The 71,428-nt window shown below is 47.1% G+C and overlaps 2 protein-coding genes and 1 long non-coding RNA gene across 3 annotated transcripts; 1 reads left to right on the top strand and 2 right to left on the bottom strand.

Moving 5' to 3' along the window:
* Positions 1-14,758: 14,758 nt before the first annotated feature.
* On the bottom strand, positions 14,759-28,326 carry LOC123455598. The gene is made up of 4 exons (XR_006634004.1): positions 27,972-28,326; positions 26,119-26,220; positions 25,754-25,881; positions 14,759-15,714 (listed from the first exon to the last, which is right to left on the bottom strand). It is a non-coding gene; the product is annotated as an uncharacterized LOC123455598 (long non-coding RNA).
* A 17,736-nt stretch (positions 28,327-46,062) lies between these two features.
* Positions 46,063-47,828, bottom strand: LOC123455541 (extensin-like). Its single transcript, XM_045136377.1, has 2 exons — positions 47,489-47,828; positions 46,063-47,405 (listed from the first exon to the last, which is right to left on the bottom strand). Exons 1-2 carry the CDS (start codon positions 47,826-47,828, stop codon positions 46,063-46,065), a joined length of 1,683 nt encoding a protein of 560 aa, XP_044992312.1.
* Positions 47,829-52,392: 4,564 nt separating this feature from the next.
* Positions 52,393-53,510, top strand: Fam50b (family with sequence similarity 50 member B). Its single transcript, XM_004666162.2, has one exon. It carries the CDS (start codon positions 52,393-52,395, stop codon positions 53,401-53,403), a length of 1,011 nt encoding a protein of 336 aa, XP_004666219.1. The 3' UTR covers positions 53,404-53,510.
* The last annotated feature ends 17,918 nt before the right edge of the window (positions 53,511-71,428 follow it).

Below are 71,428 nucleotides of genomic sequence, written 5' to 3'. Positions count from 1 at the left end.
CACCCTCTGCTCATGCCGTCATTTTCCCCTGCCATCATGGAGCTTCCCCCTCGAGTCTGTGAGCAGAAATGAACCTTTCATTCCCCAAAGCTGCTCTTGGTCAGGTGATTTCTGCCAGCACTGAGAACCTGATTGCAACAGTATGGCGCTGGGTCCGAGTCTCCTAGAATACCGTCTCCAGAAAGACACGTGGGCTCCAGGCAGCCACATCCTCACCACAGCAAGTGGAGGCTCAACTGGGGCAGGCAGCATTCTCCTGGGGCAGGGTGGCAAATGCCAACAGCATGCCTGCAGCTTGCTCTCTCTGCTGGGCGTCACAGACTGTGCTGGGAGCTGGCCCCACTCACGGCAGGCCGTGGCAGGACCGGGATTCCATCTGGTGGCCTAATGCAGCACCCCAACCCCCGTTCCCCACTGTGGGGGTTACTGCATCTCCTGAAAGGCAGGAAGCGCCGGATCAGATCATGTCCTGACTCCACTTCCTCCCCCATAATGCTTCTCAGCTGTGTGAGTAGGGCAGGTCCCAGTGTGGCCACTGTGGGCTCAGGAGGTGGTCCCCACATCTGCTTGGAGTCTAGCGTGTGACCGACTTGAGACCTGCGCTCTCGCATACTCCAAAAGTATCAGTGTGTTACAAATATTTCTAGTTCGGTTGTTGTTGACTTGTTTCGACCACAGGTGAGAGTCTATTGACGTTTTCTCTGGGTTTCTTTCCTGAAAAAGTGGGAGTGTGGAAATGGCTCGTTACAGAAGGACATTTTCTTGTTCTCAGGGGATTGACACTAATTTACCCCTGCCCTTAGTGAATGATGGTGTGGAACAAGTGTATTCCCTTGAAAATGCTCCCAACTCCATCTCCAGATTTTTCCAAGATGAGATATTTGATCAAATCAATACTTAGACAAAGGAAACTTTTTATTTTTATGTTTTGAGTTTCTGCATCTCGGCTGTGAGCACTTGAGCGAGGGGCTGGGGCCCAGTGGTTGCTCTGTCCCATTCTTTCGTGGCCGGGTCAAGGGCGTCCGTGGGTCACTAGGACACTGTCACGTGGCCATGCAGGCCAGCTTGGTGGCTGTGGTAAAGAACCCGGGGCATTAGACGCCCCCACGGTCCTAGCAGCAGGATGTTTCCCATCCCCCTCCTGGTACCTCACACTGCGACATAATACACAGGACTCTTTTCCTGAATGAAACCAGTAACTCTCTTAGACCAATTTACCAGGTGAAGGTCTGCAAGCGGCTAGGCCGGGCTACAGCATAACTGCAAGCAATACAAGGAGAGACTTCAGCAAGCGGGTTTGCCCATGGGTGGCCGTGGGAACACTCTCTTTACTGCTCAGATTGGCATAGACTAGAAAGGGTTTGTCACATTATCTCTGTGTGCTGATATCTGGGAGTCTGCCCGAACTAACCTCGGAGCTGTTGAGAAGGTTTTCTGAGGCAGAGAATGATGGCACAAGGCTGTCATCTCAACACCGGGAGCAGAGACAGGAGGATCACAAGTTCAAGGGTAGCACAGGCTCCATATGAACCTCAAAATATAAATAAACAACGATGGGAAAGGTGGTGGGCTCCTTCTACAGGGCTATTTTACAGCAGCCTTCAATCAAGTTAGAGACTGACTTGGCCACTTTCCAATTTCTCATCTCAATCTCATTTTCTTGCTTCTCTAAGACACTCGACATTCGATGACAATCTAGAGCCTTCCACCAGTGTGCATGCCATAGAATGACCTGGGGACTGGCGATATGGTCTCCCAAGCTGTGAGGCCCATTTGTACAGCATCCTATCTTTCACCCATCCGAGAGCCCCCTCCTCCATGTGCCCCCATTTCACCATGATAGACAAGAGATCGAAGGGCCTGGCTTGTGTACTGGTGCAGCTGGACAGGCGTCTCCCTGAGGACCGTTGTAACAGACGAGAGTGTAACAAGGTAGACAGCTGAGCAGTCCACGTCCCTGCGCTCAAGGGAAAATCAACAAGTCAGTGTCTACCTGTGGCCTACAACATAGGTGAGAGAGCGTGGAGTCCCTGAAGCCATAGACACGACAAGCTATTACTGTTCAACATTTGTGGAACGTATCTTAGGAGATACCAAAAACCTACAAGGTCAAATCTGAGGTGCTCAGAAGGTGAGTTGGCCCAGGTCGCAGGGGGAGACCTTTGCACTGGTCACTGAGACAAAGTCAGATTTCTTCGGATGGCAGCTTTTAGAATTCTAGGCAAGTTGACCAGGCAGAAATGACCTCTAAGGATTGAACTGGCAAAAAGGAAAATTCATTTAGTCAAGGTTTTCCCAAACTGTGTTTCCCAGTCTTTTGGGAGGTGTTCATGAGTACAGTGCAAGATAAAGCAGGTGAATTCTGGGCTCGGATGGGATCAGGACTGGCACACCTGTGAGGTGCCTCCCCAGGTTAGCATGTTCTCAGACATGGAAAACAAAATCGGCGTGTTTAATTTTGCTTAATTTCATTTTAGAGTCCCTGGTTGAGAAGTATTCTACAAGGCATCAGTTTGGGAAATTCTGAATGGTCAACTATGTTACAGCAAATGCCCTCAGTGAGCATTGGGGCAAGTAGACCGAGGCTGGGGATGCAGCTCAATGGTGGGCACTGCCTGTCATGTGTAAGACCCTGGGTTCAGTCCCCAGCACTGCAGAAACAAGAGCAAAGAAACAAACATGGTGACAACACTATTGTAAGTATGTTGGAGCACAAACGCTTCTCGTCATAGGAAACAACAACAACCAAAGCCCATGGTCTGTGGTCTGTGGTCTGTGGGTCACAAACCAATGCACAGATCCCTGTGGTCATTGTAGCATTGGAGGCTCTGTGAGTAAACTAAACGTGCTGATCCACCTAGTAGACCATGGCCACATTCTTAACCACTTGCCAAGATAGTCCTCAATCACACCTAAGATTTCATGTTTTCTATGTTTTATTTTAGTTATTTATTGATTTTTAAATTGAAAAGTCGCACTCTTAGACTCCCTTACCCCATGTCTAATTCTGCTGAGGGTGTTCTTGGTATTCATTGTATGATCCTTTAAGATGGAGGAAGGAGAACTTCTTTCCTCTGCTGCTGTTAAAGCGCCTGTGTGTTTTCTCTCCATTCCCAAGTGGAGCTTCCAGAACGGGTCTCGGGCCCTGCCTCCTGTGGGTGGGGGCCTGGCTTGTGCTGCCAGGCTCCACATGGGCTCTCAGCTCTGCCTGCCACGTGTGTGTGTGTGTGTGATGATTCCAGCCTTCCCTTAGGTACCAATTTTCCCCAAATAAACCTTGTAATTTAACCTTTTCAGAACTGGTTGCCTCAAATCTTTGTTGGAATGGACAAGAATCTAAGAGTTGGGATTCCCAGGCCAGGGGAAAACACACCCAGTATCACAAAATCCCATGAGACTATCTCAAGAAGCTAAGGTGGCATGTGATAGAGGAAGGCATTCAAAATTGACCTCTGGCTGCTACACATATGCACACACATGGGCAACCACATACATGTATATCCACACACATACAAACATTCATACATGTACAAACCACACAGGGATGCATGTGCAAAAAAAAGGAAATGTCATTAACTTGCATTAAACTGTTAACTATAGCCATGCATTTTGCTGCAAAAGAAAAAGACACACACATAAAATAAATAAATAAAATGACCAAAATCCTCACTTCCAGGGCAGGGCTGCCAGGCCAACCGGAAGCAGCTGCCTTGGGCTTGGTGCATGGTGGCCCCCGAGGGTGGGCTCTCAACTACCATCCCAGCTGACCCTAAGAGAGCCATGGCAGCTGTGTGCAGCAGGGTCTGCAGGACTTTGAAACGAAGCTAGCAACTAGCCCAGGCTGCCGCTGGGTTCAGAGAGAAGTCTCGTCTCAGGCGTCTTCATCTCCTATACTTAGAAAGAACCAAAGTAGGGTTATGGCGCCCAGACAGGGTAGACATGGCTTAAGTCCATCACAGAAAGCTGAGCTTGTCATTGTGGCTGTGGCTCCCAGTGGAGCCAGGAGAGTCCCTTCTCTGCTGCGGCCAGGACTCGTGTCGTGTGAGCATCTGACTTCCTTTATCCAGCATTTGTGTGTACATATATGCTGATGTGACTACATGGGGGACGTTTCTGCCAAAACCCCACAGGGAAGTGGTGTCCACTTTTGTACGCACGGTGCCTGCTCTGTAGCAGCTTCGCTGTGAGCTGGGCTGTTTACCAGCCTTCTATCCGCTTACCACCCAGTCAGCCATCTGCCAGCAACATGCAACATCCCCACAGCTTGGGCACCTAAGTATGGACTAAGCGGTCTTGTCCCTGCGTGCGTAGAATCTCAGGGTCTGCAGGGACGGCCTAGCCTCTAGGATGCCAGATGGAAAGGCCACACATGGCCACCACATGCTAGTCAGGGACACTTCCGTAGATCACCAGCAACAGAGTTGAAGGCGATCTAAATTGTAGCTCTCATTCGAACACCTCAGAATCCACTTTCAAGAAAGCCAATGAATAAAGATTGGCTTCCTGCTACCCACTCACTGGTGGCCACTCAGTCTCGGTCTGCGTCTGCCCAGCGGAGCACTTGGCCTCAGGTCCCCTGGTGCCACAGAGCAGCCTCGGCCTCAGACTCAGGTGAAATTCTTCAGCTTTGCCATTGAGTGTCAGATATCAATACCCAAGGGCCCTGGCAGTGCTCTTTCATCTCTTAAGGCCCAGAGCCTCAATGGATGCATTTGCTATGAGACAATAAAAGGGTGCAGACTCCTGTTCAATTCCTATGGGGACTGAGCATTGCAAACAAGGGCCGCTGGCTCCCTGAACGGTTCTTACATTAGGCCATGGCAGGTTCAGACCTTTCGGAACGTGGAGAAGAGGGAATGGTGCAGAAGGAAAAGGTCCAGCCAGACACGGTTCATGGAAATGCCCACCCGGATCCTCATGATGACTCTATAAGATGAGGGAACAGCCCCCAGACCAGGAGACTAAAGCTCAGAGAAATACTAACCAAAATTCCACTCCTGGTCCACCTGCCTTCCAGTCCATAGCCTTCTGGCTGTGATGGATGGGGCGCCGTGTTTGGAAGCTTGAATAAGAGGCCGACCTCTGATGAGCTCGATGGCAGAACAGCTGCACCCCGTCTCCTAACTTTTCTAAAAGCTGTGACCCAGTTATCTGTCTCGGCCCCTGGGGAGTAGAATTAGAAATCTCACATGGCAATGTCCTTTACTAGCTGTGGCCAACTGTTAGACCTCAGTTTGCTCTGTCTACCAAAAACAGGAAATATAACAATACTAAAATGTAAACAATAACAATAATGAGCCCTATAGTTGGGAGGATTACATTTTAGAGTGAGGCATATTTGTATTTGAATCCAGTGTCTACCATCACCAAATAATATGACCTTATTCTAGTGCGGTGATGCCTTGTATAATCCTAGCACTCAGGAGCCTGAGGCAGGTGGATTGCAAATTCCGGGGAGTCTGTGTTTCGTAGTAAGACCCTGTTTCAAACAAGACAAAAAGGGAACAGCCACAGCAAGCATGAAAAAGTGATGTAGCTTTAGGGAAGTTACTTGAATTCTTTAGGCTTTAATTTCCTCATCTGACAGATGGGGAACACAGTAGTAGTCACTCACTCGGATGTAAAAATGCCGTGTGATGGGAAGGTCGTAAAACAGTAAAATTTAGCTACTGTTATTACCCCGGCTGACTAACTCACACGACTGTTGTCACTCTTGAAATATAAAGCGATGGCATGCATACTTATGTGTTTGGCAAAGTTTATTGTATTGTGTTACTTATTATTAGTGGTGGTAATAGTTGTGGTTGTAATGAGTAGTTGCTATTAATAATCTGCTTTGTAATCGTATGTATGCTCTAAGAAGGGCCGAGTGACGCAGTTCCTTCTTACCTTGACTACATAGATGTGCCCCTGTATTGCAGGGGCAAAACTCACCATCCGAGATAAAGGCAAGTTCACCATGAATGCCATTATGCATGAAACAAACACGGACCTTCCATGCATGCCAAGTCTCTCCCATACCCACCACTGGTGCCAATGAGCACTTACGCTTACGTCGCTGATTCTGCCAATGATTTTAGCTAGAAAACTGTGGCTGAGGGCCAGCCGGAGCACCAGGAAGAGACCAGTCCATGGTGGCATATGGAGAAGACATCACAGATGATTTAGGTCCTTAGTGATTCCCCACTGGGTGCAGGCTGGTATACCCGCCTCTCCCAACACAGATTGAAATGCTCTGGGAAGGAATGAGGAATTCATAAGGCAGCCAGTCCCTGTCCAGAGGGGATGCATGCTTACAGCTCCTTCTCCCGTGCTCGTGGTGAACAGTGACTGACGGTCTTTCTCTCTCCTGCTGAGGTCAGCCAGAGCCTCCCATCCTTCCCCACATGGCATGTGCTTGAAACAGACACAGGCATTTTACACAGAATGAGCTCCAAAGGGAATCCCACTTCACCCAACAGAAACGCAAGGCTGGTGGCCCTGTCAGAACCTGCTGGTTTTCTACTTTCCAGCTCTTCCCTCCTCTTTCCCTTTCTTAGTCTCCATTGCACCATTGAAGCTGAAAATGTCAGAAGTTCTATTTCCCAGGTTCCTTTGACTGGGTGGGGATTTTTGTTTGTTCTGTTTTGTTTTTGCTTATAGCAGAAATCGTTCCTACTTATCAAAATCCTTTTCCTGTAGCTGAGGCGTCTCCTACACTGAGTGCTAGAACATGCCCAAGAGCCAACCGCAGGGAAAGCCCAGCTTCCTGTGCAGCTAAGACAGGCTCAGGCAGACACATGCACCCATGCCCAACGTGGCACGGCACCAGTGTATGTGGGCATGGACACAGAGTCCATGCTAGTGAAGGGGGCAGCACTGGCCGCAGCTATGTGCGGCAGCAGGCAGTGTCCTCAGTCAGTGGAGTGGCTGGAGTTAGCAATGTCCAGTGGGACATTATTGGGAGCAGGTGGCAAAATAGGGATCTTAATTGCACAGTCTAAGCCAAGACTTTTAAAGACTCCAAAAATCCTTTTAACCCACTCTCACTTCATTAAGCTAGCAAAATTGGTTTCTGTTTGTTTGTGCTACTATAACAAAACACCCAAGACTGGGTGACTTATAAAGCACAGAAATTTATTCCCCCACAGGTCTCTTCAAAGTACAAGATTACTGACACCTTCAGTTGCATGATGAATTCTCCAGAGGGGAGGATGCTGCATCCTCATATAAGGGAACAGAAGTGCCAGCTAACTGAGTGTGTCATAATGCCTCTTCCGGAAGGCTCTTCATCCTGCCGTCCCGTGATCTCATGGCCCAGTCACTTCTTGAGGTCCCCACCTCAACACCACCACCTTGGCCACACCTGGGTTGTGAAGAGGACTCAGCCTGACTGACACAGTAGTCCACGTCCGATGGCAACCACGGTGGGGCCGCTGAGCGAAGCCGAGCTCGCAGCCGCTCACTCTCCACCTCCTCTGAGCCCCGGGCAGAGACAGTGCTTAAGTCCTACTGGGTAAAGTTATCAAAACCTTTCCCTTTAATGCGTGTGGATTTCTGTGGTGAGGGAGATGTGAAATTCAAGTAGAATGTCACTGTGCTTTCTCCTTCTTGGAAGGAAAGGGGATCTTAGCTCATCTGTCCTTTGTGGTGGCTCAGAATGTCCACAGTGGCCCAGTTGCCATAGCTAAGAGCTTCCTTTTCAAGACCCAATGGCGATGCAGCCAATTTGGAATGTGTTCCCGCCGTCCTGGCATTCCTTCCTGTTTCCATAGATGCGAAGCTCATTGTAAGCTCCGAGTACCCTTCCCCTCCCCGTTGATCCCAGCTTGGACTGTGGCGGCGCTGGGCCCAGCTGGCGAGGCCTGTGTAGTAACTGCTCTTCCTCTTGCACTTGGTGGTCGAGGCCGCGAGGGGAGAGCGCGGCCACAGGCAGACCCGGCGTGAGAGGCAGCAGAGCCGAGCCCCCGATCCAGGCCCTGGCGCCGTCTGGGCCTCGGCAAGACCCGACGCTTGCAGTGGACCCTGTAGCCTTACGTGGTCTCTAGACTAAAACTGCTGCCTGACATCTTTTCTTTTTTGCCTTTTTTAATGGGAACTTTAATGTATGAACATTCATTAGTTTGGTCATGTTCCAATCATAGTATCTTTTGTCCTCTCTTCCTTGGCCCCTACCCTGAGGATCCTCCTCTTTCAAGGTAGTCCTTCCTTTGTCTTGTCTCATTCCTTTTGTCCTCCTCTGTCCTTCAGGGCAAAATCGTGATGGGCCCAGAACTGTGCTGGTCTTGAGGGGGCATCAATAACCACTGCACAGTCATGAATGCACCAGTCAGCTCATGTCCGGAGGGCAGTGCCTGTGTGCCCATGGCTCTTACTCTCCTCCCGCCTCTCTTCCTCGCCGTCCCTCGGGCAGTGGAGGACACAGCAGACCTCTCCTACAGTGTCTCAGCAGCCTGTGAATCTCTGCTTTGATGAGTTTTGAGTCTCCTCGGTGTCTGCTTCCACCTCCGCAGAGAGTGTTCTCTGGTGAGCCGTGAGAGCAGCCTGTGCCTTCTGCCCCTCCTCCACAATGTTCCCGAGCCCCGGCGGGTGCGACAGCGGTGGCACGTGCAGCACTCAGCACGGGGCTTTCTCTCCTGCTGGTCACTTCGGTGTGTCTCGGGTCTCCCTGGAATTCCCCTACATTGAGGACCCAGACCTGTGCTGAGCCACCTGGTGCTGCTGGCTCCCTGAAGACCTACCCCTTAATCTCCTGCTACCCCATCATCCCAGCCCCGTTCTTGCCCAGCTAATCTACAATAATGATGATATCCACCTTTGGTGAACACATACCAGTGTCCCAGCAAGCTACATGCTTCTTAGATGTCATTTAGTTTAATCCTTCTGTCTCCTTTGTAGGGTGTTACCAGTCCTGTCTGCATCAGGTTTTTTATTATTATTATTATTATTTTGGAAACAGAACTCTTTTTTTTCTTTTCGCAATTTTTATTAACATTTTCCATGATTATAAAAAATATCCCATGGTAATACCCTCCTTCCCCCCGGTTTTTTTTTTTTTTTTTTTGTGGCTATAAACTGAGTAGCATGAGATAATTTACAACCATAGAGGGGTATCTGGCGCATGGATCTGGAGGCTGGAAGCCAACTGTGTAGCGCCAGCATCTGCCTCGGGCAAAGGTCCTTCACGGACCCAGACTTGGTGGACGGTGCTGCAGAGCAAGAGGAGCAGACGTGCCACAGAGATCCCAACAGATCACAGAGCTGCTAGAGCTGACCCAACTAACTAATCCTTTTTAAAAGGTATTTTTATTTTATTTATTTGAGAGAGAGTGTGTGACAGAAAGAGGGAGAGAAAGGAGAGAATGGGCATGCCAGGGCCTCTTTAACTGCTACAAAGGAGCTCCAGACTTACGCACCACCTTGGGCAACTGGCTTACATGGGTACCGGAGAATCAAATCCGGGTCCTTTGGCTTTGCAGGCAAACATCTTCAACTGCTAAGTCACCTCTCCAGCCCCAGACTAATCCTTTATAAGGGAAATGACCTTAAGAGTGCCACCTGTTGACAGCTCACTTGGAGGTGGGGCTATGTAAATCATAGCAACCTATTTTATAAATGAGGAAGCAGATGCAGAGCTGGTACATGTCTCATGGGCATGGGGTGAAAAAAATTGACATTCCAAGGAAATCAGTCAGTGGTTTGCCACAAAACTTTGAACATCAGCTTCCTAGGAGCCAAAGCTCTGATTCACATCACTGCCCATTTCCTTAGTATAAACATCTCTCCATCTCTGACTTTAAGCCACCAATGCTAAGCCTCTGGGGACAGATGTATACGCTTGCCTGCTATAGGCTGGGAACAGCCAGCGCCCTCACCACATGGATTGCAGATGGGTATCTTCGGGCTCTGGCTCCAAACCTAATCTGCCTATTTGGTATCTTGGTGATTCTCTGACAAAAGCAATGCCAGGCTGGGATTTGCCTCAGCACTAAAACATTTGCCTACCACGTCCAAAGTCCGGGGCTTGATCCCAGCACTGCAAGAAGCTAATGAGAAAACTCACATCTTACAAGACTTTGCTGATGTGACCGGCTTCCTAGATCATGTAGATTCTGCTCTGACTCAGAGACTCATCTTTGGCCGGTTACCTATGTGTTACATAGATCCTATTCTGAAGCAGAGGTTCGACTTGGTTGGGTCTGTACCCAGCAGTGTCTGACATCTGAGCTTCATGCCCGTTCTCAAGGGCAACACCCTGTCTGCACCAAGTTATGTTTAGACAGAGAGAAGCTGTGCAGCCCATGGCAACCCTTCTGTGTGAAAACAAACAGTTAAAGCCAAATCTTTGTGCTGTGACTTAGAGTAATAAGGTGAGGACTTTCTTCCAAGAATGAGTAACCCTGCAGGTATGCAAAATATGTCTGACCAAACAGAGAGTTTAATAATATGATTTTCTTCCTGCCAACATCAGGCCTTTTAATCATTCTCCTATACTGAGATGCTCTTGTTGAAACACAAAACAAAACACTTCTTGTTTCAGCCACATTTGCACTTAGCACACTTTACCAATAGGAAGGTTTTGTAAAATGCCTGACTTACCAAATGTTGGATCCTCTGTTTCTGAAACTATGCATAAGATAGTAAGTTAATACAACATTGTGTCATTAGAAGGGACACATATTTCTAACTTCTAGTAAAACCAAAAAAAAATTCCAAGCCTTTTGTCTCCTATTCATGAGATTGGAAGTAATGCTTGGCAACTTTGTTACGAAATGATGTCACAGGTATGCACTCGTGGGCCAGGGGCCTCATTCATTCTTGCAACAAACTTACTGACTGGCTCTTAGGTGCTAGACACTCTGATAGGCCTGGGGATATAAAGAAGATTAAGACGTGGGGCCAGGGACTGGGGATGAAGTGGTCGAGCCGGCTTACGTAGACCCCAGTCTGGCCCCAGCCTGCGGTTATGAAGCATGGCCACGCCTGCTCATTTCCCCTTGTCTGCTGGCATTGGAACTTGGGTTGATAAGAGTAGTTTGGATAGAGATGACTGTTCTGGAGCAGATATTTGTTTAAGGAGTAGGAGGTGCGAGCTCTAAAGCAATGACAAAAACATACTCCAGTAAATACATAAGCTACCAAGAGTCATTTATTATCACCCTCAAGTGCCAAATACTGAAAATAATTGCATAGACTGGAATTTTATAGAACCAGTGGAGCAACTCATGTGTCCATAACAGCATCACCAATGACATGAGTGACGGGTTGCACTCCCGTGTCAGGCTACAGGGTCACCAGGACACAAGAATTTCCAGGTCTACTTTAATCTTATGGGAACACATCGTGTATGGGGTCTGTCATTGACTCAAATGCTTTTCCTGAGTGTGGGATGGAAGCCATTCTCTGGCCCTGGAGAGAAGTTAGCCATCCTCCGATCTAGGGAGAGATGGGCTAGGTCCAGACTTGGGTACAAATGGGAGAAAAGATGAGGGGACAGTTGGATGGAATTTGAGAAGTGGAGTAGGACAGGAATGGGGGTTGAGAAAGGGAACAGGACAGAAGATAACACCCATCTGGTTAGAGCCCAGGGCAAGGCCCCCTATGATTCCAGACCACCTCCTTTGCTTTGAGTCTTGAGCACATGGCATACCCAGCATGTCCTGGGTCCAACAAGGAAACAGCTAATATAATTTTCAAAATCACCCCTATGTTCATGTGCATTTTCCCGGAGAGTCTGGAGCAGTGTGTCCCTACCCCCCTTTTCTGAGTTCATAGTTACCTGGAATATGTCAGCTGCTTTAGTTAATGCTGCCACGGGAACTAAAGGAAGGCATCCACTCCAAGAGAATAGAGCAACATTGAACTTGGGAAGTTAAAAACCTGGCAAATGTTTTTTAATAATCGTTATTATGACTACACTAAGCCAAATAAACCACCATCAGATTCTTTAATCTTCAATAAATAAAAGTTTAGTAAAGCAACAGCTAGATTTGAGAGGAGATCTTTACTGCCTCTTAATTAGAGGACTCACAAGAGGTCAGAGGCACCCACCTGTGAAGCTGGAGGCTGGAGCTGGACCCAGACCCAGGGACTCTTCACAAGGACAGAGTCCGAGCTCATCAAGAACCCTTGAGAAGGATGGCAGCCTCGACCCCTGCTCCTGGCATCCTGGCTCTTCTCATGGTCAGGCTTGGAGACAACACACGACACATACTTCACATTCTTTGAGGTGAGTTGTTGGCCTCAAAGAATCACCTGAGCAATCAACGGGGGGCGAAGAATCCTAGCACTCAGGAGGCAGAGGTAGCAGGAGCGCTGTGAGTTAAAGCCAATTTAGGATTACGGAGTGCGTTCCAGGTCAGCCTGGGCTACAGAAAGACCCTACCTGGAAAATGAAAAGTTGTGAGGGGTTATGTGACCAAGGAAACATGAGGCAGAGTGGATTCTTGGTTTGTCTATCTGGGGCGGGAAGGCAGCAAAGAATCTCTGTTGGCAGGTAGGGAAGGGGCACCAGGTGGCAGGAAATACTGGCAAAAATGGTGCTGAGCGCACAGCTCCAGAATCCCCCTGGGCTGATACATTTGTATGGGTGGGGCTGAAGGGAAGAAGAAAACAGAACACAATGCACGGGGCAAGGAGTGTTTGTGACAGAAGAAAGAGCCCGGAGTATTTGCGATGGGTCTGGAGGAGCCTCAAGTGTTCATAACAGGCTCTGATTGCAGGCCAAGTCTTCCCGAGGCCCAGGGTGCGGCCTGGCCCCAGGTGCTCTCCAGCAAGTGGCAGTCTGCAGGGCCGCTTTAGCAAGCTGGATTTTGTCTTTCATTACCTCCCTCCCTCTTCTTGACCTCTTTGTAATTAGGACATGCTTAACTATACCTGATTGCCAGTGTGATGACAAGAGATTTGGGAGAAATGAGCTGGTTAGCATGCCCTGCCCAAAATATATGTGGTATTTTGGCTGGGGTTTCATTTGCCTGGGACTGCTGCAAAAGACGTTTAGAATACATGTTCTGGGTCTGACTCTGGGAATATGGAAGCTAAACTAGACAAATGTAGGTGTGTGTGCATGAGCGCGTGTGCACACGTGTGCTGTCTGTCCATAAGTGAACCCAGCTGGTTTCTAAAAGAGGGAAGGACCATTCCCAGCAGGAATTGACTCTGATTTTTTTCCAAGATCTTCTATAAAAAGTAATGTGCATTTTTAAATTATTACCTGCATATATTCACTGGACATAGGAATGGGTTTCAGAAGACACATTCTTTCAAGCATCACGCACATTGGCCATATTCACCCCAACATGCTCCTCTTTCTCCCCTCTCCCTACTATTAGTCCTCCACCTTTTGCAGTCTCGCTTCTGCTTGCCATTTATCTATACCTATCACTATAATTTTGTGTGCAAATATAAATTCTAGAATCCACAAGTGAGGAAAAGCGTGCAGTATCTGTCTTCCTGAGTCTGTGTTATTTTATTTACTATGATCGGCATAAGGTGTAGTCATTTTCTAGCAAACAAAATAATTTCATTCTTTATGACTGAATAAAACTTCTTTGTTTTACAGAATATCTTTAGTTTCTTTACCCATTCATTTGTCAACGGACACCTAGGTAGATCCTGTAACTTGGCTGTTGTGAAGAGGGAACAGTAAACATGGAAGCTCGGGCACTTTCGTTTGTGGAAGTTCTCTGCTCTAGGGGTCTTCTCAGGCCCAAGACGATGAGAAATTCCATGGGAGACCTTTTGGGGGGTTGATGGGATTCTGCAAATACCCCAAGGTATGGTGCAATCTTTCTCCTCAACAGCCCATAACCTGCTGTTACTGCTCTCCTGAAGTACCAAGTCTGGATTCCTTCCTGTGCCCTCTGGCATTACATAAATCTCACCTATCTGGCATGCTTTGAGTTTTGTGTGGTCCCTGTGAGCATGCATGTAAATAATTTGCATTTCTCTTGTTAGTAAATCAGTATATTTCAACAGACTTGATTACCAAATGCTTAGAAAGCGGAAATGATGTTTTGATCATTATAAAGTTTATATCTTGGAGTAGTTACACACTGTATGTATGCATCAAAACTCATAGGAAAATACCCTTTAAATGGGCTGGGGTTGGGCTGGAGAAATGGCTTAGCGGTTAAGCACTCGCCTATGAAGCCTATGGACCCCGGTTCGAGGCTCGGTTCCCCAGGTCCCACGTTAGCCAGATGCACAAGGGGGCGCACGCATCTGGAGTTTGTTTGCAGTGGCTGGAAGCCCTGGCGCGCCCATTCTCTCTCTCTCCCTCTATCTGTCTTTCTCTCTGTGTCTGTTGCTCTCAAATAAATAAATAAAAAATGAACAAAAAATATTAAAAAAAAAACTATTAAAAAAAATGGGCTCGGGTTATTTTGCTTTAAAAAAAATCTATTTTATTTATTTATTTGGAGAGAGAGAATGGGCATTCCAGGGCCTCCAGCCACTACAAATGAACTCCAGATGCACGTGCCACTTTGTGAATCTGGGTTTACATGTGTTCTGGGGAATTGAACCTGGGTCATTAAGCTTTGCAGCTAAGCACCTTAACTGCTGAGCCATCTCTTCAGCTCTGAGCTGAGTTGTTGATATGCCTCAATAAACCTGTTTTTGTCATAAAATGCATATTCATTGTAAGACATGAAAAGGAAATGAAGTAAAAATAGAAAAAGAATGACTAAAGAGGAAAGAACATTGGGCTCACCATAGCTTTGACATATCTCCTTTAATTATTGGTATAAAGAACTGAGATTACATTGTCCATGTGTTGTGATTTGAATATAAAATTCTTCCATTGGCTCATGTGTTTGAACAATTGGACCCAAGCTGGTGGCGCTCTTTGGGAAGGTTATGGAAAATTCAAAAGATACAGCCTGATTGGAGGAAGTGGGTCCCAAGGGGTGGATCTTGAGATTTTATAGCTTGACCCTACTTCCTGTTGGCCCTCTGCTTCCCTGACTGGATGTAATGTGACCAGCCAGCTTCTTGCTCCTGCCTCCACACATGCCTCCATGATGGACTGCACCCCCTGGAACTATAAGACAAAATGGACCCTTCATTGGACCTGGTCATTGCAGTGAGAAAGCAACTGATAGGGGTTTTTGTTGTTGTTTTTCTAGGTAGGGTCTCACGATAGCCCAGGCAACCTGGAACTCTGTAGTCCCAGGCTGGATTTGGACTCATGGTGATCCTCCTACCTCTGCCTCCTGAGTATTGAGATTAAAGGCATGCACCACCATGCCCAGCTATGCCATGTTTTATAATCATTCGCTAAAACAAACTTTAATGCCTTTGAGATATCATATTTATGTAGCAAAAGTTACTTAACCAGTCCCCACTGAGGGGGACTTCATAGTTTCTTCTCTTCAAACTCATAAACAAGCCTTTGCGTCAGTACCTATGATAATACACTATTGTGCGCAGACCTATGTGATTTCTTAACTATGTGAGATGAAAAACGTGTGAACAGTTTCAGGACTCCTGACACATAGCGAGTGACATATGTTTTTTGGTTATCATTGCAGGTGATGGATGGTCATGCTTGAGAGGTCGCTGTGAGCAATTCCCATCCTAAGTGCCCAGCCCGGGGAGACAGTCGTTCGCCATGAGAGGGAGTTGAAGAGCAGAGCTCATGCAGAGAGAGAAATGCCCCACGTGTCCGCGACAGAAACAATGCAAAACTGATCTTCTCTCCAGCCTTATGACTCCTTAGCAAGGGATGGACTCCTGGAATAAAAGACAAACAGGAATAAAACAAAGTGGCTTTCTAGCACGTCCACTTTTTGTGTACACAGAAGATACCCCCAAAACGAGTAAGTCGCAGCTTAGAAGTCAGACTTACAGCCATCCTCTGAGGAACAAAGCTAGAAGGGTGTCGGGGGTGCAGTTTTGGGGCAGTGACCTGGAAAATTTTTTTCACATGGTTTATTATACAGTTTAAAATCAATGAACAATGTCTTCTCATTTATAAGACCATGTTTATCTATCCTTTTCTTATCTGGTACAGAGAGGGAGACACTTGTATACATGGAAATTTCCTTTGTAGATATAAATTTCCATTACAAAAATATATTCTTTGGGACTGGGGAAATGGCTCGGTGGTTAAATGCACTGGCTTGTGGAGTCCTGGCCCCTAGATTCAATTCCCTAGTACCCATATAAAGCCAGACACACAAAATTGCACATGAATTTGGAATTTGTTTGTAGTGGCAAGATGACTTGGCATGCCCACATTCTCTCTCAGATAAATAAATAAAGTTAGTAATTTAATTAATTTTTTATTTTTTTATTGTTTGGTTTTCTGAGGCAAGGTCTCACTGTAGCTCAGTCTGACCTGGAATTCTCTCTGTAGTCTCAGGGTGGCCTCGAAATCATGGTGATCCTCCTACTTCTGCCTCCTGAGTACTGGAATTAAAGGCATGTGCCACCACACCTGGCTAACTTTTTTTATTATTATTATTTTAAAAAGATATCCTTTGCATTGTTTTCAGGGCTGCTTGTCTGTCTGAGGTTTCTCAAAATATTCCTCATGCCAAAGAGACATATCTTATGTGCAGTGAGGAGGGGTGCCATCATATTTGTGGGTGGGAGGTTAGGTTTCCTGTAGCTCCTTGCTAACCTGGCTGTACACGGCATGTATATTTGTACAGGAATGTTTCTCTCTCCATGCTTGGGTTACTTCCCTATACCACTAGTACAATATACCCCTGCTGAGGTGGGACAGGCGATTCAGAGTTTTCTGGACCCTTGACACTGTTGGGACAATGCAGTACCAGGACACAGACTCCTCCTCCTGGCTGTGAACCTTGGGCCGTGCCACTTGGGGCCCTGGCCAGCAGAGTGAGTAACTTGGGAGAGTCAGCGCCTGAGTCCCGCCCGCCCCTCAGGGAGGGGCTGCTTCAGAGCAGAGCTGGTATCTCCTGGGGTTCCCCTAACAAATCCCTACAAACTTGGAACCCTTAAAATGACAAAACTCTGTTCTCCTGTAGGTCTTGAGGCTGCAAGTCTGAAACCAGGTGTAAGGGATTTTCTACATTAAGCTAATTGAGGCGGGAGGATCCATCCTACTGGTGGCCCTAGTCCCATGGGCTGGGGTTCTGAACTGAGTAGAAAAGAAAGTAAAGAGAGTAGCATTCATCTCTCTCTGCTTCCTGACTACAAGTGCAGTGTGAGCAGCTGCTTGGTGCCTTACCCCCCATCGTGAAACTGTAAAGCTTTTTAAAGGGACACATCACATGATGTTGGGGGAAGCCTGGTAGTAGAATCAGGAAGTAGGCTGGTCACATGGCTTCTACAGTCAGGAAACAGAAAAGAAACAGGAAGTGGGGCCAGGTTATAAAACTTCAAAGCTTACCCCCAGTGACCCACTTCCTCCACTTAGGCTCTACCTTCTAAAGGTTCCACAACATTCCCAAATAGTACCACTGTCTGGGAACCCACTTTTCAGACACATGAGTATATGGGGAATGTTTTACATTAAAGCCACAAGAGCACCCCAAGGGGATGTCTTTGGCTTTGTCTTGGTTTTTTTTTAAGTATTTTTCATTTTGCTTTTCAGTTTTATAATTTATATTTATTTATTTGACAGGACAGAGAGAGAGAAAGATAAAGGGCATGCCAGGGCCTCCAGCCACTGCAAATGAACTCCAGATGCATGTGCCCCTTGTGCATCTGGCTAACATGGGTCCTGAGGAATTGAACCTGGGTCCTTTGGCTTTGCAGGCGAATTCCTTAACCACTAAGCCATCCCTCCAGCCCTGGCTTGGGGTTTTCAAAGCAGGGATGGAATAAACCCTAGGCAACAGTCCTGCCCTGTTTGATTCAGGCATCTTCCATAAACTTAGATGTTCTGAATACCAGGTCACCAGCTGATCATGATTTGGGAATTGAATCATCCTGGAGACAGTGTATTGTTACGGGTGGGCTTATGGGTGTTATAGCCACCTTCCTCTTGCTGGTGTTTGGCAACTGTCCTGTTGCTGTTGTCCATCTGATGTTGGCCAGGAGGTGATGTCCACTTTCTGTTCATGCCATCTTTTTACCCTGCCATCTTGGAGCTTCCCCTCAAGTCTGTAAGCCAAAATAACAATTTTTCCCCAGAAGCTGCTCTTGGGTGTTTTCTGCCAGCAGCGTGAACCTGACTGCAACATGCCTCTCACTGCCCTTCCAGATGAGCCATCATACTCCATGGTCACCTTCAGCAAACACCAGCTCTCCTTTCCTGTACAGAGCCTCTTGTTCTAAGATCTTCACAGAAACTGGCCTCCCTTGGGAGTTCACAGACAGCCCTGCCAGGAATAATACCTCAACCTTGGTTTCTTTGCCTTTCAACCTCCTCTGAGATGCTGCATTGAGACAAGAGTCCCTGTCCCCAGCTTTCCTAGCAAATCCACCCCACTCAGCAGGGATCCAAGGACAGGAGGACCAAAGCATATTATAGTTTTCCTACAAGTAATAACAATAAGTGTAATTCTATCTCTGTACCTAATCGCTAATGTACATACTTTATGTACATAGAGCCACATGCTATGGTTTGGATGTAGTTTGCCCTCAAGAACTCATAGGTTGGAGGTTTGATTTGCAATGTAGTGATTCTGGAAGGTGGTAGAACACTGGAGAGGTTATGAAGAAGAGCTTATGGGCTGGAGAGTTGGCTTAGCCAGTAAGGCCCTGGCCTGCAAAGCCTAAGAACCTATGTCCAAATCTCCAGGTCCCATGTAGCCAGATGCAGTGTGATGCAAGCATGCAATGTCACATACGTGCCACAAGGGGGCACACACACCAGGTTCATTTGCTGCAGCAACTGAAGGCCCTGGTGCACCCATTCTCTCTTCCTCTCTACCTCTTTCTCTCTCTCAAAATAAATAATAATAATATCTGTTAAAAAAAAAAAGGAACAGCTTGTCACTGCAGTCATTGCCCTCAGAGTGATTAATGTACTTCTCACGGGACCCTAGTCAGTTTCCTTGTTTAAGAGAGCCAGCCTGTCTTCTCCTTGGTCTCTTTCTGTTTCACTCTGTGATCTCTCCTTCTTGGACTTGACCTGTTACAATGTGCCACAACCACGGAAGCCTTGCTACAGCTTGCAAACACCCATGCCATGCTTTTGATCTTCTAAGACCTCCAGCTTGGTACTTTACTTTATGCATTATCTTGCCTCAGGTATTTTGATACAGCAATTTTCAGTAGCATAATATCCTGAACTATCCTCCAAAAAACCTATAAGATACTTATGTTTACCCCATCATTTTACAAATGAAGAAACAGACACCAACATCAACTAAAGCAATAATTGACACAGACAGCAATTAACTAATAAAAAGATCACAGTAGAGCCGGGAGTGGTGGCTCATGCCTTTAATCCCAGCACTCGGGAAGCAGAGGTAGGAGGACTGCTGTGAGTTCAAGGCCACCCTAAGACTACATAGTGAATTCTGGGTCAGCCTGAGCTAGAGTGAGACACTACCTCAAAAAAAAAAGATCACAGTAAAATGATAGATTAAATTTTGTGGGTTTGTTTGACAAATTAAACCTCAATTAATACCATTCCTACAGAAACATGCTCTGTTAATTCCTAACAACTTGTTCTTAAGTGTGAAGGAAAGGGGACCCCAGGTTCTCTACCCTCACACTCAGTAGTAGTCGTTGGGACTCCATCAACTTTGGGGAGGAAGAGCCTTCCTTCTGTGCTCCGTGGCCCCACCCAGCCAGCATCTCTGCCCTCACATCTGTCCCGTGTTTTCTCCACCTCCACAATGGGGCACAATTCCATACGAAAGTTCTCAAATTTCTTTAATGGTAGCCACAGCTTTCGGAAAGTTTATCTTTCCTCATGGAAGAAACAACCATGAAGAATATCCTTGAAGTGTGCCAAAATGATGCAGTAAGAATTACTCAGTTTTTTTTTTCAATAATAAAGTCTGGAATTAGCAGCTCTCTCTAGGGAGCTGTTCATAATAAGAAGTGAATGTTCCAAGAGTAAAGTGGCAGGTTTCCAGGAGGGTGGGGGTGGACACAAACTGATTGAAAACGCCTTCGCAAGTGGGACCGTGGAGTCCTGAGCAGGAATGCCGCAGACAGTGAGGTCATCTTACATGAATGAGCAAGGCTCACATCATGCTGCAGGTCAGGTTACAACAAAATCATCTTCCTGTATTAGAAAGTGTGAGACTTATAGCTTGGTGAGGTGAATGCAGCACTCAGGAGGTCGGTGCAGGAAGACTGAAAGTTCAAGGCCAGCTGCACATACATAGCAAGACTCTGTCTTAAAGCAAAGTGTGATCCATTATCTTCAAAGGAATGGCTAGAATATCCATCACTCTATGCACCTGAGAGCTCTGTTTTTAATTATTTATTCTGAGAGAGCAAGAGGCAGACAGAGAGAGAGAGAATGGGTGTGCCAGGCCTCCAGCTGCCGTGAACGAACTCTGCATGTGTATGCTCCCTGGTGCATATGTGCAACATTGCACACTTGCATCACTGTGTGTCTGGCTATGTGGGACTTGGAGATTCAAACATGAGTTCTTAGGTTTCACAGGCAAGTGCCTTAAACACTAAGCCATCTCTCCAGCCCTGTTTTTTTATTCTTTTTTTTTAACGATCAGGAGGATATTAAGCCAGAAGAGTTTGCCAGTGATCTCAGGAAGTACTGGGCCACAACGAACACATTTTGATAGTGTTTACAGAATGCACTGTTTTCATACTGTAGCTTCAATGTGAAAGCATGGCTCCACGATGAAAGTCTTCGGTTGTGATGCATGCCATTGCCAGTTTTGTGCAACTCCCCCTCCTAGTCCTGCCCTGCCCAGTCCTCCAGACTCTGCCACCCTACATATGCTCCTCCATTTGCCTGTCAAGTACCCCTTTCCTGTCCCCCCTGTTTTTCCTCTACCTCCCCAAGCCTCTTTCTAGCTTTCTTACCAATATCGCTTATGCTTACTACAACTCAGAGACAAATCAAGCCATTCCACACGAGGATCCTCCATGGGAGGGAGAACATGTAGCCTTTGTCTCTCTGAGCCTGGGTGAGCTTCATGTGGTTTACTCCATGACCATCCATTCTCCTGCAGATTTTGTTATTTTGTTTTTCTGTAATGCTGAGTAGAATTCCATTGTATAAACATGCCACATCTTCATTATCCATTCATCAGCAAATGGGCATCGGGACTGATACCAGTTCCTAGAGCTTGTGAATGGAGCACTGACAATCCAGGGAGGCCAAGGTCCCATCAGAAGGCCAAGAAAAGAAAGCCAACTGCCCAGTACATGGTGAGCCACCTCTACTGCACCTGCCAGGGCTCAGAAAACGGGACAGAGGAGGCGGTGGACTCAACGTGCGTGCTGCTGCCGCTGCTAGCCGGAGAACGTCCTCCAGGGAGAGGGATGGTGGTAGACACTGAAGAGACTCAGAGCTCATCAAAGCAGAGCATCAGAGGCTGCTGGAAGCTCAGCATGAAAGGAGACTTATCGCATGCTCTGCAAGGGTCAGGGACATTGAAGAAGAGGAGGTGGAATGAATGTTCAAGTCCCGTGGTGGGAAGCTATACTCTGAGGCATTATCTCCCTCCCCCCACATGACTGGTGCATCCATGACCCCAGTATGAACACCGATAACCCCCTGAGGAGGGTCCTCGGTGGAATGGGGGTGGGGAAGAGGGCACATAAGAATATAACCTGACAGGAATGTGACCAATATGCAATATGTTCATACTATAAAGTTCTCAGTTAAAAAAGAAAAAAAGAAAAAGAAAAAGAAAGCTCCAGAGGAAGAGTGTTTTAGTAGAATGGTGAAAAGGCAGCTGAGTCTGCTGTAAGACTGGGGAGCGTTGAGGGACCCCGTCAGCTGTGGCGGGAAGAGCAGCTGCAGAGGTGGGGAGTGCAAGTCTGGTCCACATGGTGTGGGCCAGGCCGGCCAGTGTTCACTTGGGAATGTGTTTGGGTGCATGTGGGTGCACAGAGGTGCTTGCCCATGGTGATGCTCTGTGGTGCTTGTTTGGGGCACATCCCTGGATCCTGAGGGTGTATGTGCAGCCAGCTGGGTCTGCACGCGATTTCTCCAAGTCTGAGCTCCTGGACACTCCAGAGGTGCCCAGAGGATATGGCAAGGAAGAATGTGTGTTGCTGAATGTGCCTCTCCAGGTAGCTGCACAGAGGAACAGAGTCGGCCCTCTGTCTGCGGACAAGCTCCACATCTGTGAATTTAGCCAGATGGAAATGTAGGGGAGCCTGTGTCCTGAGCAGCTTGTCATGATTCCTCCCAACAAGGCAGCCTCAACTTATCCACATGGCCTTCACATTGTACCTACATTGCAAGTGACCTAGAGATGATTTAACACCCATGAGGGGATTACATTGCCATTATCCCATTTTGGGTAAAGGAAACAAACTTCTGCAGATTGGGTATCTGTTGGGGGAACCCAGGACCACATGTTTTCAAGGATGCCATGAGATGATTGAATAGATCTTCTATCAATCAAGGAAAAGTACAGAATGATGCATGTGATATGGCACTTTTGTTTAAGACAGGAGGGAAATAGCCAGGCGTGGTGGCGCACGCCTTTAATCCCAGCACTGGGGAGGTAGAGGTAGGAGGATCACTGTGAGTTCGAGGCCACCCTGAGACTCCGTAGTGAATTCCAGGCCATCCTAGACTAGAGTGAAACCCAACCTTGAAAAACCAAAAAAGAAAGAAAAAGAAAAGAAAAAGAAAAAAGACAGGAGGAAAAGGGGCTGGGAGACAGCTCAGCAAAGAAACAGCTTGTCCTGCGAGTATGAAGAGCTGAGTTTGGGTTCCCAGGCCCCACGGAGGAGCCGGAAGTGGAGGCACACTCCTGCACATGAGAAGTTCCTGAAGTGTGCAGGCGGCTGCTCTGAGGCACCTCGCGTGTGAACAAGAGATCCTGCACCGGCTGAGAGCGAGGGAAAGGACCCAGAGCTGTTCTCTGACCGCCACATGTGCTGTGGACAGTGGCAACACACACCTCTGCATTCACACACATGAATACACACATCCAAAAAAAAAGAATAATAAAAGAAAGGAAGCAAATAAAAAACATGTATTTGAGCTGGGCGTGGTGACACATGCCTTTAATCCCAGCACTTGGAGGCAGAGGTAGGAGGATCACCATGAGTTCAAGGCCACCTTAAGACTACATAGTGAATTCCAGGTCAGCCTGGACTAGAGTGAGACCCTGCCTTGAAAAACAAAAAAAACAACACAAACAAAAACAACAAAACAACATGTATTTGTAGTAGGATGGAAAGAGATGTAAAAGGCTAATAAAAATTATGATCATGTGGCTGCATTATGATTTTAAAAATGAAATTCTAACATGAATAAGGTTTACTCCACCCAATGTCCACAGTGCGTGGCGCAGAGATCTGATGACAGCTGACACATTTGACAGGTGGTGAAGCTGGGCCACGGCGTCCTAGGACTGAACTGAATCACACTGTGGGTGCAGGATTTGAACCCTGAGCCGCTTCTTGTCACGCCTCTGCCTGGGGAAGAGACGCTATTCACTGCAGGGCCTGACAGGCTAGAGTAATGGTAAATGAGTCCCTTGATCCTTTGGTATTGTTTGACAATGGCCAGAAAGTAGGCGTGTCAGCACAGGGAAAAATACAGCCCTTTCTGTTGCATAGATCCTGTCACAGGGTTTTGTGGTGGCTTCCACCATGGCCTGGCGCCTGGCCTCTGTGGAGGGGTCACCTGTCCTGGCTGTCAGCCACAGGCAGCCCTGTCAGCCCACAGGATGCAGAACTTCCTCTCCTGGCTCAAGAATTCCAGTGACTCAGCACAAGCCGCGTGGGAGAGAGACACCAGGCATGGTGGAGGGGGGGGGACCCCTTGTCCCCACCCCCAAAAAGCACTTGGGAAAGCTGACTCTCTACTTCAAATCAGTGGGTTCTGCAGCCCTTGGGGTTTCAAAATAACAGGAAACTCTTGCCATTTAGTGTCCCAGCAGTCATCTTGAATCTTTTCAAGTGTGACTTCAAACCCTGAGACTTGTCACAACAGAGTCAGGAGGCCCAGCAGGTTCTGTAACCCCAGGGCAAGGCCATCCTGCTGGTCTTCTCCAGCTTACGGTGATGGCAAGGAAGCGCCAAGGCAGCCTTTCTCTCAGCTGGGATGAAACTCTCCTCCCGAGGCAGCCTTGAACCTGAGAAATCCTGTACTGCTTTAGGAAAAAACATTGCTACCCACTGGTGCCAAGAATCTGTTTTCCTCCCAGGGTTCACCGGCTGGTCATCTAAGGCCTTGCTCGACACCGTCTTTCAGCGGCTAATTGCTACCCCACAGGAGCCGCTGCCCTTAAAACCAGAAAATTATTTTGTTCTTAATGAAAGGAAAGCATCATTTTCAAATTCTGAAAGAATGACAGATCTCTAAATGATACGGATTAGCAAGGTAGCTTTTTAAAAAAATATATTTTATTTATTTATTTAAGAAAGAGATAGAGAGAGAAAGAGAGAATGGGCATACCAGGGCCTCCAGCCACTGCAAACAAACTTCAGATGCATGTGCCACTTTGTGCATCTGTCTTTATATGGATCCTGAGGAATCAAACCTGGGTCGTTTGGCTTTGCTGGCAAGTGTCTTAAACACTGAGCCATTTCTCTGGTCCCAGCAAGGCAGCTATTATCTGGTGGGTGGTGAGCTAGGGAATGGCCTCTGGAAACATGGGTGCCACCTTGCCTGCTCTGATAGGACTAGAACTCACGTCTCATTCAGTCCCATCCAATATGACTGCAAGCAGTTACAAAAATGTCAAAAATACACTTTGAAGAAAGAACAGCATCTTCAGCAAGTTGTGCTGAGAGAACGGGATTTCTACATGCAGAAGAATGAGACTAGGTCCTTGTCACCGACCCTGCACAAAACCAACTCCAGATGGGTCAAGGATGCCGAACCATAAGGGTTAGGAGCCCCAGGAGGGAGAACATATTGATATCTAGACCTAGGATGGACTTTCTGACCTGTACTCTGGTTGTTCAGGAAATGAGACCAACAGTCAACCCATGAGACCTCATGATACTGCGAGGTGCCTGTAGAGTAAAGGAAACAAGCACGTGAAGGGACAGCCTGCAGACTGGAAGAAAAAGATTAACATCTAGATTCTATAAATAACTTGGAAAACTAGATATCAAGAAAGCAATCAAGGGCTGGAGAGATGGCTTAGCGGTTAAGCGCTTGCCTGTGAAGCCTAAGGACCCCGGTTCAAGGCTCGGCTCCCCAGGTCCCACGTTAGCCAGATGCACAAGGGGGCGCACGCGTCTGGAGTTCATTTGCAGAGGCTGGAAGCCCTGGCGCGCCCATTCTCTCTCTCTCCCTCTATCTGTCTTTCTCTCTGTGTCTGTCGCTCTCAAATAAATAAATAAAATTTTTAAAAAATATATTTAAAGAAAGCAATCAAAATTAGGCTATGGAACTAAGTAGAGAGTTCTTAAAAGAAATTCAAATGATTGACAAACATTTTTTTAAATGTATTCAACAATCCTTATACATAAAGAAAATATAAATTAAAACTAACTCCATCTCCCTGCAGTCAGAGTGGCCATCACCAGGAGGACAAGTGACAGTGGGTGAGGATTGGGGAAATGAAAGCCATTGTGTACCATGAGTAGGAATGTAACTGGTACAGCCGCTGTGGACATCAGTGCGGGAACTCCTCAAAACACTAAAAAGAGAACTACCACATCACCAACCATACAACTCCTGGGCATGTGCCCGAAGCCCTGCCAGTCCTCCTGTGGAAGCACTTACACTCTCATGCCCATTGTTCACCAAGAGCGGGAGAGTAGCTGCGGAAGAGCCCCTGTGAGCATCGGTGGGAGGTCCTCAGCAGGCTGAGAGCAGGGCTCGGAAGATGGTTTAGTGGTTCAGGCGCTTGCCTACAAAACCAAAGGACCCAAGGTCAGTTCCCCAGGACCCACGGAAGCCAGATGCACACGGTGGCACATGCGTCTGGAATTTGTTTGCAGTGGTTGAACGCCCTGGCATGCTTTCTGTCTCTCTCTCTCTCTTTTTCAAATAAAGAAATAAAAACAACATATTTTTTAAAAAATTTTTAAATACTAAAGATGGAACTACCATATACCCCAATACACAACTCCTGGGCACACACCCACCTGTAACTCCTACTGTGAGGTACTTGCGTGTTCATGTCCTTGATGCTCTGTTCACAGTGGGATCAGCCTAGCTGTCCTCCAACTGACGGCTGGACAGCGAAACTGTGGAACACAAGCACAATGGAATTTGATCCAGCTGCAATTAAAAATGAACGTGGGAACTTTTCAGAAAAATAAGTGTAACTGGAACAAATACTAAGTAACCCAGGCCCAAAAAGACAGACTCCACGTGTTTTCTCTCATATGCAGATCCTAGCTACAAATGTTCAGATGTGTGTTTAACTTGGCGTGTCTGTAGAGATCAGAAAGCTAGAAAGGGTCAGAGAAGAGGAAGAAGAAGCCTGGGGTAGGAGGAGGGGAAATCATAGAAAAGAAGTAACATGAACCTGTGGGGGAGGGGACTGGGGCGGGGGAGGGCCAAGCAGGATAAGAATTGGTTATCCAAAACGTAAGAGATTTGAAAGCAATACGGAAAGTTAGTACTTTTTGAAATATAATTTTATTTATTTATTTATTTATTTACTTACTTGAGAGAGGAGAAAGACAGAGTGAATATGGGTGCACCAGGGCCTTCTGCCACTGCAAATGAACTCCTGATGCATGTGCCACTTTGTGTATCTGGCTTTACATGGGTACTGGGGAATCAAACCTGGGCTATCAGCCTTCACAACAAGCACCTTTAATCACTGAACCATCTTCCCAGCCTGGAAACTTACTACTGCTTAAGCTAATTTTAAAAATATGATTAGAAGCCAGGCGTGGTGGCACACATCTTTAATCCCAGCACTTGGGAGGCTTAGAAGTAGGAGGATCATCATGAGTTCAAGTTCACCCTGACACTACATAATGAACTCTAGGTCAGCCTGAGCTAGATTGAGACCCTACCTCAAAACATGAACAAATGCTCAAGCGCGTGCACACACACACACATACACGATTAGAAATAAGAGAATGAACAAAAGTGCCCTGCCTGGACGATTGCTGCTGCTCCCAGAGGTCTCCAAAATAACAGAAGATGCTGCCATTGCTCTTGGTAATGTTAAGACCCCATTGCTCAAGACACCACACACTGTGGCTGTGGGACATAAACGACACTCACTGTTACTGAGCTGGGGCTTCCTCCTCACTGGCTAGCTGTCACAGTGCTGAAAGGTGCTATTAGGCTGGAAGGGAAAAAGTCATCAACCCCTCCCGCCAGCTGTGGACTCTGCATGGATCATGCGATGCTGATGCCATTGGGTAATGTCACCTTAAAACAGAGGGTGAATGGGGTCTCTCCAGCTTTCAGCTGTGCATAGCATGTATTGCCAGAGTCCCCTTGGGCCTGGCCCTCCATTCTGACTTCAGCCTTTGCTGGTGGACCTTGGGCAAGCCATATACCCCTTAAAACTTGTATATCATCTAGAAAATAGGTAAAAAAAAAAAAATACCATCAACAAGGTGAGGAATGGTAGTGCACACCAGCAGATGAGGCAGAAAGATTCCAAGTTCAAAGTCAGCTTACATAGGAAGACCCCGTCTCATCAAACAAAACTGCTGCCTCCTGGTCATGGGGCATCTTCAGCATAGGCCTCCTTCCTTCCAACCCCCCTTCCCTGGCCTACCTGACACCCACCTTCCCCGTCACCAAGAAACCAGCTAGCAAGCTGGGCAGGGGCATACACTTGTAACCCCAGCACTTGGGAAGTGGAGGCAGGAACAAGAGTCAAAGGCTACATATCAAATGTGAGACCCACCTGGGACTGTGAAGCCCTGCCTTAAATGCCAAAATAAATATGGGAGCAAGGAAGAGAAGGAGGGAGGGAAGAAGAGAGGAAAAGAGGAAGAAAGAAAAGAAAGGAGTTGAGAACTACCTCAGGCCAGCGGACCAAATCCCCATCTGCCCTTTGGTCCGGAGGAGCTTTACAGCCAGCAGGGGACTGTTTTCCAAAGCACATTCTGGAAAGCCCAGGGGCACCAGCCGCATATGAGTCACGGGTATTGGTCTTGAGCGCTTCCCCTGGAGTTTTAACTGAAGGGTTTTGTTCCTTCATTTCTCAAATCCTTGGAGACAGCAGCCACATACCAACACTTTACCCTTGCCTGGCCAGCGTGGCTAAAGCTTCCGGGACTAAGTTCTTCCTATTCAGAGCCAAATAGCTTCTGCCTTCCTGCCTTTCTCCAGGACCCGACTGCACATGCCAGAGGGTGACCTCAGCTCAGAGTCACCGGTTTCCTGTTCCTTCCTTCCTGAGAGAGCCATGAATCGTATCAGCAACGTCGCTGGATTGGGAGCTCATTTCCCTGTTCCACAAACGTCTGGAGGAGGTGGGAGCCAAGTGCAATGAAGACACGGGTCCAGGCTGCTGGCCCGTTGCGGAGGGGAGCGCACGTTCTTCAGTCCTGAAAGCAGCGTTCTGTCAACTGCGTTTCAGCATTTGGCCGAAACTCAGCTCCAGGGTCAGACACCGGTGACCTGCGAGACACTGGACGCTCTCTGCACCCCAGGCAGGGCCTCGTGGGTGCTGACTCTCAGCACACTCCTATGAACTAGGGGAAGGTTTCTTTAAACATAAACCGAGCTGCTTAAAGGCTTTTATGGGAGGGGGCGAGAAGATGCCTAACTGGTTAAAAGTGCATGTCTGCAAAGCTCGCCAACCCTGGTTTGGCCCAGGTTTGATTCCCCAGTACTTGCATAAAGCAGACACACAAAGTGCTGCATGCCTCTGGAACTGGTGTGCAGGGAGTAGAGGCCCTGGAGCCCCCATTTTCTTTGTCTCTGTCCTCACAAATAATTTTTTTTAATTGTTGATTTACTTGAAAGAGAGAGAAAGGAAGAGGCAGATAGAGAGAGAGAATAGCTAAACCACGGCCTCTAGCCAATGCAAACGAACTCCAGATGCATTTGCCCCTTGTGCATCTGGCTTACATGGGCCCTGAGGAATAGAACCAGGGTCCTTAGGCTTCGCAGGCAAACACCTTAACCACTAAGCCATTTCCCCAACCTCAATAACTTTTTTAAGGCTTTTATGAAGCATGTGTAGGGATTCTTTCTGTCCCTCATCCCATCCCTGCCCTCAGGCCACAGCACTGTCAGGAAACTCCAACCAAGAACTTGCACACATGAATTTGAAAGTGTAATACCAGTGGCACATAGTTATGAGGCAGGTAGAGGGCAGATCAGAGGCAGGAGCTATTCCCATGCTCAGCCGCCTCAGACTCAGGAATTCCTATCTGCCTGAACATAAATTACTAAACTTATTGAGCACTGACTATGGGACAGGGTCAGGTCCAAGGTATTTTTTTTAGCTGATAACTTCCATAATTATAGACAATGAACCATGATAATTCCCTTCCTTTCCCCACTTTCCCTTTCACAAATCCACAGCCATCATAACCCCTCCCCCTCAATTAGTCTCTCTTGTACTTACTTACACCTTCATCATAATCCTATAAGGTAGATACAATGGTTGGTGCCATTTTATAGCTGGGAAAATGGAGATAGAAGGTTACTACCTATCTAGCCTTAGGTCAGACAAAGAGTGGCCCTAGGAACCCCTGAAATACATGTGTGGTGATGTGATTCAGGTGTCCCCCCTAAACTTAAGTGTTCTAAGTGCTAGGTTCCCAGCTGGTGGAGATTTGGGAATTAATGCCTCCTAGAGGCAGAGTATTGTTGGGGGTGGGCTTATGGGTGTTATAGCCAGTGTCCCCCATGCCAATATTTGGCACACTCTGCTGTTGCTGTTGCTCATCTTATGTTGCCCAGGAGGTGATGTCCACCCTCTGCTTATGCCATCATTTCCCCTGCCATTATGGAACTTCACCCTGAGTTTGTAAGCCAAAACAAACCTATTTTGCCCCACAAGCTTCTCTTGGTCAGGTGTTTTCTGCCAGCAGTGTGAACTTGACTGCAACAGTAAAGTTGGTACCAGAAGTGGGGTCACTACTGCTAGACACCTATGTGGCTTTTGGAGCTTATTTTCAAGAGGAATGTGGAAGGATTTGAAATACTGGCCTAAAAGACACCCTGCAGTGCTGTAAGTATAGCTTGGTGGACTATCTGGTCAGAGTTGAAAGACCTGAATGCAGTAAGATAAGGACTGTGAAGCTTGGCTTATGAGGGTGAGAAAGAGCTTTGCCTGGACTGGACTAGAAACAGTTCATGTGAGAGGCTTTCTGTTATGCCCATGTCTTGAGAAGTTGCACAGGGTTGCACTGTGTAGAAATAGGATGGTGTGGGCAGAGGGATATGACACAGAAATGAAATCTTTAGACCAAAACTTTTGCCCATTCAGCTGCAATTATATGAGAGATTACAACCTTTGAGATTGGGCCAGCTGACCTGCACTGGGACAACAGGAAGAATGTAGACTCTTTTGAAGGGGCCTGAGTGTCCAAGGAGTGGTCTGTTCTTCAAAGTCTGCTTTATTCCCCTCTAGATTAACAAATTGGCACCCTACCTGGTATTATGGAGAATAAGAAATGCAGGAAAGAGTCGGTCACTGAATTTGCAACATGGTCTTGTGTTTTGGAAATGTCCCTGAGCCGTGGGTAGCAAATTTACTGGATGCCTGCATGGAGACCCTGTGGAGCCATGAGGATAAACCATGGACTGCAGTGCAGACCCAGTGGAGATGCCAAGACCACGAGAAAGCTGCTAGGGAGAGCTGCCAGCCCTGGATGAAGTTTTCCAGGACTGTGAGTAGCCTAGATAGAGGGGTGGAATTGGAACTCCAAAGACTAGTTGCTGGTTAGAATTGTCGAACTTGGAGACTTGTCACTGACTAGAGTTGTTGGAGTTGGAGCTACAGAGTTTGATGTTTGCCCTGGTTGTTTATGGTTGAATATTTCTTTACTATGCCCAATGCCATCTTTTGCAGTGTGTGTTTATTCTGAGCCATTATGATTTTTTTTGGGGGGGGATATTTTGATATTATGGCTTAGTTAAAAGATCTCAGACTATGGGAATGTCTGAACATCATTAGTATTGATAAAAAACTATGGAAACTTTTAAAGTTGGACTGACTGCATTACATTTTACATCATGGATGGTTATCAGTTTATGGGGGCCAGAAGTGGAATGTGGTGGTTTGATCCAGGTGTCTCCCATAAACTTAGGTGTTCTGAATGCTAGGTTGCCAGATGATGGAGATCTGAGAATTAATGCCTCCTGGAGGGAGTGTATTGCTGGTGGCGGGCTGATGGCTTATGTTGGCCAGGAGGTGATGTCCAACCTCTGCTCATGCCATCGTTGTCCCCCTTCCCCCACGGGTGGCTCTTGGTCAGGTGACTTCTGCCAGCAATGCAAACCTGACTGCAACAATGTGGTTCCCTTTTAGTAGCGAACGTGCTTCCCTGTATCTTGCTCTTCTTCGTAGGACTGACCCCTGGGTGGGTAGTGAAGGTCCTGAACACCCATGGGGGACAGTGACTGGTGATAGAAGAGCATGTCCTCACTGTGACATACCTCAGAGAACCAATTAAAGGAGGAAAGATTTGTTTTGATAGAGAGTTTTGGAGACTCGGCCCCACATACATGGGCAGGACATTGTTAGAATTTGGGTGTGAATAGAGCGACATGATAAATACAATAGAAGGAGAGAAAGCCAGCTCAGACTACTCTTTGTTAGAGGGACAGCAGCTTTCTGGAGGTGAAGTTGCCACTGTTGGATTTGAATGTGGGAGAGAGATATGGGGGGGGGGATCTTTGAGGGAGAAGAATGGCCTAGGGAAGGTAAGGCCTTTTCTTTTGTTTACTAATCACCTCTCCAGGTGACCTGCTAGCTCTTGAGGCCAGATCTTTGAGCTATGAGCTTGCTTTTTAAAAGAAGTTCCTCATCGTGCTACCTGGAAAGTTTTGTGGTCCACTGAGTCCAATGGTGCAAGGCCAGTGGTTCATTAACCTTCAGACATCAGGGTAGCAGGAACATGGGTAGAGAGGAGCTTCTTGGCCTCATGGTAGAGGAGAAAGTATCAGGGACCAGGCATAACCTTCAAAGGCATGCCAGCCCAGACCCACTTCCTCCAGCTAGGCCCTCCTCTTAAAGTTTCTGCCACCTTCCCAAGAGCACCACCAGCTGGGGAGCAAGTGGTCAAAACATGAGCCTGTGGCAGCAGGAGTGGCGGGAGGCTCATTTCACCTTCACACCGTAACAGTATAATAGCCCAAGCAGCCCGTCACTTACCACAAGGTATGCACTTCTTTCAAAAATACTATGCATATTTTAGCACAGTAATATAATGTTAGGAATGAGTGTGGCAGTTGTGTTTATTAAAACCATCTTGATGTGATGTGGAAATATATAACTTAATCTGAATACGCACAAATGATGTTACCCCTGAACACTCCTGCATATCCTATGGGCTGGAATCCCTATTCCCAGACGGTTCTGGAGTGGAACTCCACCGCTGCAACACTGGTCCTCTTGGGGCCACCGATCTACCTTGACTGAATAATGTTGATTGTTTCCCGAGAATGTCGCAGGCCAGGCTTGTCCAGCTTCACTGGCTTCTTGGCATCTCCTTAGATAACAGTTATTTATCAAAGGCTGTGGCAGTGGAGAGCAGACCCTCCCAGCACGCGTCTAAGGGGGAAGGTGTTTGCTGACCCCAGAGGCCTATAGAGTGCAGACAGTGGCTCACTTAATCAAGGACTGCGACTTCCTTGTAAGTGGCCAAAGAGCTTTGTGAGCGCAAATAATTCCCATTCCTCCCATAAACTGTGTCTGGTTTGGAGGTTCATCCCTGTCTCGTGAAGCGGGAAAGCAGCCTCCTCTATCCAAACGGCCTTGGATCTTCTATGGAACAGAAGATGACGGTGAACTTCCGACCTTCCTGTTTCTCTCGCCAGTGCTGGGACCATCGGTGTGACCTCCAAGCCTCGTTTTATGCAGGACTAGGGGTGGAACCCTGGGCTTCATACGTGGGAGGAAAGCATTCGACCCACTGGGCTACTCCTCAGTCCCAGCTGCGTTTAATTTTCAGTGAGAAGCTGCAGCACACAGTGTGTCTTTTGCATTTATTTATTTACTTTTCAACTGAGGTGAAATATGGGTAGAGTTCGGTATTTTAACTATTACTGTCCTCACTTCACAATTGACTTTGGTGTGCATTGGGAATAAAACCTACTGCAGTCATTTAAGTGCTGGGCATACACAGTGACAGCTTCTGATATACGTTAAGAAAAATCTTTCACCTTATACAAACAATTGTTTTTAGATTTCAACCTTATTTCCTTTTAAAATATTTTTTTCAGGGGCTGGAGATAGAGCTCAGTGGTAGAGCACTTGCTTAGCATTCACAAAGTCCCAGGTTTAATTCTCAGTTCCCAGCACCGTATTTTAGTTTTTCAGCTCGGCATGGCGGCCCATGACCATAGTCCCAACACCTGGAGAGTGGAGGCAGAGGGTCAGGAGTTCAAAGTCATAACTGGCTAAATAGTTTGAGGCCAGCTGGGAGTACATGAAACCCTATCTCAAAAATGGAAAGAAGGGAGGTGGAGAGATGGCTTCATGGTTAAGGCGCTTGTCTGTGAGGCCTAATGACCTGGGTTTGATTCCCCACTACCCATGTAAAGCCAGATGCACAAAGTGGCATATGCAGCAGCTGGAAGCCCTGGTACACCCTCTCTCCTTGAAAGTAAATAATAAAAACAGAAAGAAAAATAACTTTTTCATCAACACGTAATAGTTGTACATATGTACGGAGCACAGGGTGGAATTTCAAAACATAGACAACACATGCAAATACATAATACATGTAATGATCAGGTCAGGGTACTTGGCATATCTGTTGCCTCAAGATACCCTGTGGTGATTTTACACCATCTGATGAGTTCTTGTCTATGTGCTGTAGAATAGGACTTGTTCCTCCCAGCTGCAATTGTGCTCGGTGCCCATTCACCCTCCTCTTTCTAGCCCTCCCCCATCCCTCCACAGCCTCTGGGTGGTGGTTAATCTCTGGTTGTCAACTTTACAAGGTGTAGAATCACCATGGAAACAAATCTCTTGACATATCTGTTAGAAATTTTCTGGATTAGATTAAGTGAAGTGGAAAAACCCACCTAACTGTGGACGGAGCTATTCCATGGACTAGGGTCCTAGACTGAATAACAAAGGAGAGGCTGGAGAGATGTCTTAGTGGTTAAGGGGCTTGCCTGAGAAGCCTAAGAGCCCATGTCCAACCCTCCAGGTCCCATGTATGCTAGAGGCACAAGGCGGCACAAGTGCACAGATGCACAAGGTGGAACATCTGTCTGGAGTTCAATGGCAGTGGCTGGAGGCCTTGGTGCACCTATTCTTTCTCTCTCTCTGTCTTTTGCAAAAGCCAGCCTATTGGGCTTGCCTCATAAAAAAAAAGAAGAGGAGGAGGAGGAGGAGGAGAGGAGAGAGCGGCTGCATCAGTGTTCATCTCTCTGCTTCCTCACCAAGCACTGAATCTGAGCAGCGGCCTCAACCCCTGCTGCCGTGCCTTCCCCGCCGCGACAGCAACTAGAAGGCAACGAATACACTCTGCGAACATCATTTCTGCTCTGCTTTTATGAGATCAACTCTTTTGGCTTCTACACCTAGGTGAGAGCTCGCGCTGCTCCTCTGCCTGGCCTGGCTCGTTTCACCCCTCTGGGTTCATCTCTGCTGTACTTTGGGGGCTGGAGAGACGGCTCGGACATTACAGATGGTTTCTTGCAAAGCGTGACAGCCTGGGCTTGTGTCCTCAGGACCCACATGGAGCCAGATGACAAGTGGGGCACGCATCTGGAGTTCACTTGCAGTGGCTGGAGGCCCTCTCTGTGTGTCTGTCTCTTTTACTCTCTCAAATAAATAAAAATATGTTTTTGAAAAAGAACCAAGTGGTACTTTATAGTGCGTAATTTGGTGGCATTAGGCACATTCTCATGAGAGTGCAACCACCCATCTATATCCAGAGCTCTTTTACCTACTTTCCCAAGCTGAACCTCTATCTCTAATGGGCATGACTGTCCCCATTCCTTCCTTCCCCAGACACTAGCCTCACTGTTGGACTTTTATCCTTATACTGGGTTACTCTAGGTAGCTCACCTAAGAGGTATTTACTAAGCGTGTGTCACTCTGTGACTGGCTTATATCACCTAGCACAACGTGTCACAGTTCCTCTACATCATAGCATGTATCAGAGGACCCTTCCTTCTTAAAGCAAACTGATGACCAATCGTGGGCAAATCCTGCATGAGTGGACTCTTGGACCCAGGTTACTTCCACTTCTTGCCTACTGTCTGCAGTGCTGATGTGCGTTATTCTGAAAGGAAGATCATAATAAACAGATTTCATGACAGATCTGAAGTAATGTGCCCATGGGGCTCCAGTTTTGCGTCTTCTTTATCCTATCCACTTATTAAACTCAAAGGCCACTGAGGCCAGAGCTCTGTCTTCCAACGTGGGAGACAAATGGGTCCCAACTTTCAGGGGGAGACTGGCCCCTGTATCCATTCTCTTCCTACCCTCAGCCAAATGGAGATTCCCACCTACATTAAGGATAGGTCTTCCCCTAACCAGCACACTCAGACTCACACGCTAACCTCTTCTGGAAACATCCACAGACACCCCAAATAATGCCTTACCAGGTTCCTAGCTATTCATTAATCCAGTCAAGCTGATGTACAACATGAATCACTCTGGGCTGGATTCTCATGGAGGTTATCACATTCACTTGGCCAGGGTCCATTGGGCTGTCAGCTGACCCCTGGGCTAGGGCCATGGCTGCACTGCCTAAACTTGCCCAGCCTCCCACAGAAGGTGGCTATAGGGGTTTTGTTCTTCTTATAGGGGTTAGAAGACTCCCAAGGCATGTGTATCAGGGAAGAAAGTGGCAGCCATGAATGTCCCTTCTCTTCATTCTGCCAGTTACAGCCAAGTCACAGGTGGCTACGCAGAGTTCAGGGCCAGCAATGTAGAGGCGCCTTTTGGTGGGAGGAGTGTCAAGGAATGGGGACAATCACCTCAGAGATTAAAACATTGTCAGCCATTCTGTGTTGTCTTGGCTTCCAGGGATATATCCCATGACTATTTATAAACATTTCAAAGAGCCAGGCATGGTGTGGCACATCTGTAATCCCAGCATTTGGTAGGCTGAGGCAGCAAAATCTCATGTTTGAGTCCAACCAGAAATGCATAGAGAAACCCTGCCTCAAGAAATGGAGAAAGAGGGCTGGAGAGATGGCTTAGCGGTTAAGCGCTTGCCTGTGAAGCCTAAGGACCCCGGTTCGAGGCTCGGTTCCCCAGGTCCCACGTTAGCCAGATGCACAAGGGGGCGCACGTGTCTGGAGTTCGTTTGCAGAGGCTGGAAGCCCTGGCGCGCCCATTCTCTCTCTCCCTCTATCTGTCTTTCTCTCTGTGTCTGTCGCTATCAAATAAATAAATAAATAATTTAAAAAAATTTAAAAAAAAAAAGAAATGGAGAAAGAGAGAGAAGGGAGAAGGAGAGAGAGGGAACTATAGGGTTCTCCCCATATCTGACAAATTCTAAGAGATTAAATGGAAACCATCTACCCCGAGGATGTAAGGTCTTATGCTGTTCCTTGTTTCCTATTTTCATTCACTTAGAAGTAAAATTTTATATCATTATCAGTTACAGATTTTTTATTTTTATTATTTTTTGGTTTTGTTTTTTTGAGGTAAGGTCTCGCTCTAGCCTAGTCTGACCTGAAATTCACTATGTAGTCTCAGGGTAGTCTCAAACTCCTACCTGTCACCTCCCTATTGCTGGGATTAAAGATGTGCATCACCAAGCCTGGCCAGTCATGAATTTTTGAAATTCTTTGCCAAATTACCAATAAAATGCTTTTGCTTAACCACATTATAAGCAAGACAGTCATATCTTTCTGTTTTCTCTGTAAAAATAACATCACAAAAGTGTTTCCATATGGAGAGGCAATGAATATGCTGTCAAAAAATGCAAGTGTTTTGGCCTGTTACATCATCATGGGAATCTTTAATAATACCCTGCACTCAACTTGTGATTAATCTCACACATGAGCAAGGGCAATCCAGAAGACCTCCCTGGACAGATGGAATTTTGGTGGGCAGAAGGCAAATCTCAGAGTTGGGGGTGGGGCAGGGCTGAGGCAACGGCTCAGGTTGGCCGTTATACCTGACAGCCTCTGACAGGCCCAGCCTCTGTGCTGCTCGGCCATAGCAGCTGGCCAACGGTTTTCATATTATCCGTGTCCGTTAGAGTGAATTCGATTAGCAAAGGCACTGAGAAGTAGTTTGGGCTCATATATCAAAAGGTAAGGGCTGGCTTGAGTCCAGCTGGGGCCCTTGTGGGAAGTACAGTTGTAAAAATGATTATAAAGGATGTTGAGTGTTAAACAAAGGATTTTTTTTTTATTATACTGCAAGCTGGTTGGTGATGGGGTGGGACTCATAAACCCTATTAGTAAAGAAATGATGATATTTTTGGTGCATTTTAGAAAGATTTACTGGAGTAGTTGAACGAGAAGAAGTTGAAACCGCACAACTCTTTTCACGAACCAGGCATGAAGTCCCAAGCAAGAGGAGGACTAGAAAACTAGGAGTTGGGAGTTGAATTACTTTCCGTTGTTATGACAAAACATCTGACAAAAGCAAACTTAAGGAAGAAAATAGTTATTTCAGCCCATGGTTCGAGGGTGCCATCCATCATGGTGGGGAGGGCATGGAAATGGGAACCTGGAGCAGCTGGTCACCTCGGACGTCACAGTTATGCAGGAGATAAAGATGAATGCTGGCACTAAGCTGGCTTTCTTCTTCTTTCCTTGTTCCTCAGGCTGGGCCCCTGCCTCCTGGGATGGCAACAAGCCATTCAGGGTAGGTCCTCCTTCCTCGGTGGCTCCAAACCCAGCAGATGGACAGTCGGCCCTCACACGTGTGTCCCCCCTACCTCAGTTCTGGTTGTGCTGGCTCCGTGTGGATCTTCTCTAGAAGAGCTCACACGCTCCACTCACAATGCTCTGGTCCTGTCTCTTCGCCGATCTTGCTACAGTGAGCAGTTCTAACCAACCATGCTGGGGCACCTGAGAATACCTTTTCTTTGTCCCTTAGCCCCACCTCCTGGCTTCTCCAAAGCAGTGGCCGGCTGAGACCACGCACTGGGTACTCACTCATGAAGGCATCTAGCATCCTATAGAGCAACTACTGATCCCTAAGAATGAGAAATCTTGGATAAAAGCCCTCTTTCTTCCTCAACCCATGGTTCTGAGATTTAGTTGAGAGCGATTTCCCAAATTCCTAATGGGATCAAGTAGTGCTACAGTTTTGTTTTTGAATGGTCTCCAGAGGTCTGTGTGTTACAAACTCAAGCTCGGCCTTCAGCTGTGCACTATAGGCGGTGGTGGGGTGTGTAAGGAGCAGTGACTAGAGGAGATGTAGGGCCCTAATCTCGCTCCTTTTCGCCTGTCATGACGACATGTCCTCTCCTACACACTTACGCAGTAATGTGTTGCCTCACCTCATTGTTGCCCAAAAGCAGTGGGGCCAACTGGCCAAGGGCTGAAAAGCCCTGAACTGAGCCAAAACCCATCTCCTTATGAACTGATTACCTCAGGTATGTGTTGTAGTAGGAAAGCTGACCAACATACCCATAGGTATGGCTACTCAGATTACACTAGCTTTTGTCCCCAGCCTCCCACTCCATCCTCTCAGTCCCCTTTCCCACTTCCTGTGACTGCATCTCAAAACTGTCCATGAATAATCTTTGGTCTCATGTTCTGTTTTAGGGGAACCCAGGCCAAGACAGAACAGGGTCTTCACTTATCATATATATATTTGTTGGTAGTGGTGGTGCACACCTTTAATTCCAGAACTCAGGAGGTAGAGGTAGGAGGATCGCCATGAGTTTAAGGCCACTCTGAGACTACACAGTGAATTCTAGATCAGCCTGGGCTAGAATGAGACCCAAATTTGAAGAAAACAATGTATCTATATGTTTATTTTTTTACTGATTTTTCTGAGAGAAAGTGTGTGTGTGGATACAATGGGCTCTCTTGCTACTGAAAACAAACTCCAGCTGCATGCACCACTCTGTACGTCTGGCTGTACATGAGTATTGGGGAATCAAATCCAGGCCAAACACTTTGCAAGCAACTGCCCTTAAGTGCTGAGCCATCTCCCCAGCCCAGGATCTTCACTTTGGGTCTTGACTCTACCATGGTGAAATCTCACATAATGCTAAGCCCCCATCATAAGCATCAAATCCTCATGACTCACCTTTATGATCAAAAGTGAATCTCTCCTTTTGAACTATTAAAATGATTTTTAAAGCTGACAATTCCATATGCTTGGCAGTGGTTTTCAGCCTATGGAGAAGAAATTTAAAATCCTGAAAGCTGACAGGCTCCTTAAATGCTACTGTATGAAAATATCAAAAATAAAGACAGAGTAAAGACACTGGAATGAACAGAGAAGTCAGTCATGAGGTCTAGACTTGAGCCAATCACCTACTTGGTGGGTGACATATACTTCTTCGAGTCCTTAACGCTGGCAACTGTAAAACAAGGGAGTGAGCTCTGTGCCTTCACAGGGTCAGACAGGACCACGTTTGCATGGTGAGCATTTGCTCAGTGGAGTACTCACCTGCCCTTCTCCCTCTCAGTGACACGAGTCTACCTTATTTGAATGTATCCTCCCTCACCTTCCTTTTAATGCATGTCTTGCTTACCAGTCCCACCTTCACAGTAGGACCTGGTTGATTCATTTAAAGAAAGCGCTTATCATTTTCCTGGTCATAATGAGTGGGAAAAGGCAGGAGAAATTAGTTGGGAGATCTGGGAATGAACTTCGGCACTTCTGTGAAGGCAATTCTGTGAAACAGCATGCAGCCACTGAGAACATCTGGAAGGATCTTATGGCCCCGAGGAGTGGCAGCCTGAGACACAAAGCAGGAAGGCGACAGGACTGAGCTGGTGAGTCCACCCACACACGGCTCTGACCGTGTCCAGTACCGTGTTCTGAGCATGTGACCGAAGCTAGCTTGAGGCAGGCTTTCTCTTCACTGGCCATGGAGAAGCTCCCAGCTGTGAGCAGACTGTACCAAGTGGGCAAACTAGGTGTGTAACTTGCAAAGCACTATACATCCTTCCTGTTTACTGTTTTTGTTGCTACTAATTAGGAGCAAAGATAGTGATGGCCGGTGGAGCAAGTTGAGAAATTTTTCTAAACTCTTAATTTGGTCTCTTATTTAGAAAAACAAAAATTAGGTCCCTTCCTCAATGTAGATTCAGAAATAGATTCCAATCAAAATATATTATATATACATATACATATATACATATACATATATATATATACATATACATATACATATACATATATATATATATATATATATATATATATAAACAAGCTACTGAAAGTCTATAAAACCAAGTTGTAAAACATATGCCAAATTCCCAAGTCATAAAAAAGACTGTCAAAGTTGACTACATAAAAATAAAAACACAAAAAGTGTTAGGTTGCAAAAAAAAACCCAGAACATAATATTTACAAAGTTAAAATAGAAACAAACTGGGAAAATAGCTGAATCTGGCATGACAAATGAAGAGTTAGTGCTTCCTACAAAATAGTGGAATCAGTGAGAAAACTCTCAGTAGAAAAGCAGGGGAGGGGGAGGGTGAAGTAACTGTGGTAGAGGGCTTGCCTAGTGTGCATGAGGACCATGTTCTATCCTGGCACTACAAAAGGGGGAACAAAGGTAAAATATTTGATTGAAAAATTCAAAAAAACCTATGAAAAGATGCTAAATTAAAGTCCAAGCCAAGGGCCATTAAGTTAAAAATGGTTATTAATAATTACAGCTAGCATATTAAGTGCTGGGCACTAGAAGAAATATCTTTTTTTTTTTAATTTTTTTATTTATTTATTTGAGAGTGACAGACACAGAGAGAAAGACAGATAGAGGGAGAGAGAGAGAATGGGCGCGCCAGGGCTTCCAGCCTCTGCAAAAAAACTCCAGACGCGTGCGCCCCCTTGTGCATCTGGCTAACGTGGGACCTGGGGAACCGAGCCTCGAACCGGGGTCCTTAGGCTTCACAGGCAAGCACTTAACCGCTAAGCCATCTCTCCAGCCCTAGAAGAAATATCTTACAGAAGTATATATGAACCATCATTGTATAATTAAAAACCTAGCAATAGGAAGGTAGTAAAATATATTGTGATGCACTTTTTTTACTGAAATGCATTAAAGTGAATCAGGCAGGCCTTTGTTATCATGAAAAGAAGAATCATCTTTGGATTAAATTACATGTAATATGTGCCTTCAAGATCCAGAACTAAATGCCAACTACTAGTAATAGTTTTTTTATGTGTATGATTACATAGAGACCACGTCATGCAGCACAAAAATCTTTTCATTTGTAATAATTAAATGATCACATTCAAAGTTCAGGGGAGGTATTGTAGGAAAAAACCCCCACAGGGGGTCCCCACGCTCTGCCCGGATAAGGCGACACCCCAAATCACTCACTCACGAGAAGCGGTCTTGATGCAAACTGCAAGAGGATTTTATTCCAAGCACGCTGGGGCCCACAGTCGTACACCGCACAGGGGTAGAGGACTGCAGAGCCCTGAATGCAGGAACAGGACAGTTTTTATAGGGTTTCTAACAAAGCCTGTGCCTTAGACCAATCATTTTCTAATATTAGGAGCCCTGCAGGGTGTTAGCCAGTCAGTTGGTGCCACCCCATAGTTTCTAAGCCAATTAGTTTATGACCTTGGTGGTCAGCGTTTGCGCAGGTCCTTGGGTGGGAGTAGCAGAGTGTGGTATCAGTCTCCTGTGACCTTGGAGGTCAGCACTTGTGCAATTCCTTAGGTGGGGGTAACAGAGTATGGTATCAGCCTCCTATGACCTTGGTGGTCTGAGGCAGGCTGCTACAGCCTATGGTGCGAGTTACTAAGGCTTACAGTGTAGGCTACTAAGGCTTACGGTGTGGGCTATTAAGGCTTATGGTGCAGGCTATTTACAGAAACCAAATAAGTGGTTCACTTTATTACTCATTTCCCATCCTTGAGGGCTATCTCATGCCCTTTTACCTAGTTTTATATTAGGAGTGGGCTCTGATATAATGAGAAGAGGGATTCTTTACTTGCTTCTGACAGAGAGTAAAACCTGGAGTTTGAGGTATGCAGGTGGCCCGCTTAAGCTCCCTTTGGAGCGTGATAGTATTTCTGGGCTTCTGAATTCTTGGGCCTTTCAGTATCTGTGGCCCCCTTGGTGTTCCTCTCACCTGGGGTTTGGAGTGCCCGCGCCTGGCAAGAGACAGTCCTGCCATGTTGTGGAAAGAAGGAAGGAAGAGAGGGGAGGGAGGGGAGAGGAAGGAGGTGGGGGAGGGCTTTCCAGGGACGTTTGAGAGAACAAAGTAACTTCCTCAAACAAGAAACTAGGACTGGAGAGTTCCAAGGCGCTCTGGAGAAGAGCGAGACAGCAGTTCTTAGGCTCAGGGTCCTAGTGTGAGCTTCTTTCAAAGCTGATCAGAAGTGACTCCTTGGAAGTCTGAGCAATGCTCACTCCTGCTTCGCCAGGTGCCTCGTTGGCTTTCTCCACTGCCCAGCCCAGTCCTCGGTTTCTTCTTCCCATGTCTGTTCCCTGGTCCTCTGGACTTGGCCTTTGGTCTAAGTTGATGACACATCAGCACTGTTATGAATGGTCAAAGTCTAATAGGGTCTGAGAAGCTGATATCTTTGCGGAGCCACATTGCCCACCCTCAATAAGTGGAGTTTGGAATCTCTGGGTAACAAGTCCAGGAGGAAATGCACAACACTTGAGACTTCAGCCCCCTTGGTCCATGTCTTAGGATCACCTCAGCAGAGTTAGGAGCACAGTCCCATGGTTTATTCTAGCCCTGTACAAATCAAAAGATCAGAAAGCCTCAATTTATAATTGTTCAGATGAAAAACACTGAAAATGGCCTGGCATCATGGTGCACACCTTTATGAAATGTCTAGGAGTAAATTTTCTAGGAGCTCAGTGGTGTGGGGCATATTCCTCTGAAGATACATTCAGGGTGAAGGACAAGTTGCTCCACCTCGCCCTCCTACCCACTAAGAACGAAGCACAATGCTCAGTGGGTCTATTTGGATTTAAGGCAATACATTCTTCACTGGAATATATTACTCCAGCCCATACACCAATTGACTTGGAAGACTTCTAGTTTTGATGGGGCCAATAACGAGAGAAGGCTCTTCAACAGGTCTAGCCTGCTCTGCCACTTGGGCCATGTGATCCAGCAGATCCAATGGGACTTGAAGTGACAGTGGCAGACAGGGATGCTGTTAGGAGCTTGTCTCAGGCCCCTGCAAGTGAATCACAGCAGAGGCCCTTGGGATTTTGGGGCAGCACCCTACAGTCATCTGAAGGCAATTTTTTGAGAGACAGTTCTTGGGCCTTAGAGGGAATTGAACACTCAACGGGCCATCAAATTACCATGTGACTGAGTTGCCTATCATGAGCTGATTGCCTAATGACCAAGCTGCCATGCTGGACTTGGGTGGCATCGGTGCAGTGTGTGGTTTGGTTTATTACCACAAATGATGGAGGAAAAACACAAGTCTGCAGAGAAGTCAAAAATGGAGGAGGCAGGTGGGCAATTAGGAGATGAGAACCTCAGCCTTAATTGCTATGTTGACGTTTTTTGTGCAAGGATTCTGTCACTGAGGTGGCACTTTCCATGTTCACAGTGTGGTTTAAAGAAAATAGCACCACTTTTTTTGATGAGTCAAGTAAAATACAGTCGTAACCACACATGATATCCAAACTCCACTGGAGCTCGCAGTCCCCGGAGGCTCATGATAGCTCTGGGAAAATGATTAACCAGTCTTGTTTTCCAGGAAGCCTGTGTGTTTTCTCAAAAGCTCTGGCTGTTCCAGGGCAGTTGTTCCCTAAACACACAGTCAGGAGTAGACACCTGAGATGCTCTGAGTGGTATGAGCAAATTCTCTAACATGACTGAGAGCTTAGAGGAGTTCACATGGAGTCCAGTAGCACATGCTTTCTGCTCACTGTCATCAATGCAGATGCCACACATAAATGATGCCAGGACCATACTGGCCCCATGATTTTTGGTTTGCTTTATTTCCAAGGCACTCCAAGAGTGCTGAGTCCTTCTCTTGATCACCTAAGGTCAAGGATAGGCTCAGATGTTTCCTAAAGCATTTTTGTATCTTGAGACTTAATTTCTGAGTCAACTGGGCACCTGTTTCCCAGCCACTCCAACAAGTTGGTACCTAGGGTAGTCTCTCACCTGCCAGTCTCACAGTGAATGACGGATGCTATCTCAGCAACTAACCCCAGAAACAGTTTCCTGGGCCACACCAGGTGATTCCCAAGCATGTCACCTCTCTGACACTCAGAATGTTCAACTGGCTCAGTGGAGTGCAGCAGTCTTCACTGGCTCCATCAGAGGCCCAGCAAAGCATCAGCGGCTGTGCTAAGGAGTCTTCAGCCAGAATCACTCTGGGCTGAGAGACTGTGTAAGTGTGGAGGGGGTCAGTCACTCCCACTGCTGTCCCTTTCCCAGGACCCAAACCAGCTGCTTCAGTGTGACAAAGCAAGAAGAGGAAAACGATGCTCAGATGCCACTAATCCTTATCCGGGCTGATATCTGAACCAAGAAGTGAGGATTGGCCCAGTGCCCACTTGCTTCACATGCCTGCTTTCTAACTGCCTCCAAGGGCAGGAAGCCAGCCCCACCCTACTCAGACTTGGAGCAGTTTTCTGGAGTTCAGTGGGAAAAGCCACATGTGTTAGGCTCTCAGATTAAAAAAAAAAAAAAAATCCAGAAGTGGTGGCTACAATCTCAGTACTCAGGAGGCTGAGGCAGGAGGATCACAGTGAATTCCAGACCCGCCTGAGCTACAGTGAGAGTTCAGGTCAGTCCGGGCTAGAATGAGACCCTGCCTCAGAAAACAAAAGGAAAAGGAAAACAATAGCAAAAAAAGGGGGAGGTCAAAGTTGCAAAGGGAGAGAACAACGTCTGTCCAGTTGGGTCAGCTGCATCAGGGATGGGAGCAGTGGACATACAGTGGGTGGCCAGAGGAGAGCGGGGGCTGAGCGTGACCAGCAACAATAGTAACAGCAGCTACAGCAGACTCCAGTAGACAATGCCTGTGCAGAGGGGACAACCCTCCCCCAGTTCTCAAGCCGTGTTCCGGTCTGCTGCAGTAGACAGCAAGGAGGGGTAGACCGCAGCCCACCTGGGGAGGATTGGCCCCTGCAGGTCCCCATCTTGAGCTAGACCCAGTACTCCACCTGAAATGAAATTCCTGCAGGATCCAGCTTAAATGGACTATCCTCAGGGGCTAGATGTCGGCTCTGCCGCTTTGGTGTTCTGCAGTGAACGGGGAGAGGAGAGCAGCCAGCTATCCTGAGGGTTGGAATCCTGGGCAAAGAAGGATGCTAAATGTTGAGAGGAAGTTGAAGGTGAGGCTGTGGAGAAATGTATGACACCTTGGCAAGCTGAACTAGGATAATGGGACACCAGAGGTCCGATCACTTAACAAACAAGTTGTGAAAATGGAGGCCGTTATTTTGGAAAAAGCTACCCATTTCCACATGAAATAATAGATCCTCTCTTTGCTTTAAGTGTACAGGGGAGAGGGGCACTGCTGGCTCAGCCAGTCCATGGTGGGACAGGGACACTCTTGACACGTTAGCTTGTATAGTGGGGCATGGACACTCCTGACCTATTCGCCTGCACAGTGCACAAGGGCACCCCTGGCCTGTTGGCGTGCACAAGGACACTTTTGGTCTCTTGGCGTGCACAGTGCACAGGGACACTCCTGGTCCGTTGACGTGCACAGTACACAAGGACACTGCTGACCTATACGCCTGCATAGTGTGCAAGGACACCACTGGCCTGTTGGCGTGCACAGTGTATGGGGCAGGCCTGGCCTGCGTGAAGTACTCTGGAGACTTGGGCCGGCTATCCCCGAGGCCCGCGCATTGAAAGCCGACTGCTCAGCCCACGCCGGCCTGGCAGTGAGGCTTGTGCGCGAGGCTTGCTGGGAAGCGCGCGGTGGCCAGGGGACGTGCGACGCTGGTCTGGCGGTGAGGCCCGTGCGCGGGGCATGCTGGGAAGCGCATGTGGCCAGGGGACGTGTGACGCCAGTCTGGCGGTGAGTGAGGCCCATGCGCGGGGCATGCTGGGAAGCGCGCGGTGGCCAGGGGAGGTGCGACGCCGGTCTGGCGGTGAGTGAGGCTTGTGCGCGAGGCTTGCTGGGAAGCGCATGTGGCCAGGGGACGTGCGATGCCGGTCTGGCGGTGAGTGAGGCCCATGCGCGGGGCATGCTGGAAAGCGCGTGGTGGCCAGGGGACGTGCGACGCTGGTCTGGAGGTGAGGCCCGTGCGCGGGGCATGCTGGGAAGCGCGTGGTGGCCAGGGGACGTGCGACGCTGGTCTGGCGGTGAGTGAGGCCCGTGCGCGGGGCATGCTGGGAAGCGCGTGGTGGCCAGGGGACGTGCGACGCCGGTCTGGCGGTGAGGCCTGTGCGCGGGGCATGCTGGGAAGCGCATGTGGCCAGGGGACGTGCGACGCTGGTCTGGCGGTGAGTGAGGCCCGTGCGCAGGGCATGCTGGGAAGCGCGTGGTGGCCAGGGGACGTGCGACGCCGGTCTGGCGGTGAGGCTCGTGCGCGGGGCATGCTGGGAAGCGCGTGGTGGCCAGGGGACGTGCGACGCTGGTCTGGCAGGGAGGCCCGTGCGCGGGGCATGCTGGGAAGCGCGTGGTGGCCAGGGGACGTGCGGTCTGGCGGTGAGTGAGGCCCGTGCGCGGGGCATGCTGGGAAGCGCATGTGGCCATGGGACGTGCGATGCTGGTCTGGCGGTGAGGCCCGTGCGCGGGGCATGCTGGGAAGCGCGTGGTGGCCAGTGGACGTGCGACGCCGGTCTGGCGGTGAGTGAGGCCCGTGCGCGGGGCATGCTGGGAAGCGCGTGTGGCCAGGGGACGTGCGACGCCGGTCTGGCGCTGAGGCCCGGGCGCGGGGCATGCTGGGAAGCGCGTGGTGGGCAGGGGACGTGCTATGCCAGTCTGGCGGTGAGGCCCGTGCGCGGGGCATGCTGGGAAGCGCGTGGTGGCCAGGGGACGTGCGGTCTGGCGGTGAGTGAGGCCCGTGCGCGGGGCATGCTGGGAAGCGCATGTGGCCATGGGACGTGCGATGCTGGTCTGGAGGTGAGGCCCGTGCGCGGGGCATGCTGGGAAGCGCATGGTGGCCAGGGGACGTGCGACGCCGGTCTGGCGGTGAGTGAGGCCCGTGCGCGGGGCATGCTGGGAAGCGCGTGTGGCCAGGGGACGTGCGACGCCGGTCTGGCGGTGAAGCCCGTGCACGGGGCATGCTGGGAAGCGCGTGTTGCCCAGGGACGTACAACGCTGGCGTCGTCCCCACACACCACTCCGGCCGCGCTGCCCGGCGACCCAGTCCGACTGTCCGTCCGCGAGGCCCACTTGTCTGTGCAGGTAAACGTGGCAGGAAGTCCCGGGATTTGAGTTTTGCGGCGCGGCCTCTGCTGGGAGGACACGGGGCTTTCCCTCAGCCGCCATGTGCCGTCCTCGCACCGATGCCGACACTGACCGGGCCGTGCCACCGGCACTGGGAGGACGAACCACGGGCCGCAGTGCTGGCTCCGCTCGTGAATGCTCTGTGGAAGGGTTGGGGTGCGAAGTCCACCTCTCACCTGTGATGTTTTGCAGTGGGTGTGGGGACGCGACCCTGCGCAAGTGCAGGCCCATGCGACTATGGGCTATCGCTCCTGTAATTTTATTTTGGAGAAAACTGTGAAAGACATGAAATAATCTTATTAAATACGATATTTGCCATAGATTTCTCGAAGACATTTATCAAGTTAACGAAGTTCTCTTTTAGTCTTGACTTGCTCTTGTGTTGAGTTGCATCTGCAAAACGTGAAGATGTGGTGGTTTACATCTGTAATCTCTGCACCCAGGAGGCTGAGGCAGGAGAATTGCCACGAGTTTGAAGCCAACCTGGTTACATACTGAGTTTCTGGGCAGCCTGAGATATAGAGTGCAACCCTGTGTCAAAAAGAAAAAAAATAACAACAAAAAATAGTCAAGGAGCTCATCTTTCAGTAATTGCCATTGCCATTTTCAGTATGTATGTATTCATAAATGGCTATGTTTAGTTTATCATTTTATCTGGGGTTTGAAAAAATTATAAAAGAAGCCGGACATGGTGGTGCACACCTTTAATCCTAGCACTTGGGAGGCAGAGGTAGGAGGATCGCCATGAGTTCAAGGCCACCTTGAGACTACATAGTGAATTCCAGGTCAGCCTGGGCTAGAGTGAGACACTACCTCAAGAAACAAAAAATGAATAAATAAATAAAATTATAAAAGAAACCAGGCGTGGTGGGGCACACCTTTAATCCCAGCACTCAGGAGGCAGAGGTAGGAGGATCACCATGAGTTTGAGGCCACTTTAAGACTACATAGTGAATGCCAGGTCAGCCTAGGCTAGAGTGAGACCCTACTTTAAAACAAAACAAAACAAAAAAGGCATCAAAGGACAAAAAGGACTACTTGGGAAGAAGAGGTTTTGTGGAAAGGGGCAGGAAGGACTGTGGTCAAAATACATTCTAAACTAGGTAGCATGGCATTGTCTTATCAGACAGCTCAGAATGGAGTAATGGTGTTGGAGAGATCCTTAAGAGAGGATGCCAGCATACCCTGGATCTATCTAGGCTGAGTGGAAATGAGGCTGTTATACACCATAGCCTACACTGGCTTTTCATTTCCAGACTGACTGAAAGGACAGTACTGTACCCCTGCCATTTGTAGGATAATAATTCTTACACAAAACTCATACTTGCTTAAGGTAAATGACAAAGTACTCATGGCGAAAAATATATATGTACATTTTGTGTTGAATTTTATTGTTGTTTGGTTTTGTAAACTTATTCTTTCTCCCTTTTACAATAGTTTAAGTAGTTTGGTAGGAATTTTTTAAAATTACTACTGTTACATATTTCTACCTGTGTCTAAGCCTGGAAGCTATTAAGATTTTCTCTAAATTAACATTTGTGTGATTGAATCAGCATTTCCTGTTTGTCAGAGAAGATTGTTGTTCCCTCCCCCCTTTTGCTAACCTTGTCATTGGTGATATCATAATTTAAGGTAGTGTTTGGGGGAGGGTGGTAGGGTGCTCTTCCTGTAGAGCGTAGGCCACCAGAAGAGGTTACCATCTTAGAACTTGGGGGAACTCCTGAAGAGCAGATAAATCTGCTGCTTTTTCTCGTTATCCTTGAGACAGGGTTTTGTGTTGCCCAGTCTGGGCTCAAATATGACCTTGAACTCCTGATCCTTCTAACTCCACCTCCCAAGAACTGAGATTATAGAAGTGCACTACCATGTCTAGCTTTTCTTCTTGTATTTCCTGTTAGCCTTTCCCAAGAATTCCAGACCACACTTTTTAATTCTGGGAGCTGGCAATGGTGTCTGGGTCTGTAGAAGATGAATGTTAGCAGCAGGAGGAAACACTGGTTTCAGCATAAGTTAGTAGATAGATATCTTGTGGGGTGGTTAATCTGGGTTGTCATTGTGACAGGATTTAGAATCACCATGGAAACAGACGACTGAGCACATCTTTAATGTTTTAGATTAGGTTAATTGAAGTGAGAAGGCCCACCCTAAATGTGGGTGGCACCATTTCATGGGCAGAATGTCCTGAACTGCATACAAAGGAGAGAGCTGGTTGAGCCTGGGCATCCAGTACTCTGCTCCCTGAATGAGGCCACAGTGTGACCAGCTGTATTTCACATTCCTGCCACCAGCCTTCCTCAGCACAAAGGGAAGTAACCTGAACTGACATGGTACTAACCTTCAGTGAGTTGTTTGTCAGGGTATTTAGTCAGAGCAAGAAAAGTAACTAAAACACTCTGTAAGGGGACAAACATTCACTAATGGGACACTTCTCGTGTAGAAACATGACATGCTTTAGCCCCTCTTGGAGAGCTACACTGGAAACTGGCAGATTAAAGGCTCCAGTAAAGCTGCTGTTAACATGGGTTTCCATCGACCCCCTTTTCCCAGGTATGTTAGAGATCTAACGAACCAAATGCAGTTTCTGTTATGACACTTGGAAGAGGTCAGGAATCTCTCAGCAGAATATCTGCAAGTACTAAACACAGAGGCATGGCAGTATGTGTCCCTAGCCTGTTGGGTAGGAAAGGAGCTGAGTGGACATGCAGAGGGAGGGTTGAGATGCTGTCTTGGACAGCAGACACACTGGGGCAGGATGCAGAATTTCTAGGTGGTTTTAAGTCCCCATGCAGGCATGAGACCCTGAATTTAAAGTGAGAGTGGCATCAACATTGCTTTGTTTTCTCCACCAGGAGTCAGCTCCCTGGAGTTAGGGGCTAGGTCCACCCAGGATAGGGACTTTGCAGGAATGGTGGCAGGAAAGGGGCACGAGGGCCTAAGAAGAGGTTTGATCCTGTGGTGACTTGGAAGGGCAGACACACAGAAGGGTGTGATGGCGAGAAAAACGTGGCAGGATTGGGAGGTCTTGGCAAGTAGAGAAAAATCGGAATATGCATGAAAGCCATGAATCAAGGTATTGTGGATCAGACCTGTGCTCTGATAAGAGCTGGGGCAAGGCCATGTGGACAGGTGAATAAGGGCTCCCAGGAGAGATTTAGTCATCTTAGATAGGGCTCAGGCGACAGACCAAAGTAAGACTGCACCAAAACCAGTTTTGGTGAACCAGTGAGTTTACTGAGGTTACTTGCAAACAGGGTGAAGGGCTGCTTATAGAAGCAAGGGATGGAGCTACATCACAGGGAAGCCCAGCCCAGCATAGCTGGCGACTCTGGAGCTCACTGCACAACCTGCAGCTTGGCTGGCCAGAGTCTGGAGCACGCTACACAACTTGCAGGCAGCTGAGCCCAAGGACTTGTTTTCCCTCTATGAATACCCTTAGGGCAGGTTCTTGCAACGTTTTCCCATACTTGTTCACTTTCCGGATCTCCAGAATTCCCTCCTCCCAAAGGGATAGTTTCAATTTCTAATTAGCATTGGTTAAAGTCTGCCCTTCAACAGTTGCTAATCATTCTTACAAGCTTGGGGAGTGGTTGGGTGACCTTAAAGTTTTAAGTCTCTCAGACATGACTTCCTAAATCCCCTTAGCCTCTCTTGAGGAGGGAACATTCCAAGTTGGAAGAATTTGCTATACAACCAGTAGACGGGTCAGAGGTTATTGGAAGTGAGGCTTTTGAAATGAAAGTGAACATCAGAGACTCCCATTCCCAGGGGGTTTTCTAGCTCTATGTAGAAATTGTGCCTGCATGGGCATCTGGACTTCAGTTTAATGCTAGAAGGTTCAAAGGGATGTTCCATGGGTTTTCCAAGGCACTGTGTTCCAGAGGGTACTGTGGAAGGGCCTGGGGGTGTGAAAGAGGTGGACAGCTTGCACTAGGGGATGCCTGTTGATGACACATCGGGAGTGAGAGCTACTGAGTGAGACAGGACAGGACCCGGCTATATGGAAGTTGGACAGTTCAAGTTTTACGATCAAACCAGGCTTCACTTCTGCTCTGGTTGACATACTAAGAAGGCATTTTGTATGGATCTCTGCTCTGCTCTATATAGTTTTAAGGAGCTGTGTTGGTTCTGTTCCTAGCTTCTACACTGGTGGCTCAACAAACGCAGAATTGACTCCCAAGGGAAGTAGGGACAGCAACAAACATTAGAAGGACCCAAGCTAGTTTTGTCGCCCTCCCAAGAATTCAGGCTGAGAGAGCCTCCACTACCTCCCTTTGCTTCTGTTCTGGGAGAGACCCCGAGGGAACAGGTGTTTTCCCTCCAGGCCAACTTCTTCCACCAGCATTTTCCTGGGGCAGGATCCACAAGGGCAGACCCAGATTCTTCTCATGGGGCTCTGTGAGCTTATGCCAGGACAGTTAAAGGTTTGCTCTATAGACCCAACTTTTCTCCACGTACACCTCCAAGACCCAGCTAGGTATGGCCCAGTAGTCACACGCATGGTTATGGCACTCTGACTTGAACTAAAAAGGAAACACGGCTGTATTTCCACCACTGGTCTCCTGTGGTTAGTGGTCACCATACTGGGTCACCAAAAAGACCCTGTCCATCTGGTAGAAGGTCTGTCAGGAGGTGGTGTCGACTTCACAGAGCAGCAGTGCTGGTTCCATTCTCACATGTGTTTCTTCCTCCCAGCTACAGAGTCCAGGAGCTAGCCCAGAGCCTCAAAGACTACAGGGAGCCCACCCAAGGTGGAACCGCTCACTGCCGGCTTAGTTAGGCCTTGCGGAGCTGCGGCATGGCGCAGTACAAGGGCACCATGCGCGAGGCCGGCCGGGCCATGCACCTGCTCAAGAAGCGCGAGAAGCAGAAGGCGCAGATGGAGGTGCTGCGGCAGCGCATCGCCGAAGAGACCATCACGAAGTCCAAGGTGGACAAGAAGTTCTCAGCGCACTACGACGCGGTGGAGGCCGAGCTGAAGTCCAGCACGGTGGGCCTGGTGACCCTGAACGACATGAAGGCCCGGCAGGAGGCGCTGCTGCAGGAGCGCGAGGCGCAGCGCGCACAGCGCGAGCAACAGGAGCAGCGCCGCCTGCAGCTGGAGCGGCTGCGCGAGAAGGAGCGCCGGCGAGAGCGCAGGCGCAAGATCAGCAGCCTGTCCTTCTCGCTGGACGACGGCGAGGACGAGGACGGTGACGGCGATGGCGGGGAGCGGAACGGCGGGCCGCCCCGGGCCGGCGCGGCCAGGAGGAGCCTGGGCAAGAACCCCGACGTGGACACGAGCTTCCTGCCGGACCGCAAGCGCGAGGAGGAGGAGGCCCGGCTGCGCGAGCAGCTGCGCCGCGAGTGGGAGGCGCAGCGCGACAAGGTCAAGGGCGAGGAGGTGGAGATCACCTTCAGTTACTGGGACGGCTCGGGCCACCGGCGCACGGTGCGCATGCGCAAGGGCAGCACGGTGCAGCAGTTCCTCCGGCGCGCGCTGCAGGGTCTGCGCGCCGACTTCCGCGAGCTGCGCGCCGCCAGCGTGGAGCAGCTCATGTACGTGAAGGAGGACCTGATCCTGCCGCACCACCACACCTTCTACGACTTCATCGTGGCCCGCGCGCGCGGCAAGAGCGGCCCGCTCTTCAGCTTCGACGTGCACGACGACGTGCGGCTGCTGAGCGACGCCACCATGGAGAAGGACGAGTCGCACGCGGGCAAGGTGGTGCTGCGGAGCTGGTACGAGAAGAACAAACACATCTTCCCCGCCAGCCGCTGGGAGCCCTACGACCCCGAGAAGAAATGGGACAAGTACACCATCCGCTGACCAGCCCCGGGGCCGTGTCCCCAGCAACGGCCTCGCGTGTCCCCAACATGTTGCTTTGTAGCCCTCGTTTCTCCCCAAGGTTTAATAAAGACAGAGGGTTCCGTTATTCACATGTCACTCTGCTGCTGTTGTTCTTTGGTATTTTTTTTTCCTTGAGGTGGGGTCTTACTCTAGCTCAGGCTGACCTGGAGAAATTCACTATGTAGTCTCAGGGTGGCCTCGAACTCACAGCGATCCTCCATCTGCCTCCTGAGTGCTGGAATCAAAGGCATGCGCCACCATTGACGTCTCTATCTGTTTATTTGTGTGACAAAATACAGACCAACTGGTGAGCGTGGACTGCGGAGCCAGGCACACAGGGTTTGGTTGCTCTGTCCACCTTCTTTCTTCTGCAGTCTTAAACAGGCTTACTAAGCCCGTGGAAGGACGTAACACTGCCCCTTGTGTGTCCTAAGTCAGCGTGAGGACTTGCAAAGCACTTAGGACCCGACAGTGTCTTGACGTCAGCCTTCTCGTGGGCCTGTTACTTTATGTGAAGGATTTCTGTGCACACTTCTGAAACGTCACTGCCTGTCACTGGTGTCAGATCCGTGGCCGGCAGCTAGGAGGGGTTCAGGCCAGCAAGCAGCCCTGCCTAGTCGAGTGGTTGAGCCCCAGGCCCTGGGACGATAGAACGGTGTGTGGCTTGCAGGACCAGTGCTACCGATTTCCCTTCTGCCAAAAGTTCCAATATGACTTCACGTGGTACTGTTGCAGAACCAACTTTAAAATTTTCATATTTTGCTCATTGTTAACTTTCTGTTTATTTCCAATTTAAAAAAAATGCCTCAAACACTGTTTATCTTGATTGCTGGGTTTTTAGCTGAGTCCTTTATTTAGTGCAAGTACCTCATCCATTTTACCCTGGTTCTGACATTGAGTTCTTGTGCCAACCAAGAACCAAGACCTTCTACAGAATATCGGCTTTCTGGGTGCCGGCTTCCAGCGGTGGTGCTTGGTGACAGCTTTATGTTGCTACAGTGAGCCTCCAAACCAGGCACAGTCGAGGGAGGAAGGGATTTATTTCAAGAGTACAGATCCAGGGGGAAGTTCCATCAGTGGTGGAATAAGCCGCTTCATACACCCAAGCAGAGACACGACCAAACAGCCAGCACAAACCTGCAGCAGGCAGCAGGGACCCTTTCCCAAAAAGTCCACCCCCATTTTACTAGAGGTCCAAGTCCACATGAGCGCTGAAGGTCCTGAGGGAGGCCAGAAATCCTCTGAGGAGCTGGGTAAGGTGACGTCCTTGACCCACATGTGCTGACACTGAGGTCTCTCCTGAAGTGAGGCACAGAGGACTAGAAATACCTGGAGTTTTCCTTCACTCCAGTTTATTTTTGTTTGTGAGCTAGCTAAAATTCCATGATTTTTGCAGAGTCAGTAGAGAATTGTCTTCTAGTTTTCACAGCTGTGACCTCAGCATTTTTTGAAGACTTGAAGAAAAACTAACAAAGACCAGAGAAGACGAAAATAAAAAAGTTAAAAGAGTTAGAAATCAAATGAAAACTATGAGAGGTTTTTAATTGCTGGGATTATTTAGTAAGGGCCAGGGATAGGTGAAGGGTCTCTTAACTATTTATTTTGAAAGGCTGATTGAATTAAACAGGTCGTAAACTGTCAGTTTAGACATAAGCTGGAATTACTGTTCAATCAGATTTACACTTTAGAAATGAGACCCTGGGATATATGTTAGTTTGTGAAATCGAAGTGTAAGAATAATATGGCCCATGTTATATTCTGCTGCGCTTGTAAACAGAATCAGCTGTGTATGAACTTGACCATTCCAAGCCGGGCCTATGACTGCTGAACTGTTGCCCCAGCCCATGTGACCATTACAGATAGGCAGTCCTGGTTTTAGCAAATTTTATTTTAAGGGCAAGTGAGCCAACTTTATATCTTTGAAACTTAAAATTTAAAAAACCAACATGTTGATCTCATAGAAACATCACACAATAGGTCATTCAGGAACAAAATAGTAAATTATTTTGCAAGATTGAAAGAACCATAGAATGTAAAGAGGGAAAACATTAAGACTTAGGGATTTTGCAGGGGAGGGGATTTCTTTGAAGGCAGGGTTCCACTCTAGCCCAGACTGATGTGGAACTCAACTCACCATGTAATCCAGGCTGGCCTTGAACCCGTGATTCTTCTACCTCAGTCCCCTCCTGAGTTCTGGGATTACAGGCATGAGCTACCACACCCAGCCAAGACATTGTGACTTTTTATACAGGAGACCAATTAAAATTATAGGAGAAACAATAATATCTAATGTTTTATAATATGCCTTGTAGTCTTTCCCATATCATTACATTCCAAAGCACTAATGGAAAACTGTTGCCTGTACTTTGATGATTATATTTCCCATTGAGACGTAGTAGCAAGAGAATTGTAGATACTTGATGATAGATTCAGATTACTTAAGTGATAAACTAAATTCCTTATAGAGAAGCTTATAGAATCTACAAAAAAAGTATTAGAATAAGAATTGAATTTGATAGTTGCAGGGTCCAAAACAAAAATTACAATAGCATCAAAAAGAATAAAATACTTGAAAATAAGCTTTAAAAACAAAACAATTTACCTTATATTTTTGCCAATTATCTTCTTTCCTTTTTAGTATTAAAGCTCTTAGCTCTCATTGTCAATCTAAAATAAGAGATCTTCTGATGATAATGGGAATGAGTGACAGTTCATTACAACCTGGGGTAGGTAGGTGGTCCCAAGTCAAACCATGGGTGACTGTAAGTGTGCCCTGGACAGTGAAAGAGAGCAAGGGATTTAAAAGGCAAAATCACATAAATCATTTTGAGATGGATAGAACCTTGGCTCTGGGGGTATTGACTGAATAAGTTTATTAATTGAGACGGTCAGGCATGTGTTCCTTTTTAAAACTTTTATTGATAGAGGAAGTGTTTACAGCATCCAATACAAGTGACTGGTAACCCCCAGTCACAGACAGAAAGAGGGTATGGAGCAGAACAGCTCCTCAGGCAAGGCTTCCAATTAGCATCTCCCACCGTGAGCCATTTTATGCCATGGGATAAACTATGGTAACCTCTGTTAAAGTATTAAGATGACCTCAGCCCCAGCCAACCATCTGACTCATCTCAAGAGCCTCCTGAAACAGAGGTGTCTGTAGATACTGGCACATTTCATGCCCTACCAGTCAGAGTGTGTGGTGCAGTGTCCTCAGTCTATCCACTGAACTCTGCAAACATTGCTACAGATAATTCTGGAATGTTGTTATTATTCCAAAGACAAACTGGGTGGCCATCACCAAGCACTGCCTTTCCAACTCTAAGAAGTTGCCATTTTTTTTTTCTATACAAAATACTCTGAGTATTTTATATGTATGGAATCACACAATTTGTGGTCTTTTGTGTCTGATTTCTGTGATTGATTTATGATTTTCAACATTTATTCATGCAGTAGCATTATTAGTATTTCACTCCCTCTTACAGCCAATTATCATGAGCATATAATATGTTTTATTTATCTATCCATTCTGTGATTGACACACATGTACTTAGATCTACTTTGGGACTTGGATCAGTAATGTTGCTGATGAAAGTTTGGTGTAAGTTTTTGTGTAAACACAGGTCTGCAGTTTTTTTTGGATACATATCTGGAAGTGGGGGTGCCGGAGATAACTGTGCAACTGTTTGCTTTCTCAAGCAACTGCACTGTTTCACATTCTCAGGAGCAGTGTATGAGAGTTTGAAATTCTCTACCTACACCTGTCCATCCTTCTGTTTTAAAAACATTTTATTTCCTTATTTATTTGGGAGAGAGAGAAAGACAGAGATCCATCAAACACCTTTGACTGCGGAGCCGCCAGCCCATCCTTCATTTGTCTTTCTTATGAAAGTCGTCCTTGTTGGTGTGGAGTGGAATCTCACTATTGTTTTGACTTGCAATTCTATGGTGGTTATTGATATTAAGCATACTTTGTGCTTACAGACGATTTGTTTTTTGTCCTTGATGAAATGTTCATTAGAACGAAACCTTTACCAAGTTTTTCACTGGGCCACGTTTTTACTGAGTTATAAGGAATTTTTTTGGTGGGGAGAGCTTCAAGGTAGGGTTTCCTCTAGCCCAAGCTGACCTGCAATTCACTATGTAGTCTCAGAGTGGCCTTGAACTTCTGGTGATCCTCCTACCTCTGCCTCCCAAGTGCTGAGATTAAAGGTGGGAGCCACCATGCCTGGCAGGATTTTTATATATTATAAATACAAGTATCACATCAGATATATAATCTTTAAATGTATTCTACCACTGTGGGGCTTGCCTTTCACTTTCTTAATGATATTATTTGGGTATAAAAAATTTTAATTTCATTATAGTTCAATTTATCTCCTTTTCTTTTTGTTGTCTGTGGTTTTGGAGTCACATATAAGTGTTGTAGTCAGCTCCCTGTAGCAGGGATGAACATCCAACTAGACACAGTTTATGGGAGGAAGGAGTTTATTTTAGCTTACAAATCCAGTAGAAGCTATATCAATGATAGAAGAAACTGGCTCTCTTTCATAATCCAAGCAGAGCGACATCATCAGACAGCCAGCACCACCAGGAAGCAGGAACTGCCAGAGCTTAAACTGCTTTCCACACACCTTACGACTGAACCCCAGGATCTGCCCTCAGTAATGCCTCTTCCAGTAGGCTGTTCAAGACTTAAGCAAGCTTAACCTTAATCAAAAATACCTGAGGTTGGGCTGGAGAGATTGCTCAGTGTTTAAAGTGCTTGTCTGTAAAGCCTAACAACCCTGGTTTGATTCTCCAGTACTAATGTAAAGCCATATACATAAAGTGATACATGCATCTAGAGTTTATTAGCAGTGGCTAGAGGCCCTGGTGGCCCTTCCTGACCTCTCTCTCTCTCTCTCTCCTTACAAATAAATAAAAATGTGAAAAAAAACTGAGGCTACGGGGTCATGCATTCATGTTCATACTACCACATTCTGCTCCTGGCCCCCATAGACTCATGATCACCTCACAAAGTACATTAGACTCACACTAACTTCAAAGGTTCCCATAATCTATATCAACTCTAAGATTGTTCCAAAATCCCAAGTCTCAACTGAAATTTAAGACTGTCTCTTAACTGTGAGTCCTGTAAAATCAAAACATGTTACATAATTCCAACATATAATGGCACAGAGTGAATATTTCCTTTGTAAAAAGGCATAACGAGAGACTGGACCAATATAAAATCAATAACTATCAGGTAAACATCAAACATCTGCAGTTCAACTCCAACATCCATAACCAGTGATGACAGTCTCTGCAATCCCTAATTCTGTCCAGCCAGCTGAGCTGAGTAACCAAGGGAAAACTTTCATTCTGAGCTACCCGTGCTTTGTGGTAGCCTTTGCAGAGTTCCTGTAATATCCAAAACAACTTAGGGTCTCCACTGCAAACTATAGTCCATCTTCAGCTCTATACAATGGCCTTTGGGACCTTCAATACAAGGATACCCCGCTTCACATGCTGCATCTCAGCAGTGGCTCCTGGTTCAACTTAATAGGTCTCTTATATAGGAACATCACCCTGCTTCCTATGCCACATCTCAGCAGCAGTTCCTGGAACCGTGTGCATGCATGGCCCATGTCTATGCATTTTCATGCTTCCAAAATCAGTGCTAAGTATACAGTGGCACAGCTAATTTTCTAATCGAGGGAGAAAATAAATCTTGACCTTGTGCCTTTAGAATTCTTCCTTTTCATCATCTTTTGGGATATGCTAAGAGGTAAGGTAAGAATCCAGTCTTATTCTTCTGCATATGACTACTTGTCCTGGCACCATTTTGCTGAGACTGTCTTTCCCCTTTGGGCAGTATTGTCACACTTGCAAAACCATTTATCTAAGCTGGATAGTTTATTTCTAACGCTCATTTCTAAGCATTGTTCTGTAAGTCTTTCCTTTCCCCACTGCAACACTCCTTGATGCTGTTGTTCTGTAGTAGAGATAGGGGTCCTGCAGTTTTTTCAAGGCAATTGGTTCTCTCGGGATTTAGTTTGCCTGGTAATATCTTCATTCTCCCTTCATTTAAAAAAGATATATTACTAGACATATGATTCTTGACTTGCAGGTTTGGAATTCTTCAGCACTTTGATAACCTGTGTCCTCAGTTTCCCCATTCTTGCCTCTGACCAGCTCAAATACAGAGCTCCTAGCAGTCCTGTTACATACTGGTTGGTTCCCCTCCAGGCTTGATCCCAGCTCACAATACATCTGGGTACTGATAAAGGAGCTCAGGCCATTGCACAAAGCACTAAAGCAGACCCACTTCTGAGCCACATTCCCTCAGCCCTCAAATGAGCACCATAGCTCAACTGCATGTAGACACTGATGGGTGAACATGCTTGCCTCTTGTCTGGGATGAGGGCTGTCCAGCACCCAGTATAAATTTCCCCTCTAGATACACTGGGATGAGCCCACTGTGCACACTGCTTCTTCCCATGCAAGCCCCCCTGGCCTCCTCAGAGGAACTTGGATAGTCTTAATGCCCAATTCCCATGGAGTGACTCTAGCCTCAGGTTTACAGGACAACACAATTTTGAACATGGCCTTTGGCTTTCATTGGTTTTGTTTCAATGCCACTATATTGATAGGAATGCATCCCAATAGAGTCAAAGCCAGCAGTTTACATGAACGGAGACAATCCTATTCATTGTGTGTGGTGAGTGATTTTTCTTGGGCTGCACTCAAGCTTGTTGCTTTATTGCTGGCTTTCATTTAGACTATTCTGTGCTCGGTGTCTGTCCTAATCCTACTGAAAAGTAATGGAGTGTTTCCCATGTGTAGATTAATTCTTGGGTACTTTGGCTTTGTAGCCAAGCACCTTCACCACTAAGCCATTTCTCCAGCTCTCACTGTGAATTTTCATACATATATGCCACCATACTTTGTATTTCTCCATCCCTCCCTCACTGTCCTCCCATTTCCCCACCTCTTACTATTTTCTTCCCCATTCCCCACAAGTAACCCTTTCTTTGTCCATTACTTCTTCAAACAATTTTTTCTGTTTCTATTTCTCTTCCTTCCTTTTTGGTAAACTCATTATACATATATTGGTATGTTTAATGGTGTATGTATTCTTCTGAATATATTTAGTTTTTATATTCTTATTTATTTATTTGAGATCAAGAAAGAGAGAGTAAGTATGCCAGGGCCTCTTGCAACTGCAAATAAACGCTGGATGTATGCACCAGTTTGTGCATCCGCCCTTATGAGGGTACTGGGGAATCGAGCCCAGAGGCCTTCAGGCTCTGCAACAAGCACCTGTAACTGCTGAGCCATCTCCCCAGCACCACGAAGCTGTCTGTCTATTTATTTTTATCTTTGTGCCTTGAATTGCATAATCTCTGTTGATCTTTCTTCTATTTTGCTTGTTCTTTCTTCTGCTGACTCAAATCCATTGTCAAGTTCACTACTTACACTTTTTCATGGGTTCCATTTTATAACTGCTGTCTTTATTGAAATCTTCTGTCTGATACAATGGTGCTGCCCTGCCCGGCCTGGTTATTGAGTGTGGTCCTCATTGCGGGTTGGATACTTGCAGCATCCACGTTGCAGTCTTTCTCTGCTCTGCCCAGCAGCCACACCTTTCGAGGGAAGTTTCTACCACTTACTGTTCTCCTCTGTGTGGGCCACACTTTCCTGTGGCTTTGTGTGACTCATAATTGTTGAAAACTGCACATTTTAATTTTTTGTTTTGTTTTGTTTTGTTTTGTTTTGTTTTGTTTTGTTGGAGGCAGGGTCTCATTGTAGCTCAGCTGACCTGGAGCTCACTCTGTAGCCCAGTCTGACCTTTGAAATCACAGTGATAAGTCAGCCTCCTGAATGCTGAGATTGTAGCCATGAGCCATCATACACATTGCAATTTTATATGGTACTAATTCTGGATGCTGATCTTCCCATCTTGGAGTTTGTCTGGTGACTCGCTAAGTGGCATCTATTTCCTTGCATCTGGGCAGCCTTTCTGCCTGTGGTCAAGCTTAGCTGGCTCTTTGTGTCTGTCAGCCTGGTTTCCTCGATTAGTACTCCAGCTAGTTGTGAGTCTCCACTAATTACTACTTAATTGTCCTGTGGTCTTCAATCATGACCTGGGGTCCAAATTGGCTCCACAGTCTTATCCACCTCAAGTAGCGCCCCTTGCATGGATGCCGTGTGGGTTTCTTTTTAAACTCTTTTCTGAATTAGCGTACAAAGAATTAGGTTTCATTATGGTGGCTGCAGACAAATTTTGTTTTTTGTTTCCCTTCCCCCTTCGTTCCCCACCCCCTCCTCCTTTTCCACTTTCATACTATCTGCTTCCTTCTGTCCTCCACCCCCTCCTCTTGTCACCTCTTGTTCCCCTCTCATGGTCTCCTTTCTCCAATAGTAACCTATAGTCACTCTCGCATCTCCTTATTTACAGATATACAAACATTAAAAGTTAGGATTCATGTATGAAAGAGAACATGTGATCTTTGTCTTTCTGAGTCTGAGTTACCTCAGTGTAAATTTTTTCAGTTCCAGCCATTTATGTTTCTACAAAGTTCATAACTTCATTTTTCTTTATAACTCTGAGTAAAACTCCATTGCGTATATACACCACACTGGTTTTGAAGCTTATTCCAAGCTGTCCCTGGATGGAGAGTCTATGCTACGGAACAAGATGGGGAGCTGATGCCTCTCCAGTGTGTCACCTGGGACCTCTGGAGCTGCATGAGACAGGTGGGACCTTATGCCACCACTGTGCAATGCAGTTGACCTGCCCTGAGCTGGGGACGGGGCCAGCTGCCATTTCTACCTGGAATAGCTCTTCCACCCAAGGAAGCTGTCAAAGATGAGAGCTTCTGCTGTCCACAGGCCACTGTGAGGGAATGTGGGAATGCATTTGTCCTCATACTAATGAGCACAGCCAGATCCTTGTGCGTTTTCTCTAAAATAATGAGTGTTGTGCTGGAGAGATAACTTAGCATTTAAGGCGCTTGCCTGAGAAGCCTAAGGACCCAGATTCAATTCCTTAGTGCTCATGTAAGCCATACTGGCGTTCACTTGCAATAGCTAGAGGCCCTGGCGTGCCCAGTCTCTATCAGCCTCTTTCTCTCTCTGGCTCTCAAACAATACAATATTAAAAATATAAAATAAAATAATGAGTGTTGTGTGCTGAACCCCAAAGGTTACCTTTCCAATATTATTTTCAGATACTATTGTAGAGTGAGTGTACCATCGTTAATCAATATCATATTTGGAGATTTTCCCACTCAGAGATAACTAAAAGCAAAATTAAAATACCTGTTCTGACAAGCAAGATTTGAGGAACATCTACAAATATGTATTTAAAATAAAATTTCAGAAGCAGTATTGGATGTTACAAAGGGTACATAGACATTAGGGATCATAAAAATACTGCCAGTGTCTTTGCTCGTACATTGGGTTTTTCACATACTGTCACAGTAACATATCTCATCTTGCATGCTTTCTTGCTACGTGGATCTGTACCACCCCATTGAACAGTGAGGTTGAGCTGGGTGTGGCGGTGCATGCCTTTAGTTCCAGCACTTGGGAGGCAGAGGTAGGAGGATCACTGTGAGTTCGAGGCCAACCTGGGCTAGAGTGAGACCCTACCTCAAAAATAAATAAATAAAAAAGAGAAAAGAAAAGAAAAGTGAGGTTTATTTCCCACCTCCTTGGCTGGGCCCTTGTTTGCTTCTGGACAGTTCAGCATGGAGGAAGTTATGTGGTTCCCACGATGCAGCTTCTCGCTTTCAAAGCTGTTCCAGAAATGATGGTGAGGGCTTTGTTCTCAGAGAAGATGGAATGGCCCTGAGACTCTGAAGACAAGCGTGCTTTGTTATTCTGAGAAACATGTTCATACGCCTTCCTTAGTCTCTGGACTAGATCGCTGTGGGATACCCTCCCTGATCTAATGGGCCCATACCCGACATAGCTGCAGTACAAGTGGGGCGCGCTCACATGTGGGCTCAAGAAGCTTGAATAACACCAGGCCAGCCGGGGACATGCTGCCCACGCAGGCAGGGGAGAAGCAGGGCCCAGCTGGAGCTCAAAGTAGGTCAGTCCCCAGAGCAGAGGAAGTAACGAAGCAGTGAGACTTGGGGGAGCTCTAAGCAACACTCCCAGGAAGCGTTTCACCCTGCCTGCAGGCCTTTCCTTCTCCAGAGTCTGTACAGAACTTTGAACCAATGGCCACAGGTTTTTCTTTTCCATCTTGTAAATAAAGCACATGCTTATAGAGAAAGTTTTAAACACAGACCTCACATGCTATCATTTTAACAATCATGTTTTCTAGTCATTTTGTCATGGATGTGTGTGTATGTGATACATATTTGCCATTAAACTACACATGTGATTATTATTATTTTTAGTTCTTATTTATTTATTAGAGACAGAGAGAGAATGGGCACACCAGGGCCTCTAGGCACAGCAAATGGAGTCCACACTCCTGCACCATCATATGCATCTGGCTATGCAAGACCTGGAGAATCGAACCTGCATCCTTAGGCTTCACAGGCAAGCACCTTAACCACTAATCTATCTTTCCAGCCTGTTGTTATTATTTAGTTTTTAGGCAGGAGCCCAAGCTATCCCAGGCTGACGTGGAACTCACTTTGTATCCCAGGCTGGCCTCACACAGTGATTCTCCTACCTCTGCCTTCCAAGTGCTGGAATTAAAGGTGTGAACCACCATGCCCAGCTTGAAACTATATTTGCAATTTTACACTCTTTTAAAATTTGTCATCATTCTAATATTTTAATCTGCAAATACCTCATTTGCAGCACCCTCTCTGTCTCTCTAGCCACCTGGAAATGCCTGTAATACCTAAACACCTCCTCTGTATAAAGACAGCTTCACCTCCCCACCTGCAGGCCCCTTCAAAGAGGACAAAATCAGAATGCCAGTGGGACTGGGGAGTGGCTCAGTGGGTTCAAGGGGCTTGTCTACAAAGCCTGCCAGCCTGGGTTCAATTTCCCAGCCACCACATAAGTTGGATGCAAAAAGTGGAGAAAATGTCTGATGTTTATAGTGCCAAGATGTCCTGACATCCCCCAACCCACACATGCAAATAAATGAAAATTTAAAATCAGGATGCCAAGTTTCTCCAAAGCCATTTTATGGAACTACCAGGAGAGAATAAGTTGATGCGCCAAAACAGCCTTAGTGTGATTTCAGTGTGCTCAACAAAATGGTGAGGAGGAAGTTGTGGCATCCTATTTGCCAGAGTCAGTGACACAGTGTCCTTTCTGGGCCACAGAAGAGCTCCAGCGGAGGTTCCTGGGAGCACCCTGAAGGCCAGTGTGACACAGTCTACCCTAGCACGCTGTGACTTGGCCTGCTGATGGAAATGTCCCTCTCATTACCGGTATCAGAAGGGCTTCAGAGTCCTCACTGAAAAAGACTGTAGAAAGGAAAAGGGTCAGCTGGACAACAGTCAGCCATCTGCTCCCACAACCCTCCCTTCTCTGATGAGGACTCTTAAGCAGAGAGAGGAGAGGTTCTACAAGTAGAGAGAGGGCTCCTTTCCACAACAGAGTCCCCCAGAGTCTGTGTCTCCCTGCTGACACTGACCTCAGGTGAGGCATGACCTGCCTTTACTGGGTCCCCAATCTCCTCGTAATGGCCTTCCTAGGGCCCTGTCAGCCATCTACCTATAGCCTTCAGACTTCAGAAACACTTTGGTTGGGCATGGTGGCACACACCTTTAATCTCAGTCCCTGGGAGGCAGTGGTAGATGGCTTGCTGTGAGTTCGAGGCCACCCTGAGACTATATGATAGATCAGCCTGGGCTAGAGAGTGAGACCCTACCTTGAAAAAAAAAAAGAAAGAAAGAAAAAGAAAGAAAGGAAGGAAGGAAGACTTTGGTGTGAGTCCATGCTAGCTTTGACTTTTAAAGGTATGATCTACAAGCCAGTGCACCATAGAATTTATTGGCCATGTAATGCCACTGATAACATCACATATCTTGGCTAAGAAGTGACACGATCAGAGACAAACATGCTGACCTTCAAACCCACTTCTGTCCTAGGGCCACCCTTCCTGTGCCAGTCATTAACTGGGTCAGATGGACCATTCTGGTCTGTGTCCCCAGAAAGAGATGCCTGTCTCTGGCAGCCCTGGCTGCAGACTGAACACCTAAAGAGCCAGCTCTAATCTCAGTTTTGGTGGTGTAGTTAGTCAAAAAGAGAGAAAAGGAAATGAGATCAAACCGCTGACATTTTTCTTCAGATTAAAGAGGTAAAAAGGTGTGGCATGTTCCATTTTCTCCCAGTATGAGTTCATGCTGTGAAAATTTCTTTGGCAAATTCCATCCAGGTCTGTCTTTGAGAGGGGCACCAAAGTAGTGTGGGGGTGCATGGGGCTCCCCAGCTCAAAGCTGTGGCAGTTTGAATCTGAAAGGTCCCATACACACTCATGGGCCCTGGCTTGAGAGGTGTTATTTTGAAAGGCATGGAGCCTTTAGGAGGGGCCTGGCTGCTGGAAGTGGGTTATTCAGCTCAGGACCCTGGAGATTATGCATACCCGCCTCTGAGCTGGCCTGTTTGCTCTCTGCTTCCCAGTCTGCCATAGTGAAGGAGCCTCCTCTTCACATGGCAGCCGTCACACTTTCCGTGATGGACTGACATCTCTCTGATGCCATGAGCCAAAATGAGCTTTCTTCCCTTAGGCCGCTTCTGCCAGGTATTTTGGTCCGAGTGATGCAAAAATAACTCATCTAGAAGCCACCACTGGAGGATAAGCCAGTGGCTCTTGAACTTTGGTGCTCATGAGTCCCAGGGCACCTCCTTACATCTACAGGCTCCTCACATCCCCCCAAGGGTTCATCTAGACATGGCTGTGACTCTACTACTCCTGTGCGGGGCCCAGTCTGTGAGAAACACAGGAAGATCAGGACAAGCTCCATTGCCTATAAGCCCAGGTGAAGGGGCATGAGAGGCACAGAGCGGAGGGCATGTTTGCAAGTGAAGAGAAACGGAACAGCAGCTGTTGGAGGGTGTGGGAGTAAGGGGACAGTGCATACACGTCCTCACAACTTTAAAGACTAGTCTAGAAGGGTGTGAGTGTGTGCTTGTGCTGAGATGAGAGGACCAGTACTAAAGAAAGGGGGCTGGGGGGTTCAGATAACGGCAAGGATGATGCTCAGTGGAGCTGGAGTCTGAGGGGAGCCAGTGCACCCAGAGTACAGTTATCATCTTTGCAGAGGATGAAGGGCATTCTGTACTTGAACATGAGGAGGTCCAACAAAAACTTGCAAAGTAACATAAACAGGGTGGCTGGTGTCGTCTGTCCCCAACACAGCCAAAGTTTCTACAGCTTGGAAGTTTGACTCCACATGTTGCTCTTGGTAAGTGGATTTGGCGGGAAAGGTATTCCAGCTGTCAAATGCCAGCTGGTACTAGCTTCCAGTGAGAGACTGTTTCTTCATGCTCAGTAGATACAGCTCAATCTCATTACCAAAACAGGACCACAAGACTCCCAACTACCCCGCATGGCCGCTGCCTGGGTGTTAGAGAAAACATCCGGGGATGCTAGGATGTACATTACTTGAAGCCACCAACCCAGTGACTCGCGGTGGATGTCACAAGGCATCAGGCAGGGATAAAAGGATGTCGTATGTTGTGTTCTTTGGGGTTTTGTTGTTGTTGATTTGCACGTGTGTGTGTGTGGGGGGGGGTGTGAATGGGCATGCCAGGGTCTCTGCCTGCTGCTAACAAATGCCTCTCCAGTTTTAGCCAGGGAGTCTAGGGAACTGAATCTGGGTCAACATTCTTTGCAAGCAAGCACCTTCAACCGCTAAGTCATCTCCCCAGCCCGCGCACATTGCTCTGATGTTTGTCTCGTGTGAGCGCCCATGACAGTGCTTCATAGACGCTTCCCAGCACTCCAGCCTCTGTGCTTCATTGTCAGAAGCAAAAATGTCCCTAGATGGTGCAAATTTTCTTAGGGTATGGGGGCAACTCATCCCCAGTTAAGATCTTCTCCCTTAGCGCCCCCCCCCCCAGTTTACTAGTTCAGGGAAGATTGTGTGATATGCACCTTGCATGGTGAAGAGCACATGGAGAGAAACTGAGACCCCAGAAAACAGTGGTACCAAATTGCCATCTGCTGTAAGTGAGCCACCTGGATCTTTCTGCCCTGAAGGTCTCCTGGTGGCCACACACTTCCCTCCAAACCCACTGCTACTTCAGGAGTCAAAGCCACCCAAATGCCAGTCCCACAGAATTAATCACTGTGGACAATTAATCATTGTGTTTTAAAAAGTTAGAGGTACTTTGCTCAATTGATTTCTTTGTTAAGTAATAAACTGCCATGGGTTCCTCTTACGATATTCAATATTCATCTACTCATTCTGCGACCACTGAGCATTTTCTCACATGCCCTTTTTAGACTTTTTATTGACAACTTCCATGCCACGCACAGTACACCATGGTCATAACCCTCCCGCCATCCTCTCTTTTCTTCTGTCATTGCATGGCAAGGTCAGTTTACCCTGCCTGCTGGGCAAAGAGGCTTGGAACTTTTGATTTTTCTTTGTGATAATTTCCCTGTGGCATAAACTCCTTAGAGCCCCTTCTTGGTTACAATGAGCAGAAAGAGTTATGGTTTTTAACATTGTCACCAAAATCGCATATTCCATTTTTTTTTTACTATTATCAATAATATGTATAGTATTCCACTAACAAACTATACACTGGTTTTTAAGAATTTCTGAGTCTGGTTACCTAGTTCTCCCAGTACACAAGCTCTGCCAGTGGCCATCCCCAGGGGAGACAATAGCAGTGAGCAAAGAACAGATTCCCACTTCGGTGGTTTGCTTTCATATCCTGCCAACCAACAGACTTCCTCAGGCATTTAGTTGAGGCCAATAAGAAAACCTTGAAGTGCCCTAAATGCACAGGGCACTCAGCCAGACGGCTCGTTTACACTGTCAGTCAGCCATCAACACGAGGCGGTAAGTATCAAAGAGCTTTACTGGGAGGCTTAGCAATTCCAACTTGGCAAACTGATTTGAGCAAAATCTAAGTTAAGAGTGTCCCACTGAGGAAAAGAAGGAGTTCTAGTTTAAGAAGGAAAAACCCAAGAGACCAGTGCCTGGGAGTCCAGGAGTCCACATCGATCAGCTGGCTTTTTAGTCACCGCCAGATAGCTCCATGGGGGCTTAGGTGGAGTTTGCCTCGATGATTTCAGGATTCTTCTTTAGAAACTCCCTTTCCCTCTCTCTCTCTCTCTCCTCCTCTCCCTCTCTTCTTCCCTCCCTTCAGTGATCCCATCACAACTTCTCACTTGAACTGTTCCCCTGGGTTTCAGGCAAGGAACTGTTCAGATGTCTAAGATTTTGAAGCAGGATTTTGACTGCTGGCTTGCCTTACTCTTCACTGCTGTGCTAAACCAAATAGATGCCATTACTCTTTGTCTTGACTGAGTTCTTAGCTGTAAGCAACAAAAAATGGCTCCCAAAGATGAGCAAAGAGGAATTTATTGGAAGACAAAAGATAGGAAGGGACGTGGAGGATGTGAATGAGGCTCACGGAATCAACAGGAGACCTAGCTTGGCAATCAACAGACTCCAAGGAAGGCCTAAGACATGCAACCATCTTCCTGCAAGGTCCGGTCCACAGACTTCACCTCTGACTATGAGAATGGCCCAGCCCGTGTTCCCCAGCCTGCACTCGGGCCAGGGGCCAGAAGGACACATCTGAATGGCCATGCTTGGGGCTAATGCCCCAGCCTGTAGGCACTTGCTGGCAGGAAGATGACAATTAGGTGCCTTTTGCTTCTGTATTGGGAGGGAGGACCCCCTCCCCCTCCCACAGTGCAGGACAATTGAAGTAAGTTGTGGGCTCCAGACACTAAAGCATGTCACATGTCCTCTGACCTCTTGGGACATCAATATCTTCTTGTGTGAAAACCTGTAGAGCACAGTATAAGTGTGACAACTTAGCTGGGATGAACTGTCTGTCTGACTAGCACATCACCTCCACAAAGGCTGTCCTGGTGCCCCCCAGATTCTGGTACAGGGTGAATATCCCAATAAATGCTCTTTCGAATGAGTGGATTTTGCCTGCAGTTTCTTCAGCTTCTACCCATTGTCATCACACAGCTCTGGGAAGGCATACTTAACCCTCCACACACTCTAATAGAAAGAAAGCTCCCTACTGTTCTCAGACAATTATGACCAAATGCCATTGAGAGGACAGCAATTAAGTTTAGGTTCACCCTCATAGGTCAAGCTTCCTTTTAGAAATTTCAGTAGTTATGTTTTCTGTTTTAAAATAAGATCTAAGCTTTGTTCTTTCCTTTTTGGGGTCACAGGCAGGTCTCAACTCCAAGTGCTGCTGCCTCTGAGTCTCTGTAGAGTACAACTTGGACCAGGAGTGGGGCTTTGGGCTCAGATAGAAGCTATATTTTGTTGTATTCAAGTTTCTTCCCATGAGTCTACTGAAAATATGTCATGTTCTTCCATGCCATGTTCTCTATCAGGACAGCATCCCTGGATCTAGGATAAGCCCCTTGTGCTCCAGAACAGACTAGAGGAGTTCATGAGTTCACCTTGGTGCTCCTCCCCTTCTGAGTTACCAGCAACATTGTGTATAGCAGCACTGTGAATTCCCATCCACACCTGGACTCCCAGAAGGGCTGAGTAGCTGTGAAATTTGGGGCAAGATGGTCTAGAACACTACAGAATATCCTGTTGGTCACCCTTTCCCAGTCATCCTCCTTATATACCAAAGTCAGCAATCTTGGCATGCCCTTCGGAATCCAGCATCACATTGCTTTTAGGTACTGACTGAGGAAGAGCACACGGTGGGCAGCTCTGCAGTGTGAAATCAGCATGCTCCTTCAGTTGGCTAACTGGTGGAATGTGGTACACAAGACCACCCCCATTCTCATACTTCTTCACAAAGGACCAGTGGTCCCATGGCAGACAGAGGGCTCACATTTCCTTTTTTAAATTTAGATCTGGGGCTGAAGAGATGGTTTAGAAGTTAAGGCATTTGCCTGAAAAGCCAAAGTACTCTGTTTCGATTCCCCAGGACCCACGTAAGCCAGATGCTCAAGCAGGTGCATGTGACTGGAGTTCATTTGCAGTGGCTGGAGGCCCTCTCTCTCTCATTATCTTTCTCTGTCTGAAATAAATAAATATATTTTGAAAAAATTAGGTCTACTCTGTCAGCAAGATTAAGTCATTTTTGAAAACACTTAATGCTTGTTCTTACCCTACTTTACATGTTACCTTTTACTTCTCCAGGATATAAATACTTAGCATAGCTATAATCAGAATATACAAGGTTTTGTGTGTGTTCCATAAAATAGTATCCTGGCTGATGCCTCAAGACATAGTTCATAATTATAATTTCAAAGGTGTCATAATGTTCCATGATCTTAACATATCATGCTTTACTAAACCATTTCCTCATTGTTGGATGTCTGCTTTGCATGCATCAGAATTTTAATAAGATATGATTTCTGGCACTAGACAATTAGCTTAGCAGTTAAGGTGCTAGTATGAAAAGCCAAAGGCCCTCAGTTCTATTCCCAAGGACCCACTTAAGCCAGATGTACAAGGTGGTATGTCTGGAGTTTGTTTGCAGTGGCTGGAGGCCCTGGTGTGCCCATTCATATTTTCTCTCTCTCTCTCACCCTTCCTCCCTCCTTCTTGCTCTCTCTCTCTCAAATAAATAATAAAATATATTTTTAAAAAAGATATGATTTCTAACAGGCTAAAATATAGTCAATAGGCAGCTATGGAAGTGATTTTGACATTGAAGAACATCTAGCTTTGATTTTATAGTTAATAAACTAATTGGTTGGCAACAAAGTTATGAACAAATAGAACAATTTAGCTCATACTCAATTCCCAAGTGGTAGAGCCTGTGGGACATGGAGCCTTGCTGGAGGAGGTGTGTAACTGAGGGTGGACTTTGGGACTTATTAGTCCATCCCCACTGAGTGTAGCTCAACTCTTGCTACTTTTTC

The sequence above is a fragment of the Jaculus jaculus genome, chromosome 17, assembly GCF_020740685.1.
Source record: "Jaculus jaculus isolate mJacJac1 chromosome 17, mJacJac1.mat.Y.cur, whole genome shotgun sequence".
Lineage (NCBI taxonomy): Eukaryota > Metazoa > Chordata > Mammalia > Rodentia > Dipodidae > Jaculus > Jaculus jaculus.
The sequence above is the reverse complement of the archived record's forward strand: the minus strand, read 5'-3'. Positions and strand labels throughout refer to the sequence as shown.

What these genes read in the sequence shown, in the direction of transcription:
- LOC123455541 (XM_045136377.1), bottom strand. Translation starts at nt 47,828, where the DNA reads ATGGGCCTGCACTTGCGCAGGGTCGCGTCCCCACACCCACTGCAAAAC. An exon ending in CGGGCAGCGCGGCCGGAGTG is followed by an intron (nt 47,406 to 47,488) that starts GTGTGTGGGGAC and finishes CTTCACCGCCAG; the next exon opens with ACCGGCGTCGCACGTCCCCT.
- Fam50b (XM_004666162.2), top strand. Translation starts at nt 52,393, where the DNA reads ATGGCGCAGTACAAGGGCACCATGCGCGAGGCCGGCCGGGCCATGCAC.